Source organism: Callorhinchus milii, unplaced genomic scaffold (assembly GCF_018977255.1).
Source record: "Callorhinchus milii isolate IMCB2004 unplaced genomic scaffold, IMCB_Cmil_1.0 Scaffold24, whole genome shotgun sequence".
Lineage (NCBI taxonomy): Eukaryota > Metazoa > Chordata > Chondrichthyes > Chimaeriformes > Callorhinchidae > Callorhinchus > Callorhinchus milii.
In genome coordinates this window covers 2,901,579-2,969,666 of record NW_024704765.1, presented here as the reverse complement: position 1 = coordinate 2,969,666, position 68,088 = coordinate 2,901,579, and the positions used below count along the sequence as shown (strand labels likewise).

At 46.9% G+C, this 68,088-nt stretch overlaps 3 protein-coding genes across 4 annotated transcripts; all 3 read left to right on the top strand.

The window, feature by feature from the left end:
- The first annotated feature begins 7,484 nt into the window (after positions 1–7,484).
- On the top strand, positions 7,485–20,295 carry sh2d5 (SH2 domain containing 5). Its single transcript, XM_007897803.2, has 6 exons — positions 7,485–7,631; positions 12,750–13,004; positions 14,467–14,632; positions 15,834–15,942; positions 17,368–17,527; positions 19,628–20,295. The coding sequence occupies exons 1-6, from the start codon at positions 7,494–7,496 to the stop codon at positions 19,808–19,810; spliced, it is 1,011 nt and encodes a 336-aa protein (XP_007895994.2). The 5' UTR covers positions 7,485–7,493; the 3' UTR covers positions 19,811–20,295.
- Positions 20,296–21,898: 1,603 nt separating this feature from the next.
- Positions 21,899–51,833, top strand: kif17 (kinesin family member 17). Of its 2 annotated transcripts, none has more exons than XM_042343738.1 (14): positions 21,899–22,174; positions 22,735–22,881; positions 25,552–25,653; positions 31,507–31,696; positions 32,910–33,362; positions 35,815–35,921; positions 36,638–36,782; positions 37,640–37,746; positions 40,967–41,139; positions 42,475–42,703; positions 43,979–44,237; positions 45,980–46,050; positions 47,841–47,958; positions 49,399–51,833. In XM_042343738.1, exons 1-14 carry the CDS (start codon positions 21,944–21,946, stop codon positions 49,587–49,589), a joined length of 2,523 nt encoding a protein of 840 aa, XP_042199672.1. In that variant the 5' UTR covers positions 21,899–21,943; the 3' UTR covers positions 49,590–51,833. The 2 variants fall into 2 exon arrangements, with proteins under 2 accessions (XP_042199672.1, XP_042199673.1); XM_042343739.1 differs by having other exon boundaries at positions 22,119–22,174; positions 22,691–22,881.
- Positions 51,834–58,085: 6,252 nt separating this feature from the next.
- b3gnt7l (UDP-GlcNAc:betaGal beta-1,3-N-acetylglucosaminyltransferase 7, like) lies at positions 58,086–60,295 on the top strand. Its single transcript, XM_007897800.2, has 2 exons — positions 58,086–58,228; positions 58,763–60,295. The coding sequence occupies exon 2, from the start codon at positions 58,995–58,997 to the stop codon at positions 60,255–60,257; it is 1,263 nt and encodes a 420-aa protein (XP_007895991.2). The 5' UTR covers positions 58,086–58,228; positions 58,763–58,994; the 3' UTR covers positions 60,258–60,295.
- Positions 60,296–68,088: the final 7,793 nt, after the last annotated feature.

The following is a 68,088-nucleotide window of genomic DNA, read 5'->3' as shown; positions in this document are numbered from 1 at the left end:
GGGTGATAGACATTAATACTGTGTCAACAATATATACTCTCGGGGGGGTGTGGGGGTTGGGGGGTGTCTGGGTGTGTATACAGACACAGTTGGGGACCCAGGTTGGCCCATAGAGAAGTACATGGTGGTTAGAGCACACACCTCTGTTTACCTAGCGGTAAGTAGGAACCTGGTTGTTAGTCGATTGGTGGATTACTTTCCAGAGTTAATAATCCCTTCAAACAGCTTTTTAAAAAATAATAATTCGGTCACTCGATCCACGACTGTTTGTAGCTGTGCCCAATTGGTTCCCATGTTCCTGGGATTTTTGCATTGTTGGCGACAGACACTTTGTATTTATTAGTATAGATCCTAATCTAATATAAAATATAATAATCTAATATAAAGTATAATAATACTGAAATCCACATTGGATCCTTTGGTTCCAAGCGTAGCTACAACGGGTACAGCCAGTAAATAAAGTAATAAATAAATAAGTAATAAAATGAATTGCCTGGGGGTGAAACGCCGCAGCCAATTGTGCACGGCAGTGTCCCGCAAACAGTCGTGGATCGAGTGACCGAATTATCTAATTACGTATTATGCGGTCAATAACTGGCGCTTGTGTGGGAACTAAGACTGACCTGAGACACCTGTCTCCCAGTACGCAGGCTCCTTCGCTCTGGAGGATCAGGATCTCAACGGGAAAACATGGCAGATCCATCACCAGCTTCACAACCTGAAGGTAAGGAAACCTGATTGTTTATACAAAGTGACCAGAATATAATATAATTATAATAGGTATAATATTATAATATAATATAGAACGCCATCTGTCACAGCACCCACTCAGGTCATGGTTCTTGTTCACTAACTAATAAAACTGCTAATAATAATAATCCTTGCCTTTGATATAGCGCCTTATCACCTCTTTGCGACGTCTCAAAGCACTTCACGGAATATACTGTAAAGTGAATTAATGTATATTTTGTGGAAGAAACGCGGCAGCCAATTGTGCACAGCAGCGTCCCACAAACAGTCGTGGATGAGTGACCAGATTATTACTAATTTTAATTATTAATTATTACTTATTTTTTTGGCAGGATTATTGCAAATTCAGAGCAAATACCAATAATCTCCCGGGTGACAACATCTGAAAGCATTTGTTTAACAGATAAATTACTAAGGGCAAATTTGCCCTGTGCAAATTTCACGTCCTCCCGACGTGAAAGGCGCGATAAAAAATGTAATTTGTTGTTGTTATTGTATGTCTACAATATAAATAACAATAGCATCATCTGCTCGCTAAGAAAAACACCCTTTTAATATTTAAGTGTTTATGAGATGCGCTCCCATATAAAAGGGGTGAGTTGTTGCCAACTGAGTCAAGAGAGGAATGGTTAAGAGCACAGATGTCCGTAGTATTTTACCCTATGTTTCCAATCCAGTCCAATCCCCAGTTCGGGTACAAACCCTCATTGTCCAGAGCCTTGGGACATCCTCCTAATGTGGAGTCCTGTAGCTCAGTGGTTAGAGCACTCGCCTCGCAAGCGAGAGGACCTGGGTTCAATTCCCAGCCGGGTGAAACCTTGGGCAAGTTTCCTTACTCCACACCCCTGATAATAATCCCTCAAGAAAAAAAAACAATAATAAAATTGGCCACTTCAATCCACGACTGTGTGTGGGGACGCTGCTGTGCCCAATTGGCTAACGCGTTTCGCCCACAAATATACAGTTAATTCACTTTACAGAATATTCTGTGAAGCGCTTTGAGACACCTCGAAGACTTGATAAGGCGTTATATCAAATGCGAGGATTATTATTATTTCATTTATTATAGTTCAAGGTCCTGGTTCTCAACTTCAAAGCCCTTCATGGCCTTGCTCATCCCTAGCTCTGTTACCTCTACCAACCAGTTTTCTCCCTCCGCTCAGCGGGCTCCGGCCTGCTTCACGTCTTCCGCCTCACCCACCCCACCATTGACGGGAAAGCCTTCAGCCTCTCTGGCCCCACCCTCTGGAACTCCAGCCCACAATCCCTCCGCCTCGCCCCCCTCCCTTGCCTCCTTCAAGACCCATCTCAAGACCCTCCTCTACCTGTGCCTTCAGTCACCCTTCAGCTTCTACCTTCCCTGCCCTCCACCCCTCCTGATCCAAACCACCAGCTCAGGGTTGGATCCCTGATTGTGCAGTGCCTTGGGACGTGCTCCTGACATCAAAGCCACTGCACACATGTAATTTGTTGTTGTTGCACAAAGTGTGACATGTGATTTTACTTCTTGCAGAAATCTCCTCAGAGAAGGGCAGTGATACTGAAATTCTCAACACAAGGGATAAAGATGTACAATGAAGATCGAGAGGTGAGGAAGTAAAGATCCCTTGAATGCAGAGAAAACTTCTCATTCATTGTATTCCCAGTCCGGTAACTCAGCACTTTCACCATCTTGGTTACAGTTGGAGTCCTATAGCTTAGAGCACTCGCCTCGCAAGCGAGACACCTGCTTCGATTCCCGGCAGGGAGAAACATTAGGCAAGCTTTCTTACTCCACACACACGCCTCTGTTTACCCAGCAGTAAGTAGGAACCCGGTTGTTAGTCGATTGGCGGATCGCTTTTCCAGGGTTAATAATCCCTTCAAAATAAATAAATAACAATAATTTGGTCACTCAATCCACGACCGTTTGGCGGACGCTGCTGTGCGCAATTGGTTGCCACATTTCGTCCACAAAATATAGTCAATTAATAATAATAATACTTGCATTTGATATTGCACTTTTCACGTCTTTGAGACGTCTCGAAGAGTTTCATAGAATATACTGTAAAGTGAATTGGCTGTATATTTTGTGGGTGAAACGTGGCAGACAATTACTCACAGCAGTGTCCCACAAATAGTCGTGGATTGAGTGACCAAATTATTATCCAAGTTCTTTTATTTTTTTAGGGGATTATTACCCCTAGAAAAGCGATCCACCAATCGAGATAGCACCTTATCACATCGTTGAGATGTCTCAAAGTGCTTCATAGAAGTGGAGTGACTGTATATTTTGGAGGTGAAAGATACAGTCAATTCACTTTACAGTACAGTCTGTAAATCTAAGTCTGCCTGTGTAGATCCTGTAACACTATTGGAAAAGAGAAGAGCATTTTTCCCAAAGTCCGAGCCAACAATCTTGAGGCCAGATTATACTGATTGCTGGCAATGGAACAATTATTATTTTCCATAATTCTGCACAATCTTAAACTGTCATGGCAATGAGGTTTCAATCTGCTCCAATATACTGTTTTTCCAAGGGGGGAAATTTCCAGCAGTCACTTTGCTGAGTCGACACACATGGCACAGAGTGTTTTAGTACCACCCGAGCACTCCGCCAGTACGTGTTTCATTAGTAAAAGCGGTCATGCTGAGAGCAATGCTGTGCATTAATCTCAGCGCAGATTGTGCCCATTCCCAGACTGCAACGTTCAGAGATCAGGGCGAGAGCTCCAGCTGTCGCTGAGTCGGGTGCTCACAGCTCCCGCTGATCACAAAATAACAGCATCCAAAAGAGAGAACCTCACGCAGGCACAGAGAGAGGGAGAGAGGCAAACACACAGGAAGAGAAACAGAAGGGACTTCAGTTTAATGTCTCATCTGAAGGTCGTCACCTCCATTAAACAGACAGGAAGAGCAACAGTCAGGTAGAGACAGGCAGACAGGCAGACAGGCAGAGAATCAAACGGGACTCTCTCTGAACCACATAAAGTCAGGATTAAACAAACCAATTCACCCTGACCACGGTGGGGATGAGGTACTACTAAAGCGATCGAGGGAGGAGACATCAGAGTGTCTGGGAATACTTTTAATGTTGATCAATATTAATATTATCAATATTATCATAATAACAATAGTTTTTTGATATAGCATCTAATCACATCTTCAAGACGTCTCAAAGCACTTCACAGAATATACTGTAAAGTGAAGTAAAGTGGAGTCCTGTAGCTCAGTGGTTAGAGCACTCGCCTCGCAAGTGAGAGACATGGGTTCGATTCCCGGCAGGACGAACTGTTGGGCAAGTTTCCTTACAACACACACCTCTGTTTACCAGAAGATCACTTGGCGGATCACTTTTGCAGAGGTAATAATTCCTTTAAGAAAATAATAATAATTTGGTCACTCAATCCTGTTTGTGGGACACTCCTCTACACAATTGGCTGCCGAGTTTTTCCCACAAAATATACAGTCAATTCACTTTACAGGATAGTCTGTGGAGTGCATTGAGACGTCTCAAAGACGTGATAAGGCCAAGGATTCTGAAATGCAAGGATTATTATTGTTATTGTTATATTATCCTGCCCAGGAATCAAACCCAGGTCCTCTCACTTGAGATCCGAGTGCTCTAACCACTAAGCTACAGGACTCCATTTTGCCAGCGACCACCTCTGGTCTTGGCACGCCATCCTGCCAGGAGAGGAAAGTTGGCACTTAGGGTCTCTCTCTCCACTCCAGCGCACATCCTGCTCCTATAATTCATAGGGTGACATAGTAACTTGCTCCAGGGGTGTCTGAGCTATGATTTTTTTTGCCTGTAATCACTACTAATAATAAGATGAAGAATCCTTGGATTTTATATAGCGCCTTATCAGGCCTTTGAGATGTCTCAAAGCACTTCACAGAGTATACTGTGAATTGACTGTATATTTTGTGGGTGAAATGAGAGGACAAAAGTGGGGAGGGGATAGTGGAGGTTGGGAGTGGGGGAATGGGGGAATGTTGGAACAGAACAGTGACAACCAAGTGAAACAATGACATTGAGAAAAACTGAGCGTATTTACTAAAAAATTATTTGATGTGAAAGACTTGCTTGTGCTCACAAAGCCGGCCTTCTCCGCCACGTCTGTTTCTGTTGTTGTTGTTGTATTTCTGTTCCAGAGAAGTGGGAGGAAAACCCTTCAGCATATCGGCCGGAAGATTATTGCTTTCAAATTGGCGATGGTTTTCGGGGTTGATGGAAAGCAAAGCAGAAATGTTGGGAAGCTCTCAAATCCAGGCTTAAAAGGCAAAATACTGTAGTTGCTGGAAATCTGGAATAAAAGCAGAACACTCAACAGGTCTGGCAGCATCTATGGAGAGAGGAAAGTGGGTTAACGTTTCAGGGAAAGGTCATCGACCTGAAACATTAACTCACTTTCCCCTCTCAATAGATGCTGCCCGATCTGTTCAGTGTTCCAGCCACTTCTGGTTTTATTTGTAATTTGGAAGAGATTTCTCAAAACCAACTATGGAAGAAAAAAGCTCCAGAAATTAGATCTTACATTTTTAAGATGACAAGTCTCAAGGCTGAGAGGATGAAGAATTTGGGGGTTTTAGCGACAGGATCCCAGAAACTGGGATGAAGACTGTTATAATAATAATCCTTGTATTTGATATAGAGCCTTATCATGTCTTCAAGACCGTCTCAAAGCGCTTCACAGAATATACTGTAAGTGAATTGACTGTATATGTTTGGGCCAATTGCGCACAGCAGCGTCCCACAAACAGTCGTGGCTTGAGTGACCAATTTATTATTTTTTGGGGGAGTGATTATTAAACCCGGAAAAGCGATCCGCCAATCGACTAACAATCAGGTTCCTACTTACTGCTGGGTAAACAGAAGCGTGTGGAGTAAGGAAACTTGCCCAGTATCTTGCCCTGCTGGGAATCCATCCCAGATCCTCTCACTTGCTCTAACCATTAAGCAACAGGACTCCTGGTTTAGGATCTCGGAGCTGAAGAGTGTGGAGCAGTGGAGAGTTTTTGGACGTATCTGAAACAGGAATAAATTGCACTTGATTTACTCACTTTCCACCGTCGCCCATTTCTTTTTTAATATCGACCATGGGTTCCATAACAACTCAGGCCAATAACAGCAGTGCCTCCAGACCACAGGAGTGATTACTTAGACTTTACATTACAGCATCGGCTCCTGGAAACCATTCTCTTTATGATCTAAGAATGCAATAATGGAGAACAGATGTGGAAAGGTCCATAACTCATCTCTTTTGTATTTGTAGTAACTACTTGTTTGATTGCTGGATGTCAGAATGTCAGCCTGCCTCAGTCAGTAGCCCTCTCGACTTTGGGTCACAAAGGTTTGAGTTCAAGCCATATGTCAGGACTTTATGAGCTCACTGTCTTGGCTGACGCTCCTCCCAGTGTTGTCAGAACCATGTGCTTCAGATGAGGTGTTATGAGGTGTCTGTCTGCTCTTCAACAGATGAGGTTCACATCCTGTGATGTTACTGTGAACGAGAACGGAGTTTCTCCCAATGTCTTGGGCAACAATCCTGATTAATCGGATACTCACCTCATGGCTATTTGTGGCTGCCGCTTTTCTCCACAAACCAAGTATCTACTGTGACGTTCTTTAGATGTTCCATGTTTCAGGTGCTATACAAATGCAAGTTCTTTCTATTCTTTCAAATTCACCCAAAAATTCTAATTGACCATCTCACAACATCCTTCGGATGAGCTGTTAAACTGAGATCCTGTCCCGTCTGCCTGTTCAAGTGGCTAAAAATCCCCAATAAAATTGGTCACTCACTCCATGGCTGTTTGTGGGACACTACTGTGCGCAAACAGGCTGCCACGTTTCGCCCACAAAATAAACATTCAAATTAACTTTACAGTGTATCCTGTGAAGTGTTTTGAGACATCTCGACGTGATAAGGCGCTATGCAAAAAACTGAGGGTTATTATTATTAACATTCTCCCAGCTCCAGTCTCCCCAAACCCCTCTATTCCCTTTTCTAATCATGTATTTATCGAGTTTCATCTTTAAATACATTCACGCTCTCTGCTTCAGGCACCGCTGCTAGCAATGAGTAGCACATTCTCACTATCCCCTGTGTGTAAAGAAGTTCCTCCTAAACTGTTAGATTTGTCAGTGACTTTCCTACACTCATACCCACTTATTATGGCCACAGACTAATTATAGTCATTAAATGGTTTCAAAATGATATAATAATAATAATCTTTGCATTTGATATAGCGCCTTATCATGTTGTCGAGGTGTCTCAAAGCACTTTACAGAAGCACTGTAAAGAGAATTGACTGTGTATTTCATGGCAGCCAATTGCACACAGCCGTGTCCCACAAACAGTTGTCGATTGAGTGACTAATTTTATCTGCGGGATTATTGGCCGGGTCACCGGGAGAGAGAATCTCCCTTCTCTTTTTGAATAGTGTCTCGGGATCTTTAACGTCCATCAGAACAGGCAGACAGGGAACTCGGTTTAATGTCTCATCAGAGGGATGAAACAACACCAACTCCAGCGCTGCATTGGTGAGTCAGCTTAGACTATATGATTCCAAGTCCCGACGTGCGGTTTAAACCCACAACATTTTGACTCAGACGCGCGCGCGAGAGAGAGAGAGAGAGAGAGCGTGCTACCACTGAGCCAGGCTGACACCCATAATTCTGAATGCCCATCAGTCAGGAACCCCTGCCCCTCTTTCAATGGTCTGCTCTGGTTGTGTGCTTTTCGCAGACTGTGTTGATGGCTCACGCCCTGAGGAGGATTCTCTACACCACCTGCTGCCCGTCAGACTGCCAGTTCGCCTTCGTTACTCGCAACCCCTTCAGGCCTCCGAGCGAGCTCTACTGTCATCTGTTTGTCACACGCCAGCCGAACGAGGTGGGGAGAAACGTGTTGAGGCTGTGTTGTAATATATTCTAATGTGACGTAATGTAATATGTTACGATATTATCCTCGCGTTTGACACAGCGCCTCATCACGTCATTGAAGCGTGACGTCTCAAAGCGCTTCACAGAACACAATGTATAGTGAATTGACTGTATATTTGTGGGCGAAACGCGGCAGTCAATTGCGCACAGCAGCGTCCCACAAACAGTCGTGGATTGAGTGACCACATTTTGTCTAAGGGATTATTGCCGCCGGGAAGCGATTCCCCCAATCAACTAATTGTTAATCCGAGACCCCAAAAAGCCACCTCACCTCAGACCGCCTTAAATCTTAACGTTATTAAAACGGGGTTTAATTTGGTTTTGAATTGCAAGCCAAAAGTAATTTAAAAAAAAAATTGCCTCAGAGTTGAAGATTGGGGCAGAAAGAATTGTGGAAAATTCTTCAATTCACGTATCATTTGGAAACTGGATTTTTTTTTAAAACAAACATCTGCAGAAAACGGCTTCCAAATCAAGAGTAAATTACCATAGTTCAGTGTAGTCTTAAGACCAAATGTTTTTACAAGCTACACCTTCATCAAATGTAGCTACAAATGTATGAAAGGATGTGTGGGCAAGTTTATCTGTGTATGTGTATAAGCGCTCCAGGACTTTACCACACGAGGAGGGCGCTATGCAAGTTATAATAATAATAATAATCCCTTGCATTTGATATAGCGCTTTTCACGTCTTCTCGACGTCCCAAAGTGCTTCACAGAACACACTGTAAAATGAATTGACTGTATATTTGTGGGCGAATGCGTGTGTGTATGTGCGTGTGTGGGGGGGGTAGGGGGTTGGAGAGTGGCCGAAGGACTGGTTTGAAGAGGAGGATCTTGAGATGGGCCTTGAAGGGAGGGAGGGAGCGAGAGCGCGAACGAGCGAGACAAAGGAATTACACAGATTGGTTGGCCTTCGGACACTGCTGTGCGCAATCGGCTGCCACGTTTCACTCACAAAATATATAGTCAATTCACTTTATAGTATATTCTGTGAAGCGCTTTGAGATGTCTCAAAGACGTGATAAGGCACTGAATCAAATTATAATTATCATTTGCATTAAACTGGATCTGTCACCCAATCTAGCAGGCCATTCTGCGTATTGCCTGCAACATTCCCTGTTATTAAGTCTGATGACCCCACCAAGGTGGTTGTCTTTCCCTCCAGAGTTTACGGCACAGAAGGAACCATTTTGGGCCTTGATGTCTTTTGATTCCAACTCAAGTATTTCTCCAGACTGAGAGTGAAGGCCCCTAGGACAGGTCCCCGAGGCTCCAGCCTCCCAAAGCCCAGGCAGGCGCCAGAACAAATGGCTTTTGTTCCCAATTATTTTAATTTCTTTCCTAGCAAAGGGCGGCCAGTACAGTCACTAAGAAAATATTTTTATTTCAATGGTTGCCAGACCAGCAAACCTCCTAATCATCACAGTGAAAGCTCTGTGCCAAAAGCACACTGTCAGCCGAGGGTCTAAATGTTAAGCCTGGAATTACATAGTGTAACAGTACAGAGAAACCCATTCGACCATTTTGATTCCTCTCCGAGAAAGCTTCCATTTAGTTCAAGTGCTCCCTCCCTCCCCCACCCCCCCCCCCCCCCACCCCACACCCTCATGTATGTTTTACAAATATTTATATATTCTTTTTTTTTGAAAAAAAGATTATGGATTCTGTTTGGCTGGGTGTTCCGTGTGCCAATAACCATCTGTGTGAAACCATTCTGCTAAACTCTCCCTCTGCTTTTTTGCTGATGATCTTAAATTGCAGCTCTCGAATTAGCTTCTCACACGAGCCGTGGAAATAGGTCCTCTCTACACTAACGCATCAAAACACCACGGCATTTTGATCACCTCTATCGGATCTCGCTCTCTTGAGCCAACGTTAGTCTTAACTTTTTTTTGGTCAGCCGGGTATCTGACACTGCGGAAACCCATCACCGTGCTTGAGAGTATCCAAACCAAGTGGAGAATTCCATGCATCCCACCTACACATGGAAACCCCAGAGATAGGTTGTTGGAATGGAATGCGCTCTCTCTTCCTGGAGGGAAGCATCCTGCTTATCTAAATCCAGAGAGTATTAGCAACAGGTTGGCAAGAGCCAAGGCTTGGGGACCCCAGAGTGCGCGTTGGGGTAACTGCTGGAGTCTAACCAGCTAAAACCACATAATTTTCCATTGATATCATTGTCTGGCAAGCTTTCCTGCTGCTTGTCCAGCTAGGACCACTCTACCCATTAGGTCTGCTTTGGCTTGCAGGGTTAATACAAGCTGAGTGGGATGACTCCTTGCCCCCAGTGACTGGTCTCCTCTTCCAGGTCCTGACGATGAACCAGGCTGAGCTGTGCTGTCATCAGCAGGTCTTTGAATACTACAGACCTGCCTGACTCATCAGAGGGCTGGCTAGATTCCCGCTACTTGTCCAGCAAGGACCACCCTACCTGTTAGGGCTTTGGCTTGCAGGGTTAACAGGAGCTGAGTGGGATGACACTACCCTCCTCTCCATACTGTTTAACTTTCCTCCTTTTCAAGCATTAATACAGTAAATCCTGTTTAAAAGAATTGATGCTTCAACAATGGTTGGTGACAGAGAGTCCCATATTTCAACCACCCTCTGATAATGAAATGTTTGCTATCCTCTCCTTTAATTCCCTTTGTGATTATCTTAATTTGGTGCCTTCTCGTTACTGATACACCATCCAGTGGAATTAATTATGATTCACCAGATGTGAGACTGGCTCAGTTGGTGGCATCTCATCTTGAGGTCAAAACATTGTGGGTTTAAATCCTAAGTTGGGGATTTTGAGTTCATAGAATCATAGAATTATACAGCACAAAAGGAGGCCATTCGGTCCATCGTGACCATGCCAGTTCTTTGAAAGAGCTGTTCAAATTAATCACAGTCACCCGCGCTCTCCCCATAGCCTTGTAAATTTGTCCTCCCCAAATATTTATCCTCTTCTCTCTTGAAAGTTGTTATCAAGTTTGCTTCCACCACCCTTTCCAGCAGTCCATTCCAGATCCGAACAACTTGGATGGCTGACATTTCAATGCAGTGTTGGGGGAGCACCACATTGTTGGAGGTGCCGTCCTTTGGATGAAACATTAAACTGAGGTTCTGTCTACCTGTTCAGGTGGATGTTAAAGATCCCATTAGCGCTATTTGAAAAAGGGAGTTTCTCCCACTGTCCTGGTCAACAATCCTTCAGTTAAATTGGTTATTCGTTCATCTCTCAGCTGTGTATGGGATATTATTGAATGCAAATTGGCTGCAGTATTCACCTACAAATATAATCACTGCAATTAATAATAACTTTAACACATTTCAATGTGATAAGACACTGCGTCAAATGCAAGGATTATTATTATTATTATCATAGCCCTTCATCAAAACTTTGAACAAGGCACAGTCACTCCATTGGCTCCCTATCCTTTAGAGGATCCCGTTCAAGATTCTGGTCCTCACCTACAAAGCCCTCCATGGCCTTGCCCCACTCTGCCTCTGCGATCTCCTAACCCCCTACCAACCCGCCCGCTCCCTCCGCTCAGCCGGTCTCCTTATTTGAAAAAGGACATACTTGCCCTCGAGGGGGTTCAGCGTAGATTCACTCGGTTAGTTCCTGGGATGAGGGGACTGACCTATGAGGATAGGCTGAATAAACTGGGGCTGTATTCTCCAGAGTACAGAAGAATTAGGGGGGATCTTATTGAAATATATAAGATTCTTAAAGGGCTGATAAAGTAGACACAGAGGGACTGTTTCCCCGGTAGGAAAATCTCTAACCAGGGGTCACAGTCTGAAAATTAAGGGTCAGCCTTTTAGAACAGAGTTGAGGAAATATTTCTTCACTCAGAGGGAAGTGAACCTATGGAATTCACTAACCCAGAAGGCTGTAGATGTCAGTCCTTGAACATCTTCAAGGCTGAGACTGATAGATTTTTAAAAAATAGAGGGATTAGGGGATATGGGGATAGGGCAGGTAATCAGAGTTAGGTCTGAAGATCTTATTGAATGGCGGAGCACAGGCTCGAGGGGCCGAATGGCCTACTCCTGCTCCTAATTCTTATGTTCTTATGAAAGGTGCTATACAAATGTAATCTTGTTCTTATTGTTGTTGTTCTGCGTTTAGTTATACTTGGGTCTAAACGGCGAAATGTTGCACGCTCTGAGATGCTAACGAAATGCTGTAAGTGTGGACCCAGGTCGAATTTCTCTCCTAAATGTACTTTAAAGAGGAATAATTTGGTCACTCAATTCATGGCTGTTTATGGGTGACTGCTGTTCCCAATTGGCTGCCATGTTTTACTGCAAAAATATACAGTGAATTCACTTTACAATATATTCTGTGAAGCGCTTCTCGATGTCTTAATGACATGATAAGACGGTATATCAAATGCAAGGATTATTATTATTACCGTGACAAGCACTGCTCACCTTAATTGATTAAGTAATTAGCATCCAATAGAAAAGGACTGATGTAGTTTAAAGTGAATTATTTCTACCTATTGTTATTTAAGAGCACCAGTAATTCCCTCTTGACACATGGTTTACACGTGACACATAACAGATAGCCAATGCTTCCGGTGCCCTCCCCTATCTACCCCACCCTTCTGAGCGCGCTTTCAGCCATTCTGTCCCCTTCTCTGGAATTCCATCCCGGAATCCTCCTGCTCGCTCCTTCCCTCCTTCCCTCCCCTCTTTCAAGGCATGTCTCAAAATGTACCTCTTTGACGGCTCTTCCCCTCTCCCACGGCTCCCACCCCCGGCTCTGGTGCCCGTCCAGTACCGTGAAGCTCTTTGAGACGTCCCCCCCAATGCCACAAATTATACAGTCGATTCACTACAGTACATTCTGTGAAGCGCTTTGTGATGTCTCAAAGACGTGATAAGGTGCTGTACCAAATGCAAGGATTTATTATTATAATGTGAAAGGCGCTGTATAAATGCAAACGACATTGTATGAACAGTATTGTGATTATTTTTCTTGATGGATGGAACATTGTTGGAACGTTTGGTGAACCAGTGCTGATCTCTGTGTCTATGTCTAACCATCTGGACATGTCTCTCTGCTACAGGCAACCCTGCTGAACTTGCAGCTGTGCCGTCTGTTCCAGGTTGAGTACTGCCTGCAGCACAGGAGAGAACGCCAGAGCCCCTCGTCTGCCCCTTGCTGCCCCGAGCAGCAGAGCAAGAAGTGCTCCCCACAGCAAGCCCTTTCCCCCAGGGACGTGAGGGATCGCTACACAGAGCTCGACGTCTCTCTCAATGTTAATGCTCTGGTCTCCTTCAGACTATCTCGCCGAGACGGGTTGGAATCATTGGAGCCGCTGGTAATAATAATAATAATAATAATCCTTGCATTTGATATAGCGCCTTTGCGTTTTGTTTGACCCTCAACTATCCTTTGTACCCCAAATCCATGCCATGACCCTCTCTGCCTTCCCCCACCCCCGCAACATGCCCGGCTCCGACACCGTCTCACACTGCAGGCCACCGAGACCGTCATACATGCATTCATTATATCCAGCATTGACTATGCAAACTCTCTGCTTGTCGGCCTCCCCAATTCCTCCCTCCGTAGGCTGCAGATAATCCAGAACTCTCCTGCACCAGACTCCATGACACTATCACCCCCATCCTCCACTGGCTTTCCATCACACAGAGGATACAGTTCAAGATCCAGGTCCTCACCTCCAAAGCCCTCAATGGTCTCACTCCCCCCTACCTCTCCGACCTCCTAACCCCCTACCAAACTGCCCGCTCCCTCCACTCAGTGGACTCCGGCCTGCTTCACGTCCGCCACCTTACCCGCCCCGCCTTCTGCCACTCTGCCCCTACCCTCTGGAACTCCATCCTGCAGTCCCTCCGCCTTACCTCCTCCCTTATCTCCTTCAAGATCCATCTCGAGACCCTCCTCTTCAACCGTGCCTTTGATCACCCTCTTTCCCCACTTGCTCTCCACCCTCCCCAGTCCCGAACTCCAGCTCTGGTCCGATACAACTGACTGTCCAGCGCATTGGGATGTCCTCCCGACATGAAAGCGCTATACAAATGTAATTTTGTTGTTGTTATCACATCGTTGCAACGTCCCAAAGCGTCACAGGAAATACTAAAGTAAGCAGCGTGACTTGGTAAGTGCTCTGAGACACCACCTGGCGTGGAGGGGGCTATATAAGTGCAAGTTGTTGTTGTTGGAGGTGGTGGTTTTCTAGTTAACTTCAACAACAAATTACATTTGTATAGCGCAATTCATGTTGGGTACCAACTTCAGACACATGATGAAATTGATCACAAGATTTTTTTCACAACAGGTTCCAGTATGTGATATTTCCTGTGAGGAAAAATTTTCAATTTATTGAATTTCTAATCATTTTGGTTGTTTCCTAACAAAGTAATATGTGATTAAGGTCTGAAACATCATAAATCGAGGCCAGGTTTCGTGCTTCTTGTCCCGAGATGTGCATGAAAATAAAACAGACACAAAAATAAATTCAGTCAAAACACTGTTCGACCGGCTAATAATCAGGAAAAAAATACTCCTTGTGTAAAAAAAATCGACAGCGATTTAGTACTGGATGGGCTGGAGGAAGAATCCATACACCATAAACCCTAGGGTTTTGAGGCAAAGCTAGCTGTTAAACGATAGACACAAAAGAACAAGGATCCCCCTCCCCCTTAAGCGCTCCGGGACGCTACCCTGCTTGAGAGGCGCTATATAATTGCAAGTTGTTGTCGTTGAGTGGATGGATTCACCTTTGGAATGGAATTAAATTGTCCCTCCTACGCCTTTAGGGTCCGTCGAGCGAAAAGGATCCATCGGACAAACCGGGGGCAGAGTGTCCGTTTTCCTCATTGACCTTGGTCCGAAAGAAAGCAATCCGTAACAAAGGGATACGGTCCGGAGCTTACAGGAACTCCACCTTCAAGAGGCAGTTCCAACAAGCGATAGAGGATGGGAGTGAGTATGGAGCTCAGAGTCACGGGGTTGGGGGCATAGGGGGCATTCAACCCAGCAGTCCTAGGGCATTCCATGGCCCAAACACAACTACTTCACCCGTCTCACGCCAGCCTGTGTCTAATACTGGCCTGACCGACAATCCCCAAAATAAAATTGATCGCTAGTTTCATGGCTGTTTGTGGAACATTGCTGTGTGCAATTGTGTTGCCCATAACTCCACTCTCTCCATTTCACAGTAAATAGTGTGAAGCTCTTTGAGACGTCATACTGATGTGATAAGGCGCTAGACCAAATGCAAGGATTATTATTATCTCCCAAATCCCACCTTATCCCTTAATATTTCCCCACTCCCTCTTAAACCTTTCAACTAATTTCTTATCTGTACTAATAATAATCCTTACATTTGCTATAGCGCCTTATCGCGTTTTCTAGACATCTCAAAGTACTTCACAGAATATAAAGTGAATTGATTGTATATTCTGTGGGTGAAACGCGGCAGCTAATTGTGCACAGCAGCGTCCCACAAACAGTCATGGATCTATGACATTCTTGGGCAATATGTAAAGCCGGGTGTAAATGTGTAGGTTTTTGAAGGGTTCTCTACTGGAATATAAAGGCTCGAGCACCCAACATCAGGAATATTTGTGTCATTCTTTGATGTTTTTTTTGCTTCAGAATATTGGATTCTGCCCAGTTTATGGCAACATCTTGCATTTCACACAGAGCTATCTATTCACATGTAAGAGAAATGTCTCAAAGCACTTTGGCGATAAAGTTTTAAATCCTGATTGTTATCCTAGAGAGACCCCTTTTCTTCACCACTNCCCCCCTCCTCTCTCCCCACTCCTCTCATTCCTCTCCTCACCCTCATCCCTTCTCTCCTCTCATATCTCCTCTATCCCCCTCCTCTTCTCCCATTCCCCCCCTCATCCCTCCTCTCCTCTCTTCTCCTCCCCCCTCAACCCTCCCCTCCTCTTACCTCCCTCCTGGAAGATAGCTATGTTTGATTTTCAGATGAGGACAAGATCGAGGCACCAATTGAATATTTTGCTGAGATACACTGTGACCAATGGCCAAGGTGTTGGAGGGTGTAATGGATCTGTCACTCCAGTGGAGAGGAAAAGTCACAGATCTTCAGGAGAAAGAGGAGAGAAAAATTAGCTGAAAAAGTCCTGAATCATAAAATGGTTATATTTTGCAGTCAGTTTCAGCTGGGGCGATGAGCATTTGGAGTCCTGGAGGGATCTATCTCCCTTACAACATGAGGATGTTCTGACGGACACAGTCTGGTCCAGTACTGGAGTTCCCAGGTTAGTGCCCAGCTCAGGAAATCTGCTCAATGACAACACCCAACAACAACTTGCATTTGTATAGTGCCCTTCACACAGGGTAGCATCCCATAGCGCTCGGGTAAACACAATTTCCAATGATTCCACGAGAGGATCGGATCAAATAAGTCTGTTGGCCCACTTGGAACAAAGGATCATAGGAACAGGAGTAGGCCATTCAGCCCCTCGAGCCTGTTCCGCCATTCTATAAGATCATGATACTGATTGACAATAAATTGAAGCTCACCCAACAATGCGGTGTCAGTGAATAAAGCAAACCAGATGTTGGGATGTATCAAAAGATCAATAGCAGCCAAAATAGTGGGATAATCCTGCCACTGTATATAACATCGTTGAGACCACACTTAGAGACTGTGTACAGTTCTGGTCACTGCAGTACAAAAAGGATATTGGAGAAATCGAGAAGATACAGAGGAGGCAACCAAAATGGTTGAGGGAATAGAAGGACTGGACTATGAGGAGCCACTAAGTAAATCGGGCATATTCACGCTGGAAAAGAGAAGATTGCGAGACAACATGATTGCTGTCTTTAAGATTCAAAAGGGGCAAAACAATATAGATCATGACCGGCTGTTTCAACTTGTCCAGAATAGTAAAACCAGAGGCCACGGCCTGCGATTAAAAGGGGGAAATTCAGAATGAATCTATGCAAACACTACGTCAGTGAGCAAATAGTGAACCTGTGGAACAGGCTCCCGAGGGAGACGGTTGAAGCAGGAAATGTTGATTCTTTCAAAACAGATTAGATAGTTTTCTTTTAGGAAATCACATTATGGAATATAGACGTAGGGAGTTTGGGACATATGTGTATGTCAGGAAGGTGGAAGGCAAACTAGATGGACCTTGGTCTTTTTTTCCTCTAGCATTTCTTATGTTCTTATGGCTGATTTGGTGCTCTCTGTTCTATAATTCTCACCCCGTGGAATCTTGTAGTGTAGTGGTTAGAATGGGATTTACATACACCGGTTGAACTTACGTCAAAGTTCTGGCAGAAGCTTCCTACTTTTGTTTCTAGACGTCCAAGACCTGGGCATCTTGTTCAACCCTCAACTGTCCTTTCTCCCCCATATCCATGCCATGACCCGCTCTACCTTCCCCCATCTCCGCAACATTGCCCGACTCCGACGAAGGGTTGTAGACTTTCTCCATGGATGCTGCCTGACCTGCTAATTTTATTGTTGTTGTATATAAAGCACTGTTAGAACTTGCCGTTGTGTTGACTCTCTGTAATGAAGTCACACCTTAGATTAGAGAAATTGCCCACAGAGCGAGATCGAATATAGAGGCCACCGAGTTCACTATGCACGTGACACTTCGCGGGCTTACATTGGGGATGAGGACCCAGGCACTACTCAAGTTCCAATCCTTTCTGGTCCTTTCATGCAGAGAAATCGCCAAGCGCCTCCTTCAGCATGATGTCCTAGGAGCTTTCTTACTGTGGGAGATTCTGAGTCCCACGCCTTCCTGGTCGCTTCTGGTGCAAACGCCTTTCGGAGTGATCACTTACCTGATCTGCAGGAACGAGGCTGACGAATACTACCTGGAGGTGAGACTCGGGGAATAGAATGGGGTGAAAAATGTGAAACGTCACGTGAATGTTGTTACTGCCAATGTCAGAGTGTGGCTGCTCTTTGTAAAGCAGGACTGAAAGGCAGAGGAGGAGGACGGTGGGAGAGGAGGACAGAGCAAGAGTAATGCAGGGTAGAGGACAGGGATGGGGGGCATTTTGGGGGAAAGCAGCTTGAGTCAGGGGCGGCAGCCAAAAAAATACGCAACAAAATCCCCAGTTCGGGTGCCCAGCAGCAGTGTGAAGCGCTTTGAGACGTCCTCCCGACGCTGGAAAGGCGCTGGGTAAATTGTATTGCCCTATTTATGGTGGCAGATCTGAAGATCTACAGAGAAGCTATTTCCTCTGGTGGGGAATCCAGAACAAGGGGCATCATCTTAAAATTAGAGCCAGGCCATTTAGGAGTGAAATCAGGAGGCTAATGGAAATCTGCAACTCTCTCCCCCCAAAAGGCTGTGGACGCTGTGGATCCATTCAAGTTTTCAAGACTGAGGTGGATAGATAATTGTTAGGTCAGGGAATCAAGGGATATGGAGCAAAGGGGTTAATTGGAGTTGAGGTACAGATCAGCCATGACTTTATATTATATAGTGTATATATGTATATATATATTTGCATTTGATATAGCACCTTATCATGTCTTCAAGACGTCACAGAGCGCTTCACAGAATGGAGGAACGGGTTCAAGGGGCTGAATGGCCTATTCCTGTTCCTAAAAGGGAATTTAGAAGAAAATTCTTTAGACAGAGGATGATGAGCTTCGCTGCCAGAAGCTGTGAGTGAAGCAAAGAGCATCAACGTATTTAAGAGGAATTTGTGCGTGAAGCAGCATAGGATTGTAGGAGGGACTGGAGTATAAACACCAGCACAGACAACTTGGACAAAATGTCCTATTTGTGCTCTGTAATGTTCTACATACTATTCTATGTCACATTGACCTGAAATGGGGATATGCTGCATTTTTCAGCCTCGTTTGTTTGGGATATTATTACTTATCCATAATTACTTTTTTTTTAGTAATCTTTTCAAGTTAAATATAGTCATTCTTAATTGTTCATTATAAACTAAGAAACACGAACCCCCCCACCCAGATTTTAAGTTTTGTAATGACGTAGATGACAACAATAACAACAACAACTCACATGTGTACAGCGCCTTTCACATCGAGGAGGACGTCCCAAGTCAGGATTTGCACCTGAGCTGGAGGTTGGGATCTGGAGGGGTGGAGGGCAGGGAGGATGGGGGTAGCAGGGTGACCGAAGGTGCGGTTGAAGCTTGACATCTGGGCTCAGTTGGCAGCATTCTCACCTGTGGTCAGAAAAACAACAACAATGTGCATTTATACAGCGCCCCTCACACAGGGTAGCGCCCTGGAGCGCTTGACGATGGCGGAGCACGATGCCGATCCGGGGGAGGGGGGAGGTGACCCTAGGCATCGTCGAAGAAGAAGGTCTTCAGGCACGATCTGTACTGTCACTCCAGTATTGGGAGAATGCTGGGTTCTCAGCGATGCTGCCTTTTAGATGAGATGTTAATATCAAACGCCTATTCAGGTGATCTTCAAAAATCCCAGGACACGAAAAGAAAAAGGATGGGAGTTTCTCCCTTTCGAAATGCAATTTTTTTTCTATACCTTACTCTGTAATATTTCTTCATGTGCTATTCATGTTTGTGCTGTAGTCCTGTAGTTTAGTGGTTAGAGCCGGGTTCAATTCCCGGTAGGGCGAAACGTTGGGCAATTTTCCTTATTCCACACGCCTCTGTTTACCTAGGAGTAAATCGGAACCCGGTTTTTAGTTGATTGGGTTTAGGATTGGGATCGCTTTCTGAGGGTAATAATCCCTTCAAAAAACAAATGTGGTCCCTCAATCCACAGCTGTTTGTGTGACGCTGCTGTGCACAATTGGCTGCCACATTTCACCCGCAAAATATATAGTCAATTCACTTTACAGTCTATCCTGTGAAGCGCTTTGGGACGCCTCAAAGACATGATAAGGCGCTATATCAATTGCAAGGATTATTATTATTATTTCTCTCTGTGCTCATCACATTCATGCTGCCCTTGTTTTTAACCTCCAGCATTTGAACACTATGTTTCCCAGCTTGAAAGCTCTGATCGAACATTACACTGAGGTAGAGGATGACCTGTTCTGTTGCCTGAGCAATGCCAGGTTGAACCACTGCTACGAGCCTCAAGACTCGGCAGAACCCCGAGACCTGGCCCGAACCACAACCCCTGACCGAGAGATCGCTTCAGATTAGGAGCAGCTCAAACTCTGAAGAACTGAAGGAGAGGGTTTGGTCGTGGATGACCTCCTCCTGTTCCTGCGAAGCCCGCTTGGTCTCGTCCTCCCGCTGGCAAGAGATTCAACCCGCTCACTCTCACCCAGTCTGAAATTATCGGCTGAAGAAAAAAAAATCACAGTGAAAGCCTTTGGCCCGTATCAATGATCGGGTTCAAGATTGCACACTTGACCCACTCATCACAGACATTTTGCTTCCCTGTTTCGCCAACTGCGCGTAGATGTAACGTGTGAAAATAGTTGACGTATTTATCCTCGTGCGGTTGGCAAAACAGGGAAACCAAACGGCTGTGATGAGTGGGTCCAAGCGCCCAGTCTTGAAGCAACTTCAGTTTAGACCGACGAAACAAAAAATGCTCCAAAGATGCTGCACACCGAAGCGGGTGGTCGCTCGGCCGTCGCTGAGGTCGAGGTGTTGCCCCCGGGGCGTTCCTCAGGCCTCTCCGGGGGGGGGGGGCACTCGCTTTGCAAGTGAGAGACCTGAGTTCAATTCCCGGCAGGGCGAAACCTTGGGCAAGTTTCCTTACTCCACACAGAGCCTAATAATAATCCCTTCATAAACCAAAAACAATAATTAATTGGTCATTTTCAATCTACGACTGTTTGTGGGACATTGCTGTGCGCAATTGGCTGCCGCGTTCGCCCACAAATGTACAGTCAATTCACTTTGCAGTGTGTTCTGTGAAGCGCTTTGGGACGTCCTCCTGATGTGAAAAGCACTATATCAAATGCAAGGATTATTTATTATTCATGCGTTGGGGGCCCCTTTGAGCGGAAGATGACCGGGGGGGATGATATCCTGGTCCCATCCATTCAACCCCACCTGCTCTGCTCTACCCGCCGCCGCGAACACGCTCCGTGCCTGTCCCAGACGTGTTCCCCTCCCTCCGCCGGGCAATATCGGCTGAAGACATCCGTCGGCGACAGAGATAAAACACGCGCAAACGTATTGATTGTTAAGCCAAGCGTTCGACAGTGCTACTCTGTTTGCCTTTCAGGATCGATCTCCTTGACGTGACGTTCTATTAAACGTGTTTACATTTAACCTTAAAAACTTACTGACTTCATTGTTGATCTAAAAAAAAATTTTTTTTAACCCCCAAATTTTTTTTAAAAAACTCTGCGCTGGTGCGAGGCGGGGAATCGAGGCGGGGAATCGAGGCGGCCGACCCAAACCAGAGACGATGATTATTATTTTCTTTTTTTAAAAAGATGTTTCCGAGGTGTTTTGCGGTGGTGGGGGGGTGGGGGCTGCGAGGGGCAATGCGGTGGTGGGGGGGGGGCTGCGAGGGGCAATGCGGGGTTGGGGGGGGGCTGCGAGGGGCAATGCGGTGGTGGGGGGGGGCTGCGAGGGGCAATGCGGTGGGGGGGGGGGTGCGGAGGGGCAATGCGGTGGGGGGGGTGGGCTGCGAGGGGCGCTTTGGGACGTCCTCCCCCAACGTGAGAGGTGTCGAGCGGCACCTCCTTCGCGCTCTCACTCTGAGCCCCGCCCGGAGCCGCCCGTCCAGCCCCGAGCAGACCGAGACCCCCCCCACAGCACCCCCCACCTCCCCTCCCCCCCTCCCCCGAGAGCACAGTCACTCGTCAGTGGTTTGTAGCCCAAAGGCCACTGCACACACCCCCCCCCCAAAAAAAACAGCCCAATATTACGCGCCCCCCTCCCGGGGGACGGTTGGGGGGGGTGGGGGGCGGTTGGAACTGTGCAAAGGTTCTTCAAAGGAGGGTTTACATCTCAACGTCAAGCAATTAGGTTCCTCTTTTGTGGCGCACACACACACACACACACACACAAACCGCCCCAAACCCCACACAAACCCGCACAAAATCCGCCCCCGCCCCCAAAAAGGCGCACAAAACCGCCCAAACTGCACAACCCGCCACACAAAAAAAACCGCACCAAACCGCTCAAAATGCCCGAGAAACCGCACCAACCGCCCCAAAACCGCTCAAACCCCCGCCCAATGGCGCCTTGCCAACGGTTGCCAACGGTAACCCGCTCGGGCTTGGGGATAGGCGGAAGTGACGGCGTGGCTTGGGCCGGAAGTGGAGCGAGCGGTGCGTTGCCCCGGTGACGGTGGGGCCGCGGGGCGCCATGGCCTCGGAGACGGTGCGGGTGGTTGTCCGCTGCCGGCCCAGCAACAGCCGCGAGAAGGAGCTGAGCTGCCGGGAGGTGGTGACCATGGACCCGGGGCGCGGCCAGTGCTTCATCCACAAGCCCACGGCCCCCGAGCAGCCGCCAAAACACTTCACCTTCGACGGCGTCTTTTGCATGGACAACAGCACCGAGCAGCTGTACAACGAGATCGCCTACCCCCTGGTGGAGGTGCGGCCCGGGGGGGGGGGGGGCTGTGGGCAAGGGGGGGTCTGTGGGGCAAAGGGGGTCTGTGGGGCAAAAGGGGGTCTGTGGGGCAAAGGGGGCTGTGGGGCAAAGGGGGCTGTGGGGCAAAGGGGGGCTGTGGGGCAAAGGGGGCTGTGGGGCAAGGGGGGCTGTAGAGCAAAATGGGGAGGCTGTGGGGCCAGGGGGGGCTGTTTGCAAGTGGGGGGCTGATAGTAGAGGGGGATGTGGGCGGTGGGGGGGCTGTGACCACACGGGGTTTGATGGTAGAGTTGGGGCTGATGTTAGAGGGAGCGCTGTGGGCATTGAAGCGACTGTGGGCATGAGGCGGGGGGGTGCGGGGGCTGTGGGCAATGGGGCGGAGTGGGGGTGGGTGGGTGGGGGCTGCCCTGGGACGGTGGGATGGACGGGGTTTTCTTTTTGAAGAAGTAACTTGCATTTTTACAGCACTTTGTACGTTGGGTAACTGTTGGCAAAGTGTAGTGACTGTTTTTTTCCCCACAGGCGATTAGAAAGCTGTGATCACAGATGGTTGTGTTTTGCTTCAGGGCGTGACGGAAGGCTACAATGGAACGATCTTTGCCTATGGACAGACAGGAAGCGGGAAGTCATTCACCATGCAAGGCGTTTCATACCCCCCATCGCAACGAGGAGTCATTCCCAGAGCTTTCGAGCACATCTTTGAGAGTATCCAGGTCTGTTAAACTAAAGCGTTTGAGAGTTCAGAAGGTAAATTGCTGTGGTCAAACTATTTTCACGAATACGTTCGTGAGTTCTCAAAGTTGTAGTTATCTGGTACAAAAACACGACAAGTTGTAGTAATCTTGCCCATGCATCTCAGCTTCCTCCAAAACAGTCCTGAGTTCTCTAGACTTTGCCCTCCATTTAGTACCTGGAGCAAGCGAGAGGACCTGGGTTCGATTCCCGGGCAGGGCGAAACGTTGGGCAAGTTTCCTTACTCCATACGCCAATTCACTTTACAGTATAATCTGTGAAGCTCTTTGAGACGTCTCGAAGACATGATAAAGCTCTATATCAAATGAAAAGATTATTATTATTACCTTTGTAACATCAGGAGAATGAATTTCCACTAGCTTTGCTGTACAAAGCTTTACAAAGCGTTATAATTTGAATGTTTTGTCCCTTTTTTTTGGAAAACTTATGGTGTGCCAACAATTAATTGACTCAAAGAAAAGGGTGATATTTGTTCAACACCTTGTGCCAAGTTCCTCTCTCAATCTCACAGAGCTAAATTCTAGAGAGGCCAGCCAACAATCAGATTCTTTCCTCAAATGTCACAAAAGAAGAGGATGCAGCCATAGTATCAGAGGAGAGGGTAAAGAAATTGGATAAGATAAGAATAAACGAGGTACTAAAAAGGTTGTCAGTGCTCAAGGTAGATAAGTCACACGGTCCGAACGGGATGCATCCTAGGTCACTGAGGGAACTAAGGGTGGAAATAATGGAAACTCTGGCCACAATCTTTCAATCCTCCTTGGACACCGGGGGTGGTGCCAGAGGACTGGAGGGTTCAACTGTTACTCCCTTGTACAAAAAGGGCAGAAGGATAAACCTGGGAACTACAGGCCAGTCAGCCTAACATCAGGAGTGCAGAAACATCTAGAGATTATAAGATGGGAAAAAATAAATTTTCACTTAAAACATATTGGTTAATAAAGGGCAGCCAACATGGATTTCTTAAAGGCAAATCAGCTCTAATGACCTGATAAGAGTTTTTAATGAAGTAACGGAGAGGGTGGATGAAGGTAGTGCAGTTAATGTAATTTATATGGATTTTGAAAAGGCGTTTGATAAAGTGCCACATAAGAGACTTGTAAGCAAAATTGAAGCGCACAATATTAAAGAGACAGTGGCAGCAGATACAGAGCTGTCTGGGAGACAGAAAGCAGAGAGTGGTGATGAACAGTTGTTTTTCTGACCTGAGGGAAGTGTGCAGTGATGTCCCCCAGGGGTCAGTATTAGGATAACTGCTCTTTTTAAACCTGGTCTATATAAATGACCTGGACCTGGGTATAGGGTGTGAATTGTAGTTTGTGAAAAAACTCATTTTTTTACATTTACTTTCATTCATTCATTTACTCATTCAGCTAAATACTCCAAAATGATAGTCTGCAGTGTTATGCTGCTTGGGAATACTGTGGGTTTTAATGCTATGCAAAGTTAAAATCCAGTTCAAAAGGTGGAAATGGGATAGTGGGCTTACACTCTCATCCATTCTCTCTCTGCTGTCTCACTCTCTGTGTCTTTCTGCCTCTCACATTTTCTCATTTTCTTTCTTCCGCCTTGTCCACAGCTGAATGTGGTCAAGACGGAAGCCATACTCTTTGGCTCCCGTCATCGTCTTCGCTCCTGCGGATCTAAACTCCTCAACAACCCTGGGCTCTCCCTCAGACTCACCGAACCAGTGCGCAATCCAGGCGTCCGGTTCGACTCCCAGCTGTCCTTCCTCCCTGATGTCCGGTCCCTGACCACGACTACCTTCCTCCACTCCACCAAGTTGCCCAACCATACCTTACCCCAAATGCAGCCAAAAAACCCTTGTGCATGTGTTTGTCACCTCCCGCCTGGATTACTCAAACTTTTTTTTGTTTGTATACTTGCCGGTCTCCCCAGCTCCACTATTCAAAAGATCCAGCTCATTCAGAACTCTGCTGCCAGAATACTGACCTGGACCAAACTCCGTACCCACATCTCATCAGCTCTAGCTCAGGCTCCATCACCAAATGCATCGACTTCAAGAGCCTCACACTTGTGTTTAAATCCCTTCACTCCCTGGTATCTCCCTACCTCTCCAACCTCACTGCCCAATCCACTATCCGGCGCCTCCACTCGACTGGCACCGCCCTCCTGCTCGTCTTCACATCTTCGAGACGTCTCAAAGCGCTTCACAGAATATACTGTGAAGTGAATTGACTATATTTTGTGGGCGAAATGTTGCAGCCAATTGCGCACAGCAGCGTCCCACAAACAGTCGTGGACTGAGTGACCAATAGGCTGAGCGGCTTTCTTTGCTACTGCTTTGTCTTTGTCACTCCCTCTCTGCTGGCTATCTCTCTCGGTTTCTCTTTTTCTGCGTGTGTGTGCGTGTCCCTACTGGCTGTTAAGGCCCTGCATAAAAAGAGTTTCCTAACACAATTATCCTGAAGTATGCAAATTGGCTGCCAGTTTGGCCTACAAATACACAGTCACTACACTTCACAGCAAAATCCTGTGAAGCGCTTTGAGACGTCTTGATGATGTGATAAGGCGCAATAACAAACTTATTGTAAGAATTATTATCATCATTGGATGTCCCAACACAAAAGAGCTCTGAGAAATTGATTTCTCCTGTGTTTGACTTGCAGTGTACAGAAAATGCCAAGTTTCTTGTGAGGGCTTCTTTTCTGGAAATTTACAACGAGGAGATCCACGATCTTCTGGGTCAAGACACCAAGCAGAAACTGGAGGTAAAGTGAAGGTTTGTGTGAGTATGGATAGTGCGTTGTCTTGTCTGCTTTTCTTGCGAGGTGGAAATACAATGGCCTTTCGCATTTTATAAAGGCAATGGCTGAGAGGCAGTTATATTTTTAAAAGATCAATACAGTAGAGAGCTCCAAATCTGCAAAAATTGGGACTGGCCCCATCTGGAAATCGATATGGAACAGGGCTGATATCAGGTCTTTTTGGCTCATTGGCAGGACTTGAAGGACCACTGGCAGCTGGGATACTTATTGTGCAGGTTAGCTGGTTTAGGAGGGGGTAAGGCCTATCTCTCTGACCTGCTAAGCCCCGATCAATTTGTCTGCTCTCTCCATCCCTTAACCTCGCTCCCTCCCTTGCCTCCTTCAAGACACAACTCAAAACCCTCCTTTATTCGACTGTGCCTTCAGCCGCCCTTCTATCTTTCTACCCTCCCTCATCCCTTCCCTTCCCCCCCATTGCTCGGGTCCTGATCCCCAACTGTTCAGTGCCTTGAGGCGTCCTCCCAACATGAAAGGCGCTTAACAAATGTAATTTTGTTGTTGTTAAACTTCAGCAGTATCGCAGCGCACACTCTGGGGGTCCACAAGCCTTGATTTTGCCAATCTGCACCTCAATTCTCCAGGGTTAGGTAAGGAATTACCTTCTCCATCTGAGTGTTTAGAGCAGTGCCGGCCAAACTACGGCACGATTGGTTCCAGTTCTCAGGACAAATAAACAACAAAAAAATTACATTTGTATAGAGCCTTTCACATCAGGGGGAAACCTTCAAGAAGCCCCCCCCGAACATTCACACTAGTCTAAGTAAGTACATGCTTGATTGGTCGTGTGTTTCCAGGTTTCTCTTGATTGAATATTTCTTGATTTATTGCAAGAACATTTATTTTGTTGGTCGACCAAAAAGATTATCCTCCAGTGGTTTAGAGACTCATTCAGATTTAGATATCTTTTAATTTAGAACAACTAGCACTGGATTGCAGAACAATAACATTTTCAGTCAATTCACTTTGCAGTATATTCTGTGAAGCGCTTTGAGACATCTGGAAGAGTTAATAAGGTGCTATATCAAATACAAGGATTATTTCTTATCATTTTGACTCTTCCGATTACAGAGAGCTGTGGAGGGGGCGGCTTTGCTGAGCACTAGCCCCCTTCACTTTTTTGATAGATTTTTCCAAGAAGCACGACAAGAAGTTGCATTTTAGCAGCACCTTGTTGTATCTTGATACAACCCCACAAAGTGCTCTAGCGCTTTCTTGCGTGGAAAGCGGACTGTGCCATGTTGTTTTGTTTGCTCAGTGAAATATAAGAACAGCAAGGGAGGTCAGAGCTGAGATGAACATGCTGGGGGAGGAAAACTTTGCATTATTAACAGCGATAACAAATTGCAGGGTGTCAGCACATTAATGCAAGCTGCTCGACTGAGAATTCACACTCTGTATACGTGATGTGTTATATTCAAGCATCCATGCTTGGCTGGTGAGAGTATGATTTCCTCACGTTCACAAGGCTTTCATTTCACACTTTTGAGGGTCATGGGCAAGATTATTGTGAAATGGATTTTAAAAAATCTGAGATTTTTATGTCATTGTTGCTGGTCAAAATACTGAAAACTTTTAATCTAAAGTGCTTCCTGATCTAGGGACATTTTAACAGTGGAATTATTATGTATCACATATACACATGTGTGTTTTATGTTCCACCTACAAACTGTGTATCATGTCCCGTTTGTGAGACATGTGTATATGTGTGACATGGAGGGAATTGAAGTGTCCTTCCCTTCATTATTTAATTTACCAATGAACGGGATTCGTAAATTACTTGATTTATAAATTATTTTCATTAATTGTTAAACTAATTAAGATCATCTGTTATTCTCTCTGTACACATGGTTGGCACATGGTGCATAATAGACTCCTATGTGGTTTATTTGAGGTTCCCTATGGCTTTATGGCCTCCAGATCTGTGCAGTGAGACTTACATTTTCTTCATAAGAGACTATTTAATGGCAGTTAAGTTGCATAAAATCTGAGTAGCTCGGATGACATGAACATCAAAAAAAAGCTCTGTAACTACGAAAGCCAAGCAGGATATGGATTTATAATGAACAAGCCAGCGTGAAAAATTGGAAGATATTCTACCCTCACAGAGTAGTTAGTGGTCACATGGACCAGGCTTCCAATAAACACAGTTGATTCTGAGTTAATTGAGCCTTTCATTAAAAAAAATTGCTTTTGTTGCTGCTTGGCGAACAATATTGGTGAATTAGGGCTGGTGGGAGACTGAGATGAACAAACACATCTATGCTGCTGGGACTGGGCGAGTGATATTGGGGTTGAGGACGTGGTACTGTTACTGGCTTCTGGCCACCAGGAAAAGCCAATAAAATAATCAAGGACACTTATAATTAATTCTCTCCATGCCTCACGAAATGAACTATTTTTTGAGCACTGAGTTGGCTGGGCAGAATTCAGGGGGACATACAGGGACTACCTGGTGAACACATATTTTAGGTCACAAAATGCTGTTTCCAGCAGTGAGGTGCCTATAACGTTACCATTTTCATCCACAAGACTCTCGCAGCCCTTGAGTCTCCAGGAGACGGAGCAGGGTTTACTCGTTAAAAAGTCCAGGTGGCAGATTATTCTGGTGTTGGGGTTTGGGATCAGGAAAAGTCTGTGAAGAACTTTCTCCAGTTGATTAAATGGGTGTGTGATGCCCATAATAGTGTATTTATTCTATAGATCGAAGGCGTGATGGGCTGAATGGACATTTCCAGCCCTGCGAATGAGAACAAACCTCCACTCTGCAACCAGTGTGAAGCCAGTCAGGCTCCAGAGGTTACAGCATAGCGGGATTCTGAGGTCACCATCTTGTACATAAGGAATAGTCAGACAAACGGGCACGGATATTTATTGTTGCACTTTGGGGATTGATGAAAACAGGGAGCGGCATTTGTTTGGGTATTTTGCTGCTCCAGCTTGTGTTTGTTCTGTTGGGATGTCCTCCCGATGTGAAAGGAGCTATACAAATGTAATTTGTTGTTTGGGCATCAGTGGGTAGGCTGCTGACTGCACTTGACTGGTGCCAAAGTACCCACTGAATGATCCAGTATGATCTCATAGCTGCAGCTTTATGAAGTGATACTTGGTTCCAAGCCAGAGAATGACATAACCAGCATGTATGAGATTCAGATGTGGCTTCAATGTGGATTATGCAAAGATTCTTCTTATTATTATGGCTGCAGTTTTATCGCATGAACCAGGAAGAGAGAATTAGCATTTTGTAGAATATACTGTAAAGTGTAGTGACTGTTTTATGGGTGACACGCGGCAGCCAATGGAGCACAGCAGTGTCCCACATGTTAAGACATGTGCTATGCATTTATTATCGTTATGTGTAGTGACCATTATTATAGGCAAACATGGCAGACCTGTGTGCCAGGCTATTCTTACATTCTTACAAATAGCCTTAAAGTAAACAAGCGGTTAATCTGGTGAGGTATTGTCCACGACGCCAGCAGATAAACTCCCTGGCCTTTTCCAGTATTGTCGTGGGAGCTTTAACATCCCTTTGAAATGGGCAGGTGGGACCTCCTTTTAACATCTTATCTGAAAATGTGATACTCGGTTGTGACATAAAGGGGTTTGAATCCACAATATTCTGGCCCAGGGGCTAGTTAGTCTTGAAGCTACAATTAGGGAGATAGATACATGCATAAGAACATAAGAAATGCTAGACGAACAAAGACCAAGATCCATCCAGTTCGCCTTCCACCTTCCTGGTGATCACATACACATGTGTCCCAAACTCCTTATGTACAATACTACAATGTGATTTCCTAAAAGAAATCTAATCTGTGTTTGAAAGAATCAACATTTCCTGCTTCAACCGTCTCTCTAGGGAGCCTGTTCTACACATTCACTATTCGCTCACTAAAATTGTGTTTGCATAGGTTAGTTCTGAATTTACTGCTCTTCAATCGCAGGCCGTGTCCTCTGGAAGAGTATTAGCCACGATGCCAGGAAAAAAACTCCCTGCCCTACAAAGAGAAGACTATGTACCACCATACAAAGCAGCAATGTGAATTCAACTGCTTTCTTATTATTTTATTCATGTTGGTGTTGGAGTTCAACTTGCATTCTGTCCACAGAAGGGAGTTGAGGAGTACTGTGCCCAGTGTGATTGGAGTCAGCTTTCCAAGTTAATTGGGATCAGCACTTGTCATTTCAGCAGCTGAGCATTATTGGTTTCTATAGAAACCAGAGAAAGTGTTGGAAGAACACAAGTGGAGCCTGAGAAGTGTTGCTGTGATACTGCGCCATAATGATCCTAATAAACTCTGTGCAACTTGCAGTAAGTGCGTAGCTCAGAGCTGCCCAAGTTGCCGGGTCACCCAAAGCTGCTCTTGTTATTAGGGAAATATATTCTTGTTGATCTTATCCTCTTCCTCCCTCTCTGCTAATGGCATTTGTCTCAGCATATGTCTCTGTTTAATATGAATCCAGGACCGTAGGTGTCAGTCACTCTCCTGTAGCTTATTCGTGAATGATTCCTTGACGATGGCTGTTGGCAGATTATTTGGCCATGGATTGAGAGTTCGGTATATAACTGGTTTTCTATCTGTGTGTGTGTGTGTGTATGTGAAGAGTGCTTTTACTTCTTCCTGGAAAATTTAGATGCAAACTAGCAAGAGCAAAGATTTTGGGATCCTAGATTGTGCAAAGGGTAGTTCTAGAGGTTAACCAGTTATAACCGCACAGCTTTCCGAAGCCCAGATGAGCTTCCCTATTTTTGTCCACTTAGGCAACTTGGGCAGCTCTGAGCTACGCACTTAGTATGCACTTAGTTTTCAGAGTTATCAGGAGTCGAATGGGAAAAATCCTAGGACCCAGCGTCTGGTCTACTCCTCCCAAGCCTTGCCAATGAACCAGGCTCCTCAACATGCCCAAGGCTCTCCTGATTGGCTCCTGTCAGGGCCTCCACACCTCAAGCGCTGACAGCATCTCCAGCCACGCTTGCACATTCCTACCTTACTAAGCCAGTCCAGATCCTTGGCATCTTGTTTGACCCTCAGTTATCCTTTCTACCCCATATCCGTGTCATGATCCGCTCTGCCTTCCCCACCTTCGCAACATTGCTGGGCTCCGCCACAGTCTCACACCGCAGGCGGCCAAAACCCTCAAACACGCATTTATAACATCCAGACTTGACTATGTAAACTCCCTGCTTGTCGACCTTCCCAACTCCTCCCTCCTCCTTCAGCCTCTCTGCCGACACCCTCTGAAACTCCATCCTGCAGACCCTCCGCCTCATCCCCTCCCTTGACTCCTTCAAGACCCATCTCAAGACCCTCCTCTTTGACTGTGTCTTTGATCACCCTCCTCCTCCCCCCTGCCGTCCTCGCCCCAATCCCGAACCCCAGCTCGGGTCTGAAACACTGATTGTCCAGCACCTTGGGATGTCCTCCTGACGTGAAAGGCGCTTTACACATGTAATTTTGTTGTTGTTGTTGGTCTTCCATACCCTGAAGTACTGGGGCTTGCTCGGCTCAGGTGTGCCACAGAGAATCAACTTAATTCTAGACTAGTCACCTTGGAGCCAAGTCAGTCCCTAAAAGACTCCACTTACCTCTTCAATCCTCCCTCTCTCCCACCCTTCCTCCTGTGGATAGTTATTAGTTCATCATTAGATGTCTGACAATTGCAGTTTGAGGCTTCGCTTGGCAGATAGCAGGTGGAGACGGGTTGGGGAGTAGTCGAGCTACTAGTAAACTACTCAGCTCCAGAGCAAATTAGAATCTCTAATGTCCTGTTTGTCACGTTGCTTCTTATTTACAGTTGAAGGAACACCCGGAGAGAGGAGTTTATGTGAAGGACCTGTCCATGCACACCGTCCACAGTGTGGCTGAGTGTGAGAGAATCATGAACATAGGCTGGAGCAACCGTGCTGTGGGTTACACCCTCATGAATAAGGACTCATCGCGATCACATTCTATATTTACCATTCACCTGGAGATGTGCTCAATAGGTCAGTTAGACATTGACATATCCTGTGTGTGTGATGATTGTTCACAATGGATTATTCCTGTCTTCTGTGAGCTTCTGTGTATCTTTTCATCATCTATTCTCTCTCTTCATGTTGCTTATTTTTTATAGTTCCCAAATATTTTCTCCCCTCCTCTCCAGAAGGCAATTTTTTTTTCTTTAACTTTGGTCTACCATGGTAGAGTGTCTACCATGGATAGCATCCGACACATGGTCATTATTTTTGCTTGACGCTGAGGTATCAATCACAGCTTCCCAACTCTTCCCTTCACAAACTGCAAATTATTCAGAACGCTGCAGCTCGTGTCCTCTCCCGTACCGAGCTCCTTGTACCAATCACCCCCATCTTAATTGGCTTCACTGGCTCCCCATCCTTGGAGGATTGAGTTTAAAATCCTCGTCCTCACTTTTAAAGCCCTCCTTGGTCTTGCTCCTCCCTAACTCTGCGACCTATTAACACTGTACCAACCTGTCCACACTCTCCGCACTGCCGGCACTGGCCTGCTCCATGACCTCTTGCTCCACCATTGGCAGTTGGACCTTCAGCTTTTCTGTCCCCATCCTCTGGAACTCCATCCCGGAATCCCTCCACCTCGCACCCTCCTTTTACTCCTTCAAGACCGCCTCAAGACCTTCCTCTGACCTATTTGCTGCAGAAACAACCTACAACCCCCACCTCTCCTCCCCACCCTACACCCTCTTGATTCCAACCCCCAGCTCAGGTGAAAACCCTTAACTGTCTCGTGCCTTGGGACAGCCTTCTGATGTGAAATTTTCTTGTTGTTGTCAATAGAAAGAAGGCTCTTTGATCCATTTGAATATCCACCCTATCGTCTTCTCTCTTACTCATAAAGTATGTGTTGAAAATTAGTCTAGTTAAATGGCCTCAACCACCTTCTTGATTACCTTTACCACTATGCCTTTACCATTATCCTCTGTGTAAAAAAAAAACTTTCTGAAGTATTTTAAATGGGTCTGCCCTGAAATTGCTCTTTACACCTTCGAACGTGTGCCCACTTGCCCTGCTCCAGTGGAAGCACGGAGAGAAAAGAAACCGAGAGAAAGAACATTTTTTTTGTGCCTCGTCTTATCTCAAAGCGCTTCACAGTAACTGCTGCCGTGTGTAGTGACTGTTTTTCTAGGCAAATTGTTCCCGTTTTGCTTCATCTTTCCTTTTTGGCAACTTTGTTTTGCAGACGATAAAGGGAAAGACCACATCCGCGTGGGCAAATTAAATCTTGTAGATTTAGCGGGTAGTGAGAGACAGGCGAAAACTGGGGCCACGGGCGATCGTCTGAAAGAAGCTACCAAAATCAACCTGTCGCTCTCGGCTCTGGGGAATGTCATCTCCGCCTTGGTGGACGGTAAGTCCAAACACATTCCGTACCGTGATTCTAAGCTGACCCGAATGCTGCAGGATTCTCTTGGAGGCAACACCAAAACTCTGATGGTAGCTTGCCTCTCGCCCGCCGACAATAACTATGATGAAAGCCTCAGCACTCTGCGCTACGCTAACAGGGCCAAGAACATCAAGAACAAGCCCAAGATTAACGAAGATCCAAAGGATGCTTTACTCCGGGAATATCAGGAGGAGATCAAAAAACTGAAGATGCTGCTAGCTGGGCAGGTCGGAAGCACTGCTTTATCCAGTAAGTATTTATTTTCTTCCCCTTCCCTCCCTTCCACTAATCTTCGCATGAGAGTTTTATCGCAGTCTTTGGAAAAGCTGGTGGATTGGTCCACAGGAGACTTGGGTATTCTCTGTGACAGTTAAAGCTCATTCCATCACCGAAACTTGGTGCCATTGTCTTCAGCTACTCATCTGACTGGGTGATCCCTTTGATGTTTTCTTTAGTAAGCATTCCCAACATCTACCAAAATCCTGTATAGCAAAGGGGAGTGTTAATCATTGGCTGACCTAAAATGTTTGACCAGTTTACATCTCAGTGAACTTTCCTATTTCCCACTGTCCTTCTGCATTGGTGTATGAAAAAATCAAATAAAGAAAGAATTTGCATTTTTATGGTTCTTTATTACGTTTGAGAAACATCCTCGAGCTAGAAGAGTCGTTTGTTAGCATGGCTCAGTTGGTAGCACTCCCCATTTGCGGGTCATTACATTCCAGCAGCTGAGAATGACCCAACCATGTGCTGGAACACCAGTAAATTATAACAATAATAATCCTTGAATTTGATATAGCGCCTTAACACATCTTTGAGACGTCTCAGAGCACTTCACAGAATATACTGTAAAGTGAACGACTGTATATTTTGTGGGCAAAGCATGGCGGGCAATTGCATACAGCAGTGTCCCACAAATGTGGATTGAGTGACCAAATTATTATTTTTAATTTATTTTGAAGGTATTATTACCCACGAATAAACATAACAACTGGGTTCCTATTTACTGCTAGGTAAATAGAGGCGTGTGGAGTAAGGAAACTTGTCCAACGTTTCACCCCACTCGTCTCACAAACGAGAGGACCTGGGTTTGATTCCCATCAAACCCAGGTCCTCTTGCTTGCGAGACGAGTACTCTAACCACTACGCTTACAGGACTACACAAATTAGAGGGATAAGAAGATAGAGCAGACTGGTAATCCATTCTACAATATGTACAATAGATACTTAACCAACCGCTTCCATTTCATCTCGACAAATGGTTTCTCCTCCCGCCCCCACCCAGTCACCTGCGGGGTACCCCAGGGCTCCATCCTTGGCTCTCTTCTTATCCTTATTGATATGCTCCTCCTAGGCAATGTCATCCACAGTCATGGGGTAAACGTCCACATGTATGTAGATGACACACAAATCTACTTTGCCTCCTCCAGGATCAACTCCAGGAGGATGTTCTATCAGCTTGTCTGGCAGGCGCCAGGGCCTGGATGAATGTAAACCTCCTGCAGTTGAAAGTGGACAAAATAGAAGCCTTTGAACTTCTTCACTCCTGCGGATCTGAACTCCTCAACCTCCCTGCGATCTCCCTCACGCTCACTGAACCAGTGCGCAATCTAGGCGTCCGGTCGACCCCCTGTTGTCATTCCTCCCCCACATCCAATCCCTGACCAGCACTGCCTTCTTCCACCTCTGCCACATTACCCGCCTTCGACTGTACCTTACCCCAAATTCAGCCGAAACTCTTGTGCGTGCGTTTGTCACTTCCCGCTTGGATTACTCCAATGCACTCCTCGACGGTCTCCCCAGCTCCACTATTCAAAAGATTCAACTCATTCAGAACTCTGTCACCCGTGTACTGACCTGACCAAACTTCATACCCACATCTCACCAGTTCTGGCCCAGGTTCCAGCTCCAGGTTCCCTATCACCGAGCGGATTGACTTCAAGATCCTCACTCTCATGTTCAAATCCCTCCACTCTCTGGCAACCTCCCTACCTCTCCCACCTCCTCATTCCCCAATCCCCCAGCGGGCGCCTCCACTCGACTGGCACCGACCTCCTGCTCGTCCCTCGCACCCTCCGCTCCACCATTGGAGTTCGCGATCAGCCCTTTCAGCCACTACACCCCCAAACTCTGGAACAGTTCCTCAATCCCTCCACCTTGCCCCCTCCCCCTTTTCAAGTCCCGCCTGAAGACCTTCCTCTTCAACTGTGCTTACAGCCGCCTTGGAGTCCTGTAGCTCAGTGGTTAGAGCACTCGCTTAGCAAGCGAGAGACCTGAGTTCAATTCCAGGCAGAGGGCGAAACCTTGGGCAAGTTTGCTTACTCCACACAGAGCCTAATAATAATCCCTCCAAAACCAAAACAATAATAAATTGGTCATTTTCAATCTACGACTGTTTGTGGGACATTGCTGTGCGCAATTGGCTGCCGCGTTCGCCCACAAATATACAGTCAATTCACTTTACAGTATATTCTGTGAAGCGCTTTGGGACGTCCTCCCGACGTGAAAAGCGCTATATCAAATGCAAGGATTATTATTATTATTATTATTATTCCTCTCCATTTGGCTTGGAGTCAGTCTCCGTCATTCTTAAGTGCTCTGAGACCCTACCCTGCGTGGAGGGTGCTATATAAGTGCGAGTTGTTGTACAATGGAATAGATTGTCACAATAGATGAAATGATCTTTGCATTTCTTTTCCAGATGATCTGAACAAGTTGTCAGTGAGCAGTAACCGGCTGGCGAGTAACTCCTCTCAAAATTCTAGCGCTCGCGAGGAAGCAGAAGTCGAGAAAGAGAAGATTAGACAGGTTTGTGTATGTTAGAGCTAGCATACATGTGAATCCGTGGATCAGGGAGACATTTTGTTTTTAGGATACTGCTGTGTGCAATTGGCTGCCCCGTTTTGCCCACAAAATATACAGTCACTACAGTTTACAGTATATTCTGTGAAGCGCTTTGAGACATTTCGAAGACGTGATGAGACGCTGTATCAAATGCAAGGATTATTATTATCAAAAATAATAATAATAATCCTTGCATTTGATATAGCGCTTTTCACGTCGGGAGGACATCCCAAAGCGCTTCACAGAACACACTGTAAAGTGAATTGACTGTATATTTGTGGGTGAACGCGGCAGCCAATTGCGCACAGCAATGTCCCACAAACAGTCGTAGATTGAAAATGACCAATTTATTATTGTTTTTGGTTTTGGAGGGATTATTATTAGGCTGTGTGTGGAGTAAGGAAACTTGCCCAAGGTTTCGCCCTCTGCCTGGAATTGAACTCAGGTCTCTCGCTTGCAAAGCGAGTGCTCTAACCACTGAGCTACAGGACACAGTGGTCCTGAGGCTAAAATTTGTGGGCATCAGTTTTCTAGAACACATTAGCACTGCTTTGAGGGACAAATAAAAGGGGAGTAAAATAAATGCCGTGCTCTGGGACTGACCACATGGTCCTAATGATCTTTCCGGGTCCTGCTTTGTTCCTTTGATAACAGTCCGTTCACTTTGTACTATTCTTCAGGAGTATGAGCAGAGGTTAGCCAAGATGAAGGCAGATTATGAGGCGGAACAGAAATCCAACGCCAGGCTGCAAGAGGACATTGAGAAACTCCGCAGCTCGTATGAGATGAAGCTGGTTCACATCGAGGCCTTCGATAAAGGCACTGGTACGTGACAAGAAATTGAGTTTGATATAGCACTATTCACGTTGGGAGGACATTTCAATGAGCTTCACGGGATTTTTTTCCCCCCATAAAGTGCAGTGACTGTGTGCCTTGTAGAGCTTCACAGGATTTTTTTCCCCCTGTAAAGTGCAGTGACAGTGCACCTTGTAGGCAAACACTGCAACCAGTTTGCATGCAGCAATGTTCCACAAACAGCAATGAATGACCAATTTTATTTGGAGGATTGCTGGCCAGGACAGAAGAAGAAACTCCCTTTCAGGTAGTGCCATGGGATATTTGATGTCAACAGCAACATGCATTTATATAGTGCCCTTTGCTCTGGGTAGGGTCCACCTGAACAGGCAGACAAGATGGCACCACCGACAATGCCACACACCCCTAGCAATGTATTGGGCCGATGCGGGCCAACCTTTATGGTCAGCAAAAAAAAACACCCAACCAGTATAATCCTGAATATCCATCGAAAGAGAAAAAAGGGTTCCACAAATTCTTCACATAGTGAATGCTCTGTTCTCTCAGCACTTAATAAAATGCTGCTCGTCATAAGGCTGACTCATCAAGCTTCAACCCAAGAGTCAACCTCCTGCTTCAATTTTTTTTGAAGGGATTCTTACCCCCAGAAATATGATCCACCGATCGACTACAACCGTGTCCCTACTTAATTAATGCTAGGTAAACAGAGGCGTATGGAGGCGCCGGGAATCGAACCCAGGTCCTCTCGATTACGAGGTGAGTGCTCTAACCACTGAGCTACAGGACTCCAGTGTAGACTGACACGGACCAGGGCACGTGCAAATACGCATCCGGCACGCAACAGTAATTTCTCTCTGTCTCTGCAGACGCACCCGAGTTTGTGGAATGTGCCAGTGTCCTGGAAACTGTGCAACCCAATACCCTTCCCCTACCTGATGCCAGTGACCTGGAGCCAAAGCTCGCTCTTACCAAGGTAAGTGTTGCTCCGTAATGCATGTGTACATTGGCCTGTTCTGGGGTTTTAAATGGCATTTTGGATAGAGTCACTCAGCTTGCCTCAGTCGGCAGCACTTTTGGCTCTAGGTCAGAAGGTTGTGGGTTCAAGCTCCACGCTGGTACCTAAGCTCACGGTGGTGTTTGAAGCCATAGTGACGTCATGCCTGTGTAGCACTGGGGGAGAATCCTACTGTCAGAGGTACCATTCTTCAGATGAACCATGCTCCTGTCTGGTGGACATTAAAAATCCTGCAATATAACTGGGAATAAAAAGTAAGGAGTTTCTACCTGTGCCCTAGTGAACAATGCTTAGATACCTCTTGCGTGACCTTGCGTGTGCAACTGGCTGTGATATTCGCATAGAAATAAAGTTACTGTGTTTGATAGTAATAATAATCCTTGTATTTGATATAGCGCCTTATCAACACTTTGAGACGTCTCAAAGAGCTTCACAAAATTTACTGTAAAGTGAATTGACTGTATATTTTGTGGGCAAAATGCAGCAGCAAAGCCATGTCCCACAAACAGTCATGAATTGAGTGACAAAATATTTATTTATTTTGAAAGGATGATTATCCCTGGAAAAGCAATCCACCAATCGACTTACAACCGGTTCCTACTTACTGCTATGTAAACAGAGGCGTGTGGAATAAGGAAACTTGCCTAAGGTTTTGCCCTGCCCGGGAATTGAACTCTTGCTTGCGAGGCGAGTGCTCTATGCAATACGCTACAAGACTCCACAAATTACTGTATATTGCTTTAAGAATAAAAATGCAATTCTTTTCTTCCTCTTCATATTTACATCCTGGAAGTCTGGTAACATTTTTTTGTTGTTGTAACTTGTCTTACAACCTTCAGTTCACCCCCTCCTGCTCTATATCCTTGGACTTCTCCTCTCTCCTCTCCCCCAACCTTTCCCTGCACATCCACACTGCCACCCATTCGACTGGTGATTACCTGGGACCTCAGTGTCTCGGACCTCACTTTCACAAATAAAGCCATCTCCAGTCACCATTGCATCTCCTAATCCCTGTCCTCAATTCCTCTCCCCACCACCAAACCCACATCCATCGCCTGCCACCCCAGGAAAAAAATCTCCCTGCAATCCCTCTCCACTGCCCTGGAGATATCTGAACTCCTCCCCCTCTGGCCACCTCCCGCGCTGATTTATCCTCCTCGCGCACCCTCCTCCACAACTCCCTCTCCACCACTCTTGATGCTCTTGCCCCCTCACCTCCCGAACCGCTTCCTACTCATGAACCTCTCCCTGGTACACCAGCCATCTCCGCTCCCTCAAGGGTCAGGTGTGTGCCGCCGAACACACCTGGCTCACGTCTGACCTTACGTCCATCGGCAGATCTAGCTGGACCACATCAAAACATACCGCTCCGCCCTCTCCTCTGGAAAATTGTCCTTCTACTTCTAGATAATCTTGGAGGTGAAGGATAACCCCAGGCTCCTATTCTCCACCACCAACTGGATCCTCCATCCACCCTCCCATGCCTCGCCCATTCTCTCAAGCTCTGACTGTGAGAAGATGCTGGATTTCTTTGAGTCCAAAATTGAGGGGATCCGTTCAGCTGCCTTTGTCCTCCCAGCCGCCACTCCCTCCCCATCTCCCCTGACACTCCGACCCCTACCGATCCCTCCCTTCACATTTTCAACCCTATCTCTCTCTCATCACCACCATATCCAGCATGAAACATACCACCTGCTCACTTGACCCCATCCCCACCCTTCTCCTCACCCCTCTACTCGTTCTATCAACTGGCACTGTTCCCATCCCCCTAAAAACAGCTGCAATCATCCTCATCCTGAAAAAACCTGGACCCAGCTATGCTTTCTAACTACCGGCCCATCTCCAATCTCCCTTTTCTTTCAAAGGTCCTTGAAAGAGTCGTTGCTTCCCAACTTCGCTCATTCCTCTCCTACCACTGCCTTCACGAGCCCCTCAAATCAGGTTTCCGTGCTGCTCACAGCACAGAAATTGCTCTGGTTGAGGTGACAAATGACATCCTGTCTATCTGTGACCACAGCTCCCTCTGCCTCTGCGTCCTCCTCGTCCTCTCTGCTGCCTTTGATACTGTGGACCACTTCATCCTCCTCCACCACCTCTCTTCTCACCTCAAACTTCAAGGTTCTGTCCTTGAATGTTCAGGTCTTATCTCTCACGCTGTCTCCAATTTTTTTCCGCCAACAGTTTCTCCTCCAGTGCAGTCCTCCCATTCAACTTGTACAGGTGCCCCCTTGGTGACATCATCCACAGACATGGAGTCAACTTCCACATGTACGTGGATGCCACCCAACTCTATCTCTCTGCCTCCACCCTCGATTCCTGGACAGCTGATGTCCTGACAGAACGTCTGTCTGACATCAAGTCCTGGATGAGAGCCAGATTTCTACAGCTGAATGTCAGCAAGACTGAGGCTTTCCTGATTGGCTCGCACCAGAGTCTCCGCACCTCAGGCACTGGCAGGATTAGCATCCAGGGTTGCATACTGCACCTCACCAAGCCAGTCAGGAACCTGGGCATCTTGTTCGACCCTCAACTGTCCTTTCTCCCCCATATCCGTGCCATGACCCGCTCTGCCCACCCGTCAGTGAGGCACCTCAAGACTCGATACAGAAACTCCCTCCTTGTAGTTCTCCTCAACTCTTCCATCCAAAAGCTGCAGATCATCCAGAACTCTGAATGTCGTGTCCTCTCCTTACCAGGCTCCGTGACCCCATCACCCCCACCCTCGCCCAGCTCCCCATCCCTCAGAGGATAGAGTTCAAAATCCTGGTCCTTACTTTCAAGGCCCTCCACAGCCTGCCCCTTCTTACCTCTCTGACCTGCTGACCCCCTATCAACCTGTGCGCTCCCGAACTCAGCAGGCTCCGCCCTGCTCCAACGTCTCCCAACCGTCCCTCCCCACCATCAGCCGGGCTTTCCACCTCTCTGCCCCCACCCTCTGGAACTCCATCCCACATCCCCTTCGCCTTACTCCCTCTCTTGCCTCATTCAAGGCATGACTCAAGACTCTCCTTTTTGACCGTGCCTTCGGCCGCCCTCCTAGCCCCTCTGCTCTCCCTCATCCCGACCCTGCCCCCCACGATCGGGTCCTGCCTTGGGACATCCTCCCAAAGGTCAGGCGCTTAACAAATGTTGTTGTTGTCTCTTTAATTGCTCGTTTCTCTTGTGATTTTTCTTCAAGTTGGATGAGCTGGAGGCTCAGATAGTTCAGCACATCAGCAGCACAGAGAAGGGAGGCTTGACCATCGAGGATGCCCAGTTAAACCTCACCATCCCCAGGGAACAAGTCACAGCCAACAACTCACCAGCCACCACGTCACCCGTCGCCTTGGATCAGGAGGAGGTCATTGCAAGGTTTGCAAACACTGACCAGTTCCACGGGAACAGGAGAAGGCCATTCTGCCCCTCGAGCCTGTTCCACCATTCTATAAGATTGTGGCTGATCTGTACCACAACTCCAATTACCCACCCTTTGCCCCATATCCCCTGATACCCTGACCTAACAAATATTTATCCACCTTAGTCTTGTGAATGTGAATGAATTATGCATCCACAGCCTTTTGGTAGAGAGTTCCAGCCATGTGCTTGGATTTATCAGTATATTAAGGAAACATTTCTTTCTAAGGTCACAACAGAACTTATCAGTGCAGAGAGCTGCTCCTTGTGTCCAGAATTTATTTTGCCCTTTTTTTGATCAGAAGAATGAACGGGCTAAGGTTCTTTAAATAATGCCCACTTTTGTCTTATCTCCTCACTAAATCCTGGTTTGTTTGATCTCCTCTCCAAGCTTCCACAGGCTCTTACCTGCCTCCTGCAGGTCAGAGGAATAAGCTAGGGTGGAAACTGCAGCTGAGCTCAACTGCGTCTTTGTTCGATGACTGCTCACGCTTGCCTGTTTAGCAAAGGCATCTCTGAACGATCAGGAGTAGGAACCCGTGGCTGATTTGGCTCTCTAGGCCTCAGGAGGAATTCAACTGAAGCCCTGGCTGCTCCCTCCGCTGATATCATTAACAGCACAGAGTGAGGAGTGGATCCTGTGAGCTTGTGGTCTGTGTAGCCAAATGCTTTACCCACCCAGCCATTGGGAAAGCTGCTTTGGTCCAACTGGGTTATCCACTGGTTAGGGGGAGGTGGGGAATTAATGGATACAGGATTAACTGCTTTTCTGGGTGGGAGAATGCAAGGTTGGTTTCCACCAATCTATGAGGGGAGGAATCAGCTTCCTTTCAGTCAGTTCAAGATCCTCGAGCTCATCTTCAAAGATACCCACGGATTGGCTTCTTCCTACCTCTGTGACCTGCTAGCACCATATCAACCTGTCTACACCCCCCGCTTGGCGGGCTCCAGGGTGCTCCATGTCCCCCGCCTGGCCCACCCCACCATTGGCAGTCAGGCCTTCAACCTCTCTGCCCATTTGGAATTGCATCCCACAATCCCTTCGCCTCGCTCTCTCCCTCGCCTCCTTCAAGGCACATCAAGACCCTACTCTTCGACCGCATCTTCGGTCACTCTCCTACCCCTAACCTCCTTGTCCTCCCACCTCCTGATCCCAAACCCTAGCTCGGGTCTAAATCCCTGAATGTCCAGCACCTTAGGACATCCTCCCGACATGAAAGGCGCTGTGAACGGAATTTGTTGTTGTGAGAACAACCTTTCAGTGAGAGGCTCCCTCCCCTCTGTTCACCACAGACTGAAGATGCTGGAGAATGCAGTGGTGGGTGGGGAACAGGCCAAGAATGCTGAGCTGAAGGAGAAGCGGAAACGGCGCAAGAAGTACGCAGACGAACGGAAAAAACAGCTGGCGGAGGCCCTGAGGCACAGTGACCGGGATGACCACAGCGTCTTGTACAATGTGTACGAGTCCATCCAGGATGAGGTGCGAGGGAAGAGCCGGCAGATCGAGGAGCTGCAGAAGAAGGTACGGTGAGAGATGCATTCACTCCAGCCAGAGTGGACACTTTCATTGTAATTCCTTAGCAGTATGTCCACTTTTGAGCATCTCATTACTTGGGTATGTATAAGCAAAGGCACTGCAGGTTCACTGGGATGTTAGCATTAATAATCATTGCATTTGATATTGCGCCTTATCACGCCATTGAGACGCCTCAAAGCGCTTCACAGAATACACTGTAAAGTGCATTGACTGTATTTTGTGAGCAAAACACGGCAGCCAATTGTGCACAGCATCGTCCCACAAACAGTCATGGATTGAGTGACCAAATTATTATTTCTTTTTGAAGTGATTATTACCCCCGGAAAGCAATCCGCCAATCGACTAACAACCGGGTTCCTACTTACTGCGCGGTAAACAGGCGTGTGGAGTAAGGAAACTTGCCCATCGTTTTGCCCTCTCGTTTGCGAGGCGAGTGCTCCAACTACTGAGCTACAGGACTCCTGTGTAGACTGACTAGGGACTAGGGATTTGGATTGTGTATATAGACGTGACTCATTCAAGCTTTTCTCACGAGAGCCAAAAGGTTAAAGGGCGATCGAGTAGTTTTTTAAATTGTTGAGGGTTTCAATAGGGATTATTTCCACAGGTTGGCGGATCAGTAAGGAAGAGGAAACAATAATAATAATATTAATCCTTGCATTTGATATAGTGCTTTTCACGTCTTCTCGACATCTCAAAGCGCTTCACAGAATAGACTGTGTAGATAATCAGGAGAAGAATTCAAGGGGACATTAGAAAAACAATTTATCCAGATCCAGCTCTTGAAACAATCCACAGTCTTCACTCTCACCACCTCCCTAAGCAAATTTCCACTCTCTACGTAAAGTAGTTCAATCTAAGCTTCCCCCTTTTGAGTTTAAATTGTGAGCACTTTTGTTGTAGACTTCATCGTGACTGTATTGAGTAAGGTATCGAATTCTAGCGTGTCTGGAGACTTTAGAATTCAAACAGAAGTCGCTAGGAATACTCAGCAGGTCAGGCAGCTTCTGTATAGGGAGGAAAGTGGGTGAAACGTTAACCCACTTTCCTCTCTCCATAGATACTGTATTCCCCGCATCCCCCCACTTGTTATTGTATTCCCCACATCCCCTCACTTGTTGCTGTGTCCCCCTGGATGCCCCTGATCCGCTGAGTGTTCACAGCCACTTCTGTTTTTATTTCAGATTTCCAGCATCTGTAGTATTTTGCCTTTTGACTTTAGAATTCAGTTTGGCTAAAATCTCTTCTTTTTTTCTTAAGCTGAAGGTAGCAGAGATCGAGATTTGCGACCTCCAGTCCGAGTTTGAATTTGAGCGGATCGACTATCTGTCCACCATCCGCAAGCAGGAGCGGGAGGCCATCCTGCTCTACCAGGTCCTCGACCGGATCCAGCCCCTCATCCGCCGGGACTGCAACTACAGCAACATCGACAAAGTCAAGCGGGAATGTGTGTGGGACGAGGAGGGCAGCTGCTGGAAGCTGCCAGAAACACTCATTCAAAAGATTACTCTGCCTTCTGGTGAGTGGCCACATGGGTTCAGTGACCAATTGTGAGGGGAATGCGGGGGATACAGTAACAAGTGGGGGGGCGGGGGTGAGTGGTGGGGGGTATACAGTGACTGTGAAGGGTATAGCAACAGAGGGAGAGGAAGTGTACAGTGATTGCAGGAGTGGTACCCAGCATCTTGAGACATCCTCCTAACATGAAAGGCGCTATACAAATGTAAATTGTTGTTCTTACGACGGGTTACAGTAATCGTGCAGCGGGTGGGTGGGGGTGGGGGAAGAAAAAGGAATGGGAAATGTACAATCGTCACAAGTGTACAGAAACAGAGAGATTTGGCGACCGTGTGGATAGAGTGATCAGGGTGGGTTTCAGTGGCCAGCGATTTCCTTTGAAACCATCCTGGAAACACTGACTTTCTCAAATACCTGCGCATATTTTCAGATTAAAAACCTCTAGATATAAAGGTAACCTCACTGCTAAACAAGACACAATATTCACTTGTAACACCGACTCATACTCATGTGTGTGTCAGCCTGGCTCAGTCGGTAGCACGCTCACCTCGGAGTCAGGTGGTTGTGAGTATTCATGCATGCACTCTCCACCTCACTAAGCCTGTACGGAACCTCGGGGGTCTTGTTAACCCCCAGCTGTCCTTTAAACGCCATCCGTGCCATGATCCGTTCTGCCTTCCCCCATCTCCGTAACATCCACTGGCTCTGCCACTATCTCTCCCCTCAAATCGCCGAAACCCTCATCCACGCTTTCATGACATCCAGGTTTGACTCCGCTAACTCACTGTTCGCTGGACTTCCCAACTTGTCCCTCAACAAGCTGCAGATAAGTCATAACGCTGTAGGCACTGGCCTGCTTCATGTCTCTCTCCCTGCCTGCTTCACCATCAGTGATCGAGCCTTCAGTGTTTCTGACCCCACCCTCTGGAGTGGGTATTGAAGGAGGCCCCCGCTCGTTCCAGAGGGTGGGGGCAGAAAGGTTGCCTCACCTCCCCCCTCCCTTGCATCCTTCCTGTTCCACCATGCCTTTGGTCCACCCTCCAGCCCTCTCTATCTTCACTTGTAGCTCAGGTGTAAACCCCTCATTGTCCAGCACTTTGGGGTGTCCTCCTGATGTGAAAGGCACTGTATAATTTGTTGTTGTGACTTTAACTTCCCAATCCAAAGCTTGGGGTGTACTGGATTGTAGTAAGTGCCGAACTTTGTTGAGACATTAAGTAATGTTTACCTGTTCAGGTGATGTCCTGGGGTCGGTCAAGAACTCTTATCAGCCCAGCGTTTAACCTACTCATCTAAAATGATTAAAGCCCTAATTTCTCAAGTCCTGTTCTTAGCTGAAAGCTCTAATCCCTGGATGGGACATGCATCCCATGTTAAATGAAGTGTATGTAAGAGCATGTTGTTGAAGTGGGTTCAAAGTTAGGGTTAAACTTCATCAAATATTATGGAGTCCTGTAGCTTAGTGGTTAAAGCACTCACCTCGCAATTTGATTCCCGGGCAGGGTGAAAAGTTGGTCAAGTTTCCTTACTCCACACGTCTCTGTTTACATAGCAGTAAGTAGGAACCCGGTTCTTAGTTGATAGGCGTAACTTTTTTGTCCGCAAAATATACAGTCAATTCACTTTACAGTATATCCTGTGAAGCGCTTTGAGACACCTCGAAGACGTGATAAGGCGCTATATCACAATGCAAGGATTATTCTTATTATAAACATTGACATAAATAGTGCAATTTTTTTTCAGCTGGAACCAGTGTGGCATCGAGTAAGCCAGGGTCAAGGATCTCTTCTGGTGACATTACTGAGTACCCGATGGTAAGTGCTGTATATATGCTTCCATCCACACTGCACGCAAGCTATGAGAAGAAAGTAACATTTACTGTGACCGAGATTGAATTGCCAGGTGACAGCCTGGCTCAGTTGCTAACATTCTCATCTCCTGAATCAGACGGTTCAGGGATCAAATGCCATGTTGGGACTTTGAGCTCATAGACCAAACTGATTCCTCAGTGCATTGCAGAGGGAATGCTATATTGTCATCAGTGCCGTACTTCAGATGGGATGTTAAACTAAGGTCCCGTTAAACATCTCATGGCACTATTTGTAAAGAGAATTACCTGGATATGTTTGGCAAGGGCCACAGCCCCCACCCCCAAATACTGACGCCCTGAAGCTGGGACACACGATTCATCTTCTGATGTGCAGATCGGACTAATGGTTAGAGATATTTGAGTTTTGCTAAAGTCACGATACAGCGAAATGGCTTCAGGACAGGTGGTGGAGGGAGGGAGTGTCACTGTCTGTTGGTTCCTGAATGAATCTTGACATTGTAAGAGCGAGTTAGAACCCAGTGTTTGGCTCTGACTGTGTGGGGTGGGCGGGGCTTGGTCCTGTGTGTGGTGGGCGGGGCTTGATCCTGTGTGTGGTGGGCGGGGCTTGGTGCTGTGTGGGGTGGGCAGGGCTTGGTGCTGTGTGGGGTGGGCGGGGCTTGGTGCTGTGTGGGGTGGGCGGGGCTTGGTGCTGTGTGGGGTGGGCGGGGCTTGGCGCTGTGTGGGGTGGGCGGGGCTTGGTGCTGTGTGGGGTGGGCAGGGCTTGGTGCTGTGTGGGGTCGGCGGGGCTTGGTCCTGTGTGTGCGGTGGGCGGGGCTTGGTGCTGTGTGTGGGGTGGGCGGGGCTTGGTCCTGTGTGTGGTGGGCGGGGCTTGGTGCTGTGTGGGGGGTGGGCGGGGCTTGATCCTGTGTGTGTGTGGGGTGGGCGGGGCTTGGTCCTGTGTGTGTGTGTGGTGGGCGGGGCTTGGTCCTGAGCGTGGGGTGGGCGGGGCTTGGTCCTGTGTGTGGGGTGGGCGGGGCTTGGTGCTGTGTGTGGTGGGCGGGGCTTGGTCCTGTGTGTGGGTGGGCGGGGCTTGGTCCTGTGTGTGGGGGGGCGGGGCTTGGTCCTGAGTGTGGGTGGGCGGGGCTTGGTGATGTGTGGGTGGGCGGGGCTTGGTGCTGTGTGTGGGGTGGGCGGGGCTTGGTCCTGTGTGTGGGGTGGGCGGGGCTTGGTCCTGTGTGTGTGTGTGGTGGGCGGGGCTTGGTCCTGGGTGGGGTGGGCGGGGCTTGGTCCTGTGTGTGGGGTGGGCGGGGCTTGGTGCTGTGTGTGGTGGGCGGGGCTTGGTGCTGTGTGTGTGGTGGGCGGGGCTTGGTCCTGAGTGTGGGTGGGCGGGGCTTGGTGCTGTGTGTGTGGTGGGCGGGGCTTGGTGCTGTGTGTGGGGTGGGCGGGGCTTGGTCCTGTGTATGGTGGGCGGGGCTTGGTGCTGTGTGTGGGGTGGGCGGGGCTTGGTCCTGTGTGTGTGGGGGGTGGGCGGGGCTTGGTCCTGTGTGTGGGGGGGGTGGGCGGGGCTTGGTCCTGTGTGTGGGGTGGGCGGGGCTTGGTCCTGTGTGTGGGGTGGGCGGGGCTTGGTGCTGTGTGTGGTGGGCGGGGCTTGGTCCTATGTGTGTGGTGGGCGGGGCTTGGTCCTGTGTGTGGGGTGGGCGGGGCTTGGTGCTGTGTGTGTGGTGGGCGGGGCTTGGTGCTGTGTGTGTGGTGGGCGCTGTATAAGTGCAAGTTGTTGTTGTGTTTGTCCTGTAGGAGGAGGACCGCTATCGACAAATGCTGAACCGCAGCGACAGCGAGAATATCGCCAACAACTACTTCAAATCTAAACGTGCCACTCAAATCCTGAACACAGACCCGGCGCGCAGCCTGGGTAAGTCACATCAGCGCTGGGCAGCGGTTCGGATATTCACACTCATTGGGACAGGACATCTCAGTGATGGGCTCCAACATGAAGGTGTGGCTAACAGACATACCACGGTTTTACGTTCACGTGATATTTGGCCTTTTGACACCCAAATGTCAGTCTGGCTCAGTGGGTAGAACTCTGGGTCAGATGGTGGGGGTTCAAGTCTCACATCAAGACACTGTGTAAAATGACACTGCATTGCAGTACTGGGAAAGGGCGGCATTGATGGACGTCTCATCCTTCGGAGGAGACTTCGATTGCACTTTTGCCTCCATTTATTCTTGTTGCTCAGTGGTTAGAGCCCGCACCTCGCAATTGAGAGGACCTGGGTTTCATTCCCAGGCAGGGCGAAACATTAGGCGGTTTCCTTACTCCACAACCCTCAGTTTATCTAGCAGTAAATAGGAACCCAGTTGTTATTCGATTGGTGGATCGCTTTTACAGGGGTAATAATCCCTTCAAAATAAATAAATAACTAAATCGGTCACTCGATCCACGATTGTTTGTGGGACGCTGCTGTGCGCAATTGGCTGCTGCGTTTCACCCACAAAATATACAATCAGTTCACTTTACAGTATATTCTGTGCAGCGATTTGAGACGTCTCGAAGAAGTGATAAAGCGCTATATCAAATGCCAGGATTATTATTATTTATTGAGTGGCTCTCTGGTATGACTGATTCATTGTGGAAAACCATAAAGACTTTTCTCACTTGGATTGATTATTTGTTTCATAGAATCATACAATTATACAGCACAGAAGGAGGCCATTCGGTCCATCGTGTCTGTGGCGGCTCTTTGAAAAGAGCTTCCAAATCAACCCCACTCCCCCACTCTCTCCCCAAAGCCCTGCAAACTTGTTCTCCCCAAATACTTATCTACTCTTAAAATTTGTTATCGAATCAGCTTCCATCACCCAATCAGGCAATGCATTCCCGACCCCAACAACTCGCTGTGTGAAAACATTTCTCCTCGCCTCCCCTCTGTTTCTTTTAACAACTATTTTAAATCGGTGTCCTCGGGTTACCGACCCACCCGCCAGTGGGAATAGTTTCTCCTGTTCACCCTATCGAATCCCCTCAAGATTTTGAAAACTTCTATTAAGTCTCCTCTTAACCTTCTCTGCTCCAAGGAAAATAATCCCAACTTCTCTACCTCTCCTGATAACTGAAGGCCCTCATTCTGGTAAATCTCCTTTGCACCCTCTCAAATGCTTTGACATCGCCAGCGCCTTGGGACGTCCTCCCGACGTGAAAGGCGCTCTATAAATGGAATCTTGTTGTTGTTGTTGTTGTTGTTGACATCCTTCCTAAAGTTTGGACCCAGAACTGAACACAGTCTCAAGCTGAGGCCTAACGTAAGGTTCATCATAACTTAAAAATGTTCCTGCCTCTCTCCTGTCGCAGTGCACAACGTGACCCTGACCAACGGATCCTCCACCCACACCATATCCAGCCGAGCCACAGTGTCTCCCACCCAGGCTTCCGAGATGCCGCAGCCCAGACCGTATCGCTTGGAGTCGCTGGAGATCCGAGCCCCTTCTGCCAAAACCAAACGCAAGAAAAGCAAAGGCAACTCTTCCTCAGACGTTCTCTAAAGCAAACCTCTCACAATAAATATTTATTCCTTCTTTAAGATATTTATTATTTTTCTTTCTCTCTCTCTCTCTCCCACCCCTCTTTTCCCTTACCTTCAAGAAGCCATCCAGCTCTGCCATTCTCATCGTGAGTAGGAATAACTGTGGAGAAATGTCTGGATTGAGTTTCCCTGCAAAGGCATTACTGAGGTGGACACATCACCATGCAGGAAATCGGTTTCAAAGCCATGTTCTCCCATGTTCAGGAATGGTTGGCCAGCGAGCGCCATTTGCCAGTGTCTGCCACCAATGTCTACAATAATAAATTGTGTAAAAGCTAATAAATACACAGCACTTTTATTGTCCAGTGGGCGGACACTTCACTTTTGCCAATTTTCTCCCCTTCTGCTTCTGGTGCTGCAGGAGGGAAGGACGCACGGATTGACACCCTCGGGAACCTTACCGCCAGTGGCCGTGGTTGGTGTGTGAGCCCACTCAGTGAGTATCAGCAGGATATCAAGAGGGTTGAGGGGGCATTACAGTCAAGAGCTGGATCTCTGGATCATGGCTGCTTCTCTCCAGGTCAAGGCCAAGGAGAACAACCCCTGGCTGAGACCAATAATTCAGTGCAGATGAGTGAAAGCTTAAGGTCCTGCAAAACACAATTCGGTTATTGAGTGCCTTCTGAAAGAAAAACAAATCACCATTGCTCTGTTTTGAATTACTCCAATTTATTTATTGACTGACCAGAAACACAAGTGACCAATTTGCACAGTTAAAGTAGTGCAAAGGGAACTATTCTAAAGGTAGCTATGAGAAGTATTCTGAATGTTACTCCTATTATAAACGTAGCATTGAAATCACTGCTGCTCTCTGGGACACAGTAGCTGTGATTAACTACATTTATTAATTNAAAAAAAAAGTTTGCTTTGTAAATTCTGGAGCAGAAGCATCAAAGCACCACCTTCATATTGAAGACTATCAGTTACAGATGGTGATGTTCTCAGTCAGCCAGAATAGATTTGGCAGAGAGTTTGGATAATTTCCTGCCTTTAACAATGTTACAGAGTTTATATAACTGCCACTGTAAGGTATTTCAAATATTGTTAAATATTGGAATATGTTGCATTCTTGTGCTTTCTCTTGAGCCTCTGTGCTGGTCATCCAGTTCCTGAACCAGGCCGGTCCGCAGTTTTCCAAAACATTTGAAGACAGTTCAGCTGTCATGGTCACCTATGAGGGACAGACAGACCAGTCATTGGGGGGGGGGGGGGGGGCAGGAATTCTTCGCACTCACCTCCTGTTACCCCTACAAGCCAAAGCCCTGAAGAGAAAATTCTCCTAGCTGGACCAGACCAAAAGCAGAATATTTTCTGTTATTTCCATATTTGGCTTGTGAATAAACTGCACGGCCATTTCCAACATCTTGGTGGTTATCATTTGACTGCAAGGTTTGCTTCCATCTGCTCCCCACTCTGCACAGATCAGTGTCTATGCTGTCACAGTTGATCTTTCAACACATGGCGGAGGTTCCCTTCACTGCCAGTTTGACACTCATCAGAGAGGGCAATGCCAGCTTGGCTCCGGCAAACTTCTTGTTTGGGATAATACTGAGGATTTCCGGATCGTCAAGTTTGCTGCTCTGATGCAAAAATACTCCCAACATCTTTTTCCTCCTGTCTGTCTTCTCTCCTGCTCAGAGCTGCCACGATCTATAAAAGCTATAACAGCTGAGTGCTAGCGCATTTTTAGTTTGGAAACACATCCAACTTAGGAATAGGAATAGGCCATTCAGCCCCTTGAGCCTGTTTCGTATTCTAACAGATCATGGTTGATCTGTACCTCAATACCAATTACCCGCCCTTGCCCCACATCCCTGACCTAACAAATAAATTTAACAGACGAGAGAAAGAAACACAATCAAAACTGATGTGAAAGTAGGGAATGGACAATTAAAGTTGATTTTAAATCTCCACCTTTTAACAATTCTTGAACTGGGAAAGATTTGGGTTTTTTTTGAAAAAAAGGTTAGAATGAATTGAGCTATAATAGGGTTTGAGTGGAGCTAGGACCTGAAGTTATCAATCTGAATGAGGTTAGGAATTACTGGATTTGTTTCATGTTCCTATGAATGTCAGTGTCATTGGGACACAAATTATTTCATGTACACGTTAAACTAAATAACTTTTTGTTTTGTTTATAATCTTAGCTCACAGTTTCGATGATGTTCTGTAAATACTGCAATAAAAAGATCTTTAAAGAGAATGGAGTCTTTGTATTTTTCTAAAAAAAAATTCACAAACCTAATACTCGTGGGAATATAATTACTAAGGATTTCTGGAATGTCAAGAGAGCCGTCATGAGACCCTCATCCATGCCTTCATTAAGTCTGGGTATGGCAACGCTAACGCTCTGCTTGTTGGACTTCCCACTCTTCCCTCTACAGGCTGTAGATTATTCAGAACTCTGCAGCTCGTATCCTCTCCCGCACTAAGCTCCATGAACCGATCACCGCCCCCCTCGCCCGGCTCCACTGGCTCCCCAGAGGATTGAGTTCAAGATCCTTGTCCTCACCTTTTGAAACCTTTCCGCGGTCTTGCTCCTTCCTAGTAACTCCTCTGCCCTTGTACTGAGTTGACCTCGCAGGTAACTGAGTACTTGTGTGGCCCAGAGCAGGGATCAGTGGTGCGCTCAGTCATGGAAAACCTGCCTCTGTGTTTCCAGACTCCTCAATTGAGGAACCCAGTAATACAGCCTGCTTGCCTTACAAACGAGAAGTCAGGTAAGCAGGTGCGATTCCTGGGCAGGGACACCTTAGGCAAGTTTCCTCATACGCTTCAGTTTAACTAGCGGTAGGAACCTGGTTGTTAGTCGATGGGCGGATCACTTCTCCCAGGGGTAATAATCGCTTAAAAAAAAATGGGGTCACTTAATCCACGACTGTTCGTGGGACACTGCTGTGTGCAATTGGCTGCCGCGTTCCGCCCACAAAATACAGAGTCAATTTACAATATACTCTGTGAAGCGCTTTGAGACGTCTCACCGACATTATCTCAAATGTAAGGATTATTATTACTATTTTTAAAATCGATTCTGTGTTTTAAGAGTTAGATTCCAGAATTGTGATCGCTGGAATATATTGACAGAGCGCAAGGAACATCCAATGTGTACATAATAGTGAAAGGGAAGTGTTAAACTGTATATTGCTGTATACACTACAAATTTGTGTGTAGACAGATTTGCGGCAGTAATTCAATGTTGGAAGCAAAGTTTATTTTCTGAGTACAACTAACCTACAGGGGGTGATGTGGTTACGTACTATATAATAAAGGCCTATTGACCACAACAACTTGCATTTATTTGGCACCCTTCAAGCGGGGTAGTGTCCTGGAGCGCTTGACAGTGGTGGAGTTGACCCCGAGTCAGGGGGAGAGGGAGGGGGGAGGTGACCACTATCAAAAAGGAAGGTCTTTCGGTGGGATTTGAAGGTGGGGAGGGACAGGGCAAGTGGAGGGATTGGGGGAGAGAGTTCCAGAGTTTCGGGGCTGAAAGCGGGGCAGCGGATGGTAGAGCGGAGGGGGCGAGGGACGAACAGGAGGTAGCGGGTGGTGGGGTGGGGGGTAAGCAGATCGGAGAGGTAGGGCGGTGTGAGGGCATTTGTGAAGCGATTTGAAAACGAGTGAGAGGATTCGGAAGCCAATCCGTTCAATAACTGCGAGTCAGTGGAGCCTGACAAGGACTGGTGTGACGCCACATCCCACGTACCCAGGTCGTGTGAAACTCCCTAGTCATCTTGCCACAACGGTCTTAAAATTTAAGATGGTGCAAAATTGTATCAAATTCTTAAAGTCGGTTTGAATTAACGCCAAAATAATAATAATATTTCTTCAAAATGATAATAATAATCCTTGCATTTGATATAGCGCCTTACCATGACTTTGAGACGTCTCAAAAACATCTCCAAGCCCTTCACCGAATATACTAGAAAGTGAATTGACCGTATATTTTGTGGGCGAAACGCGGCAGCCAATTGAGCACAGCAGCGTCCCACAAACAGTCGTGGATTGAGTGACCATTAAAAAAATTATTACCCCCAGAAAAGCGATCTGTCAGTCAACTAACAACTGGGTTCCTACTCACTGCTCGGTAACTAGAGGTGTGTGGAGCAATGAAACCTAATGTGTTGCCCTGCCGAGAATCAAACACTAAGCTTAGTGGGGGGCGGGTGGTGGGGGGGGGGGCTGGACTGTGGGTCTCCGTCCCTCCACCTCCCGAAACCCAGCTCGGAGGAAAATCCTTCACTGTCAGTGCCTTGGGACGTCCTACTATATAGACGCTGCACAAATGTAATTTGTTGTTGCTGCTGAATTCGAAAAGGAAAAGAGAATGCATTGCAATGTAAGACTGATCCCCAACTTCTTCCTGGAAGATTTTCCCAAAGTTTTGTGAAGAATATTTTCTAAGGCCGCAAACAAATGCTCTTCAGTTCCTGCAGCAACTGTCATTATAATGTAATAATAATCCTTGGTTTTGATACAGGACCTTATCACGTCTTCCAGACATCTCAAAGTGCTTCACAGGATACACTGGAAAGTGTAGTGTATATTTTGTGGGCGACACTCAGCAGACAGTTACGCACAGCAGTGTCCCACAAACAGTCGTGGATTGAGTGACCAAATTATTATTTTTTTGCAGGGATTATTACCCCCGGAAAAGTGATCCGTCAATCAACTAACAACCGGGTTCCTACTAACGTTTAGGTAAACAGAGACGTGCGGAGTAAGGAAACTTGCCCAACATTTTGCACTGTCCAGGAATCGAACCCGGGTCCTCTCTCTTGAAATCCAAACCTGTCACAGCTTCAGCAACAACAACAAATGATATTTACATGGCTCCTTTCATGTCAGGAAGACATTCCAGGGCGCTGGACAGTCGGGGTTTGAACCCGAGCTGGTGGTTTGGATCAGGGAGGGGTGGAAGGCGGGGAGGGTAGGGATAAGAGAGTGACTGAAGGTGTGGTCGAAGAGGAGGATCCTGAGACTGGCTTTGAAGGAAGCAAGGGAAGGGACTGTGGGATGGAGTTCCAAAGGGTGGGGGCAGAGCGGGACAGGTTGAGAAGCTTCCTTGCACAGCGACAGCTTCCTCTGTACCATCTGTCTCCCGTTGATTAATTGCTCCTTCGTGTATTGACGATTCCATCTGCACTACACAGGCTCCCGCCCTCCGCAGCCAGGGATGGGATGTGCATCATCAGCAAGATTCAAAAATAAGTGAACTGATAAATTTCACAATCCATTCACGGCCACACACACGCGTGTGTGTGTGTGTGTGTGTGTCTCTGCTCGTGTCCCCCAGAGGGCGACAGTGTGGCATAGTGCGCACAAGGCTCCTCGCAATGGTGGGAAGGAATGACTGACATCACACGCCCCAGAGCACTTGCATATGATTCCCTCCTGCCTTTTGCTCACTCTGTGTCCTCACTTTCCACCTTCAATGATTGATTGAAATTTCAGCGTTGAGATTTAGTGTTTTGGTTTCAAAGCAACCACTGACCTTAATTAGGCTTTAGCAAGAGCAAGTCATTATTGTTATTATTATATGTTGTAATAATCCCTGTGCCTATAACATTGAAAAGTCACAATGTTCTTCACTGTTTTTCTAGGCTAATACAGTAGCCAATTTGTTCATAGCCAGGTCCTGCAAACCGCCGTGATGTGAACTGCCAATAAATCTGCCAATCATCTTGCCAATAAAAATACATAAGCAATCATTTTTGGATTAATAGGAAAATGACATGGAATATGCAGAGGCCGAAGATGCTCAAACCCAGCTCTCTAGCTCTGAGCCCCCTTCCAAGCCAGGCCTGGGGGACACTGACAACCCCACCCTCGCCCTCGTGCCCCAGAGGATTGAGTTAAAAATCCCCAGCCTCGCTTTCAAAGCCCTCCGCGGCCTCGCTCCTCCCAAACTCTATGACCTGCTAATCCCATAACGGCCTGTCCGCTCCCTCTGCGCAGCATGTGTTGCCCTGACGCATCCACTCTGCTCTATGTCCCCCGCCCGGCCTGCCCCACCATCGGTGGTCGGGCCTCCAGCCTCTCTGCCCCCACCCTTTGGAACTCCATCCAACGTTCCCCACACCTCAAAACCTCCCTTGCCTCCATCAAGGCACATCTCAAGACCTTCCTCTTTGACCACACCTTCGGTCACCCTCCTACCCCTACCTTCCCCGTCCTCCGCTGCCCCCTGATCCCAACCACTAGCTCGGATGCACATTATTGACTGTCTATCCTCCCAACATGAAAGGCGCTGTGAAATTTGTTGTCGTTGAGACATGGTGGAGGAATGATTGCGTCCATTATTTTAGCTGTTTGGAGGCAAGGAATGACAGTGGCTTTGGAGCAATTTTTATGGAGGCCCCGCACCCCCCATTACCTCCAGCTGGTGTGATCATTTAGTCAATATCTGGTGTAAAGCTAATCATTTATTAATAATAATATTCCTTGCATTTGATAGAGCCCCTTATCTTTGAGACGTCTCAAAGCGCTTCACACTGTAAAGTAAATTGACTGTATATTTTGTGGGTGAAATGCGGCAGCCAATTGCGCACAGCAGCGTCGCACACACAGTCGTGGATTGACTTGACCAATTTATTATTGCTTTTAGTCAATATCTGGTGTGAAGTCAATCATTTAGTTAATATCTTCAAGTCTGATCCAATCCCACTGAAGCTCCCTCACTGCCAACTCAACCCTGACCAGGGATGGAATCCAGGATTCTTCCAGCTGTGGAAAGCTCGGGCCCACATGATGCAATTCATCGTCCCACTGAGCCAAGGGAGGGGTGCACAAAGCTTTGCCTGTACTGTGTTATAGTAAAGCAGACCTGAAATTTACAACCAACGCTCGACTGTCCAGATTAAACAGTCTTGATGGGGTTTCCGCAACGCATAAATGCACAATATTGCGGAATCCTGTAATGTAATGGTTAGATCACTTGCCTCAATTCCCAGGCAGGTGAAACCTTCAGCAAATATCCGTACTCCAGACACGCCTCTGCTTACCTACCAGTAAGTAGGAACCCGGTTGTTCGTCAATTAGCGGATTACTTTTCCGGGGATAATAATCCTTTGAAAAATAAAATTTTAAAAATAATAATTTGGCCACTCAATCCACAACTGTCTGTGGGACGCTGCTGTGCGCAATTGGTTGCCGCATTTCGCCCACAAAATACGCAGTCATTTCACTTTACAGTATACTCTGTGAAGCGCTTTGAGACGTCTCAACAACGTGATAAGGTGCTGTATCAAATACAAGGATTATTATGATATCATTTATTATTGTATCATTTATTATATCAATCAATAAATATATATTTTGTTTTTAAAATGGTAGGCACTATTTAAGTAATATATGTGCGCGCGCGCGTGTGTGTAAAGATAACTCAGTGAAGAGGATTTTGTTTTGGTCAGTCGAGTGTCTGACACGTGGGGAAACTCATCACCGTTGCTTAAGCATCTCCAAACCAAACAGATTTCAATGCATCCCAACTAAATCCCAGAGATAGATTGTCGGAATGGAATGCGCTCTCTTTCTCTCTCTCTCTCTCTCTCTCTCTCCCTGGAGGGACGCATCCTGTTAACCTAAGTCTGGAAAGTATTAGGCGCAGGTTGACAAGAGCCAAAGCTTGGGGGGGGGACCCAGAGTGTGACTGGAGTCTAACCAACTAAAACCACGTAGTACTATTGATATCATTGATATCGTTGATGTCAATGCATTTCCACGTTCTGATGACTGAAATCCTACTCACCTATTTCTTCTTACCTAATCCCAGCTAATTATTTTTATTTACATTCACATTTGATGTAAATAAGTGAATATTTGATTCAGTGAAGAGAATCAAATCTGTTGGTTCTCCTAATGGCGCGAATAAGTGATTGACCCTACAGTTCAAGTCGGCAACATTAATACAAAGTTTCCTCCACTCCACCATGCACAGTGGATGAAAATAGTAATAACAACTACTTGCATTTATTATATAGCGCCTCTCACACAGTATAGTGTCCCAGAGCACTTGAATGATAATAATAATCCTTGCATTTGATACAGCGCCTTATCGCGTCTTCGAGATGTCTCATTATACTGTAAAGTGAATTGACTGTATATTTTGTGGGCAAAAAGCGCACAGCAGCGTCCCGGCAAACAGCCGTGGATTGAAGTGACCGATCACTTTTTTAAGGGATTATTACCCCACACTGAGCCGCCCTCAATTCTCTCCCATCTTAACCTTTACGGACAAATAAACATTCTTCCCGCGGCTTCCAGCGTTTTAGCGAAAAGTTTGGTTTCTGCTTCAAATTCAGAAATTGTGGTTTCAGATTAAAACTCTCCTCCTCTCGCTCTCGCTCTCTCTCTCTCATTCCCCCACCTCCCTCTCTCCATCTCTCTCCTCCCACTCCTTCTCCCATCATCTCTCCTCCTCCCTCCCTCTTTCTCTTTCTCTCTCTCCTCCCAGGCATCAGTCCAACCGCAGAGAGGAAAGGACAAAACGTGGAGTCAGAGCCAATGTGAGCAGTAAATGTGTGTCTCTCTCCCTCTCTCTCTCCGGGAGGAGGAAAACAAAGGAAAGAAAAGACTTTTTCTCATTGAAAACACTTTCTGGTGAGAGCTGCTCCATTTGTGGGGGTTGTTCCTGAGGAGAGACACTGTGTGTGTGGGGTGGGGGAGAGAGAGAGATACTGTGTGTGGGGGAGAGAGAGAGAGAGAGAGAGACAGTGTGTGTGGGGAGAGAGAGAGAGAGAGAGACAGTGTGTGTGGGGAGAGAGAGAGGGGGAGTGACTGTGTGTGGGGAGAGAGAGAGAGGGGGAGACTGTGTGTGGGGAGAGAGAGAGGGGGAGTGACTGTGTGTGGGGAGAGAGAGAGAGAGAGACAGTGTGTGTGGGGAGAGAGAGAGGGAGAGACAGTGTGTGTGGGGAGAGAGGGAGAGACAGTGTGTGTGTGGAGAGAGCGAGAGAAGAAGAGACAGTGTGTGTGGGGAGAAAGAGCGAGAGAGGGAGAGACAGTGTGTGTGAAGCTCTGTCTCTGAGCTCCTGATCGATTTCAAGTGTTGAGTTTCCCGTCTCCGCTGGAGGAGGCGGAGAGGAGAGAAAAGAAGAGTCGAGTATTTGGCTGGAAATGTGCGTCTTTGATCAGCAGGTCAGACCATGATGGGACGCTCTCCTCACTGCTGGGCGCAGCCAGGCTCCTCCACCAACTGATGGTCCTTTACCTCAAAGACAGAGAGAAGCCGAGAGACACAGAGGCAGAGAGGGAGAGAAAGAGAGAGAGAGAGAGAGAGTGAAAGAAAGAGAGAGGATCTTGTGTGGAGGACAGACGAGGTTGATTCCCTGCTCTCCCTCTCCCTCTCTCTCTCTCTCTCTGGGTGACTATGGAGTACTTATTCCGAAAAAGAAAGTTGGTGAAAACCTTGTTGAGTTTATCCCTGATTTTCGCCATGGTGGCTGTTATCCAGCGGCTGAAGCTGGGGGCTGGGGGTGTGGAGGAGGCTCTGGGCAGACACAGGCTGGACTCGGTTTGGTTGGAAGCCGAGAGCAACTTCTACAAGAGCAGCAACACCGGGAACCTGAGCTCCGGGCGGCTCCAGGGCGAGGGCTTGGCTTTGGGTTTGGCTTTGGGTTTGGGGGGTGATTCGGGGCTTTCCCTCAACTCGTCCACCCCTTCCAGCTGGGACATCCACACCACCAACTGCTCCGAGAACTGGGATGTGAAGCAGATGGACTGGTTTCGGGGCTTGGACCCCAGATTCCAGCAATACGTGCTATACAGACACTGCAGATACTTCCCGATGCTCCTCAACCACCCAGAGAAGTGCTCGGGCCACGTGGACCTGCTGATTGTGGTCAAGTCGGTGATCGAGCAGCACGACCGCAGGGACGCGGTCAGGAGGACCTGGGGCAGAGAGCAGCTGCTCCTCGGGAAGACTGTGAGGACCTTGTTCCTCCTCGGGACCCCGGCCATCGGCAAAGACCACAAGAACCTGCAGAAGCTGCTGGAGTACGAGGACAGGCTGTTCGGGGACCTGCTGCAGTGGGACTTCATCGACACCTTCTTCAACCTGACCCTCAAAGAGGTCAACTTCCTCAAGTGGTTTGACATCTACTGCCCCAGGACCCAGTTCATCTTCAAGGGGGACGATGACGTGTTCGTAAACACGGAGAACGTTCTGGAATTTCTCAGCAGCCAGAGGCCGGGGCCCAGCAACCTGTTTGCCGGGGACATCATCTCCAGGGCTTTGCCCATCAGGAACCACCAGAGCAAGTACTTCATCCCTAAACAACTGTACGACAAGCCCTACCCATCCTACGCGGGGGGTGGCGGGTTCATCATGTCTTCCCACTTGGCCAAACGCTTGTTCGCCGTTTCCGAGAGTCTCCAGCTTTACCCCATCGACGACGTGTACCTGGGGATGTGTCTGCAGAAGATCGGGGTAGATCCCCAGCTACACCTGGCCTTCAGGACGTTTGGAATAGTCAAACGCAAGGTCAGCCCCATGAACGCAGACCCTTGCTTCTACAAGAACCTGCTGGTCATCCACAAACTCAGCCCCGCGGGTTTACTGCAGATGTGGGACACTGTCCACAACTCCACCCTGGTGTGCGCCAAGAGGGTGGTTGTAGATACAAACATGTAATTCCGAGTGGCTTGAGGAGAGGAGAGAAGAGGCGGGGGGGGGGGTTGGTGTGTGGACAGGACAGGAGAGGAAACCTGACACTGAGGTTCAGTCGAGGGGAAACAGCGATGGACTCCGAAACAGACCCTCAATCTACCTTCACAATTATTCCTCCCCCCTCTCCCTCCCCCAATCCCCCTCTCTCTTCCCACCCCTTTTACAAAGCCTTTTACACCCCGGCTGTAATCGGAGCTTAACTCGCTGGGTAGCTTTGAGCAAAACTGAGCTGAGGAACTTTAGAGCAGATTTAAATATTACAACAACACTCGGATTTGTTTTATTTAAAACAGTGTTTCTTCTTTTCCCCCTCTCTCCCCCTCTCCCCCTCTTCCCCCCACTCCCCAATAATTGATGGGAGTTCAGAGTGCAAAGTTACTCTTTCTTTGAGACTTATGAGCTATCAGAATGGCATTTACAAGGAAAACAGTTAATGAGTAATGTCTCGGGAATTCAAATAAGTTTATTGAAAAGGAAAGTTTTGGGGTTCTCCCTACCGCCCCCCCCCCCACTCCCCTCCCCCCCAAAAACCATTACAATGATACTAATTTTTTAAATAAACTTGAATTATTAATTACCAAGGAATAATGAAGACGACTGCTTTCAACCGAATGATCTGCAAAAAGGTCCTTTTTGTAAGAAAAACTTAACTTTCTGCTCGCTTCGAAAGATACGTTTTGTTTCCTGAGTGTGTGTTTGTGTGTGGAGAGGGGGGGGCGAGCGGAGGGGGTAAGAGTAATATATTATTGCTCCTTCTTTGGGAATTACATTATACTGTAATTTGAATTGACTGTATATTGTGTGGGCGAAACACGGCAGCCAATTGCACACAACAGCGTCCACACAAACAGTCGTGGATTGAGTGACCAAATTATTATTGTTATCTTTTGGAGGAATTGACTTTAAAGTGCAGGAACACTATAGAGGCAAATAATTTAAGGATCCTGTTGAAAAATCTATAAACGGTCACACGATAAATAACATATTAATAATAATAATAATCCTTGCATTTAATATAGCGCCTTATCAGTCGATGCTATTCACCCCCCACCCCCCAAAAAAAGTTAATTTGCCTGAAATTTACAGTGTCTAATGTAAAATTGAACTTTTCCTTTCCCCGTAGTGACCGATCGTTTAAATGTGATCCTTTGAATGGAATGAAATAATATAAAGGGTAGGGATTTTTCTTTGAAAAGGGGCCCCTAAGTTGCCTTTTTTTTGTTTTTATGTACAAAAACAGGCTGCTGGTTTATTATAATATTAATAATAATAATAATAATTGATACAGCGCCTCATCACGCCTTCGAGGCATCTCAAAGCGCTTTACAGAATATAATATAAATTGAATTGACTGTATATTTTGTGGGTGAAGCTCCGTAGCCAATTGCACACAGCAGCGTCCCACAAACAATCATTGAGTGACCAACAGTGGATTGAACGACCGCATCTTTTTTAAAAGCGACATTAATTTTAGGTTGAATCTGCACTTTTCACCTGGTCTGAATCTTATATGTAGATTTTATTTTAAAAATCTTTTTTTCCCCAGGAGATAATAGTTGAGGGAGGGTGAATTTTCATTTACTTACGGAAATCTGTTTCAAAGGATAAACAGAAAAGACTCTGCCTATTGAACGATTAAATCCCTCTTGTTCCCATGTGTGTGGTCTGACCTCCTTGTTGTCCATAGTTTGGTTCTGTTGCTCTACTTTGTGGTCCTGACGCTAATTCTTTTCTATGGTCAGCGTTTCCCTGACCCATGTAAACTCATCACCGTGATTAAGAGTATCCAAACCAGATGAGAGAGTTCCACCTCTGTATTATCACCTGCACATGGAAATTCCCTGCGTCTGGAAGAGGATACGCACTGTTTGATATGGGTTGGGAGAGAGTTGAGAGTGCATTGGGGGTGCTGCTGGTGTCTGACTAACCAGGACCACCCCTACCCTTTAAGGCTGTGGCTTGTGGGGTTTGACAGCGGCCGAGTGAGAAGAATCCCCTCTCCCATCACCCTCCCAAGTTCCGATGATGAGCCGGGCTGGCTGGTCTGTTGTCAGCAGTGCTGTGGACCTTCCTGGCTCGGGAACTGGGACTGAACTGCTGAGATCACCACGTTGGGTTGCCAAGCATGTCACCTTGGAGCCCGCTCATCTCCAAGAGATGCTCTTCCTTTGCCTTCCCAAAGGAGGAGCAATAGGGAGTTGCTTCTTGACCCAGAAAGAGAACAACCCTGTGGGTCCTGGGAGTGAATGTCAGGTGATTCCGGGCTTTATTATTAACATGGGAGGGGCAAATTCACAATCGGCCAGTATGTGTGTGACAGAAAATGTTTATTATATATTATATATGTATTAGAATTTAAAGTATAAAAAAAGGAACTATTTAAAAGAATTGTCTGCAAAAATCTAGATTTGTTTTTGACCAAAAATAAACTGATTGGAAATAATATCGCATCGTGTTATTTGCCTTGGTCGGGGTTTAGCAATACTCTTTGATAAGTTGTGAATTTGAAAGTCAACTTGGAAATATAACAAATAAAAAGTGTCTGAAAGTTTTTTTTGGCAATTCCAGTGCTCTGTGTGTGTTAGTGCGTGTGTGCCTTTTATGTTTTAGTTTGGGTGTGTTTGTGTTTGTTTGTGTGTATGCATAATGTGTGACCTTTGGAAAAATAGGTTGAGAATCATTGCATCTAATACATAGTGCTTTACACGCCAGAAGGATGTCTTAAAGCGCTTCACAGGGTTTACTATAAAGTGTGGTGACTGTGCATTGATAGGCAAACACGGCAGTCAGGTTGCACATAGCAGTGTCCTACAAACAGCCGTGAAGTGAGTGACCAATTTTATTTGTTGGCTGTTGGTCAGGACACCAGGAGAGAGAAACTCCCAGTTCTTTCGAACTGTGCGTGGGATCTGTGACGTCCACCTGAAAAGGCAGATATGACCTTGGATCAAAGGAGGAGCAATAGGAAGGACAGGCGGGAGCAGTGCCAGCCTGAACTGCCAGCTCAAAATCCTGATGTGGGGCTTGAACCCACAACTTTCTGATTTGAGCCAGGCTCACATTGCCTGCAATTATTGAGATTGCGGAACATAATGAAGCCATTCGGCCTGAAGGATCCCTGGTCCTACCAGCCACTGGAACTAAATTCACCAATTCCTGGTCCCTGCTCTCTCTCTCTCTCTCTGTTTCCTTACTCCCCACACTTGTGTTTCCCATCCAGTAAGTAGGAACCCAGTTGTAGTTTGATTGGCGGATCGCTTTTCCGGGGGTAATAATCCCTTTAAAAAAATAATAATTTGGTCACTCAATGCACGACCATTTGTGGGACACTGTTGAATATTATTTAATATCCTTTCTCTTTGACAATAGATCAAATCCCCCTCTTACAACAACAACTTGCATTTATACAGCATCGTGCATGCAGGATAGCGACTTCCTGATGTGAAAGGCACAATATGAAATGTACACATTGCCGTAAGAGGCAAATCAATAACGAAAGTTAGTCCGCCTTTCCGCCCTTCTCTTCCCCTTTTTTACAATAGCTCATGCATTTGATACAGCGCCTTATCATGTCTTCGAGACGTCTCAAAGCGCTTCACAGAATATACTGTAAAGCGAGTTGACTATATTTTGTGAGCGAAATATGGAAATGAATTGTGCGCAGCAGCGTCCCATAGACAGTCGTGGATTGAGTGACCAAATGATCAGTANTTTTTTTGAACAAATTATTACACCTGGAAAAGCGATCCGCCAATTGACTAACAACCGGGTTCCTACATACTGCTGGGTAAACAGGGGCGTGGGGAGTAACAAAACTTGCCTAAAGTTTTGCCCTGCCCGGGACTCGAACCCGGGTCCTCTCGCTCGCGAGGCGAGGGCTCTAGCCGCCTAGCTACAGGACTCCCATATGCAGAAACAAAACACAGCTCCTGCGCGAGATGCTTTTTTATTTCATTGCGGTTGCTGGGCTGCGAGAGTGTTGGTGTGTTGCTGTTATTAGAGATGCTGAGCAGCCTTTGTTGAGCTCGGGCCCCTTTCCGTGCACCTCCCAGAGGGTTTTGACGTGCCGATCGGGGCAGAGTGTAATCCAGTCCGGAGCATCAGGTGACATTACCAACCTGCAAGAATGCTTCTGTGTGCTCCTGTCACCTGAGCCCCGAGGCCAAGTTACAAGCTAACCATTGATTCTTTAGCCGGGAGAAGCTATTCGTTAACTTAAGTAGGCTGTTTCCACCGGTCAGTGACTGGCAATCCACGAGGGAATGCAGGAGGAACTAGTTCACCTCGAGGGAAGTTAGACTGAGGAACAGACAGTGTAGATATATTCTTGGAGAAGCTAGACCGTCACCCAAGGGGAACAAGAGGAACATGAGGGGTGGGGAAGGGGGGGAAGGATGGGGTGTTGGGGATGGAGGAGCTCATGTGCTGTATACCGTGCTGTACAGGATGTTCACAAAATACTGTTACCCCGACTGGTGATTTTGTTTACACGTCACTGACAGCTGAAACATGGGCGATTGATGATAATTGTATTCAGAATTATAATTATCATTGTATTCAGTGCAAGTGTTTAACTGTCAATTAATCATTGTATTCAGTGCAAGTGTTTAACTGTCTTTAGACGTCCGTGGGCTCAGTGTGCGAATAAGTGTGTGAATGTGAGTGAGTGAGTGAGTGTAAGTGTGTGTGTGAGTGAGTGAGTATGTGTGTGTGAGTGTGTGTGAGTGAGTGTATGAACAAAAAAGGTCCCAAGTAAGGCTTCATGATCACGTCTGATGATCGCTGTCAGTGCACACAAGGAACACAATCAGAGTCCTTGAGCTCAGTGGTTAGAGCCCTCGCCTCACAAGCGAGAGACCTGAGATCGAGTCCCGGGCAGGGTGTTGTCCTTACTCCACACGTACGCCCCTGTTTACCAGCAATCAGGAGGGACCCGGTTGTTAGACCCGGTGGACCGCAATCGTTCAAAAAATTTATACTTTTGAAAATGTAATAATAATTTGGTCACTCAATCCACAACTGTTCGTGGGACATCTCTGTGCGTAATTGGCTGCTGTGTACAATACAAAATTACATTTGTACAGCGCCTTTCACGTCCCGAGGATGTCCCAAGGCGTTGGACAGTCACCTGGACCCGAGCTGGGGGACGGGATCGGAGAGGCCAGGGTGGGCAAGGGGTGGTGGCCAAAGACTCAGTTGAACAAGAGGGTTTTGAGACACACCTTGAAGAAGGTCAGGGAGGAGGGAGCGAGGCGAAGGGAATGTGGGATGAAGTTCCATAGGATGGAGGTAGAAATGCTGAAGGCCTGACCGCCGGTGGGGTGGGACGGGGGGCACACACGGAGCAGGCTACCACCTGCTGAGTGGAGGGAGCGGATAGGTTCATATGCGGTCAGCAGAGGTAGAGAGGGGTTTCGGATGAAGGTTTTGGTGGCCTGAGGTGTGAGACAGTGCCGGAGCCGGGCGATGTTGCGTAGGTGGGGGAAGGCAGAGCAGGTCATGGCGCAGATGTGGGGTAGAAAGGATAGTTGAGGGTCAAACAAGACCTCAAGGTTCTGGACTGGCTTAGCAAGGTGGAGTGTGCAACCATGGATGATGATACTGTCAGCGCCTGAGGTGAGGAGGCGCTGACGGGAGCCAATCAGGAGAGCCTCGGTCTTGTTGACGTTCAACTGTAGAAAGTTAGCTCTCATCCAGGACTTGATGTCTGACAGACATTCTGACATCCACAAAATTTATAGCCAATTCACTTTACAGTGTATCCTGTGAAGCGCTTTGAGACGTCTCGAAGACGTGATAAGGTGTGACCTGATATACCCTATTTATCCAATATATGAGTAAGACTGACAGTTACGACAGATAGTGTGCATTGATCCCACACCTATTAGCAACTAGGTGAGGATACTCCAAATCTATTTTCCTTATCTTTGATTTCCCCATCAGTCTGGGTTGGGTTTCAAACTAAATCCCAAAGGTGAACGGTGTCAATCCCGAACTTTCCCAAGAAAAGCAACTTTCCTGTCGGCCTGTGATTGTAGCCATCGGTGGTTTGAATGACGGAGATAGCCTCACTCCACCTTCATAGCTCTGGTTATAACCTGAAAATATCTCAAAGTTATTGCTGTAACCTTGTACTTGGAGGCAAAACACAACAGCCACTTTGCACGCACCTATGCACTCCAGACAACCAGGAAGTGAACAGTCAATTAATCTGGAGGATTGTTGACCAGGACACCAAGAGAAACTGCCTTCTGTTTTCCATTAGTGTCACGGGAGCTTTTTGATGTTTACCTGGATAGGCAGATGGGATCTCGGTTTTATAATAATCCTCGCATTTGATATAGCGCCTTATCACGTCGTCGAGAGGTCTCAAAGCGCTTCTCATGATACAGTGTAAAGTGTAGTGCCTGTGTATTTTGTGGGTGAAACGCGGCAGCCAATTGCACACAGCAGTGTCCTGTCGTGGATTGAGTGATTTTTTTTCGGAGGTATTATTAGCCCCTGAAAGCGATCCAAAAGCGGGTTCCTTCTTACTGCTGGTAAACAGAGGCGTGTGGCATAAGAAAACTTGCATAAGGTTTTGCCCCACCTGGGAATTGAACCTGTGTCCTCTCGCTTGTTAGGCGAGTGCTCTAACCACTGAACTACAGGACTCCACACTGTCACAGGTGCATTTTGCCTCAACGCTCACTCTGTCCATCCACGTTAAGATGTCTCAACGAAGATGGTGAGAAACCTTTATAATAATAATAATTTGTTATTATTAAATAATAATATTAATAATATTAAATGCAGCCGTGAGTTCTGTCGTTCAGCGGTTAGAGCACTCGCCTAGCAAGCGAGAGGACACAAGTTCAATTCCCAGGTGGGGCGAAACCTTATGCAAGTTTTCTTATTAATAATAATTATTAATAATATTAATTATTAATAATAATACATTTTTATCTACCGCAAAAATGATAACGCTCACACATACACGCACATCCCTTCGGGCCGTCTAAATAGGGTTAAACACTTGAATACTGAATACAATCAAGTACAGTGGAAGCCACTTTAACCAGATGCTGGATAAATGGGACAAAACATCCAGCCCCGATTCATTTGTATTCTCACCCGTTTGAAAAATAGCTATTTTACCATTAAATCAAGCTCCCCTCCGTGCCAGTTTGTGTAGATGTTATCAAGATCCTGTCACACAACTTGAAAAGAGAGGAATTTCACTCCCACTATCCTGGCCAACAATTCCCCAGATAATACTGATCATTTGTTTCATAGCTGTTTATGGGATATTGTTGGCTGCCGCTTACAAAATACTCAGTCACTGCACTTTACCACAACAACTTGAATGCATATAGCATCTTTCATGCAGGATAGCGTCTTGGAGCGTTGTTAACCTTACAATATATCAGACACAACCTCCTCGTGTGAAAGGCACAATATAAGAATATAGGAACAGGAGGAGGCCATTCAGCCCCTTGAGCCTGTACCACCATTCTATAAGATCATGGCTGATCTGTACCTTATCTCCAATTTATTTTGCCCCATATCCCTTGATACTCTGACCTAACAAATATCTATCCACCTCAGTCTTGAAAATGTGAATGGATCCACAGCCTTTTGGGGGAGAGAGTTCCAGATTTCCGCTGCCCTTTGGGTGAGAAACTGCCTCCTGATTTGACTCCTAAATGGCCCGGCTCCAATATTAAGATAATGCCCCTTGTTCTGGATTCCCTACCAGAGGAAATAGCTTCTCTGTAGCTGCCCTTTAATATTATCCCATCAGTATATTAAAAAC

Bases quoted from the DNA above. Each gene is read 5' to 3' on its own strand.
- sh2d5 (XM_007897803.2), top strand. From the start codon at position 7,494: ATGGCTCACGCCCTGAGGAGGATTCTCTACACCACCTGCTGCCCGTCA. The intron at 13,005-14,466 runs GTAATAATAATA...CTACGCCTTTAG, and splicing joins TGGAATCATTGGAGCCGCTG to GGTCCGTCGAGCGAAAAGGA. The intron at 15,943-17,367 runs GTTAGTGCCCAG...CCTTTCATGCAG, and splicing joins TCCAGTACTGGAGTTCCCAG to AGAAATCGCCAAGCGCCTCC.
- kif17 (XM_042343738.1), top strand. From the start codon at position 21,944: ATGGCCTCGGAGACGGTGCGGGTGGTTGTCCGCTGCCGGCCCAGCAAC. The intron at 22,175-22,734 runs GTGCGGCCCGGG...GTTTTGCTTCAG, and splicing joins TCGCCTACCCCCTGGTGGAG to GGCGTGACGGAAGGCTACAA. The intron at 25,654-31,506 runs GTAAAGTGAAGG...TCTTATTTACAG, and splicing joins ACACCAAGCAGAAACTGGAG to TTGAAGGAACACCCGGAGAG.
- b3gnt7l (XM_007897800.2), top strand. From the start codon at position 58,995: ATGGAGTACTTATTCCGAAAAAGAAAGTTGGTGAAAACCTTGTTGAGT.